This window comes from Anolis carolinensis, chromosome 2 (assembly GCF_035594765.1).
Source record: "Anolis carolinensis isolate JA03-04 chromosome 2, rAnoCar3.1.pri, whole genome shotgun sequence".
Lineage (NCBI taxonomy): Eukaryota > Metazoa > Chordata > Lepidosauria > Squamata > Dactyloidae > Anolis > Anolis carolinensis.
The window spans coordinates 47403609-47475697 of record NC_085842.1 but is presented as its reverse complement, the minus strand read 5'-3'; the positions used below and the strand labels follow the sequence as shown (position 1 = coordinate 47475697).

At 41.9% G+C, this 72089-nt stretch overlaps 2 protein-coding genes across 2 annotated transcripts; one reads left to right on the top strand and one right to left on the bottom strand.

Annotated features, from left to right (window-relative positions):
• Positions 1-25462: 25462 nt before the first annotated feature.
• prok2 (prokineticin 2) lies at positions 25463-49508 on the top strand. Its single transcript, XM_062969708.1, has 3 exons — positions 25463-25865; positions 41365-41490; positions 45402-49508. Exons 1-3 carry the CDS (start codon positions 25794-25796, stop codon positions 45525-45527), a joined length of 324 nt encoding a protein of 107 aa, XP_062825778.1. The 5' UTR covers positions 25463-25793; the 3' UTR covers positions 45528-49508.
• Positions 49509-66842: 17334 nt separating this feature from the next.
• On the bottom strand, positions 66843-69158 carry gpr27 (G protein-coupled receptor 27). The gene has a single exon (XM_008105368.3). It carries the CDS (start codon positions 69156-69158, stop codon positions 68013-68015), a length of 1146 nt encoding a protein of 381 aa, XP_008103575.3. The 3' UTR covers positions 66843-68012.
• Positions 69159-72089: the final 2931 nt, after the last annotated feature.

Genomic DNA, 72089 nt, shown 5'->3' with positions numbered 1-72089 from the left:
TACTATTCAAAACTTCTGTGACTCAATATAGTGTTTGAAGCTCCTTAATTTCAGAATGGGACATAGGCTTACAATTTTCTTAGCCTTTGTGAAATAGCTGCTGGAAAAAAACCTGACCAAATGTGAGAAAGCAAGACCTTCTGGACAGCTTTTTTTTCTGTAACAAAGTGTGAACTTCCTCTGTCTATGGTGGTTCATTGCATGGAAAATTTCCACTGGGGGAAAGGAGTCCAATTCTACTGTGTATCCTGATTGAATAATGGTAAATATCTATTGATCATTGGCAATGGAACACCAAAAATAGTAATAATTAGATATACAGTTATCGCCAATAGCGTGAGGAAAGGTAAAAAGCTACTGTAGCAATAGATTGAGGCAATGGGGAAGTCAAAGGTGATGCTTGGGTGACTATGACTTCCTAGATCAGTGGTTCTCAACCTGTGGGTCCATAGATGTTTTTGCCTTCAACTCCTAGAAATCCAAACAGCTGGTAAACTGGCTGGGATTTCTGGGAGTTGTATATATTTATTTATTACAGTCAATGACCAGCAACAAAAAATGTACAAGCATCAGAATAGAGTAGAAACATATATATTCAGGTATTAAGAAACACTGTCAAAAGCAGGGTTAAAACATAAAACCTTACAGATCTCCCTGGTAAACTTTCTAAAATTTGATTTATAAAATGTTTACGAAGGGAGTTGTAAGCCAAAACACTTGGGGACCCACAGGTTGAGAACCTGTCCTAGATGAAGAAGACTTGGAGTGAGATGCTGATTGTCACTCCTTCTCTGTTTGAATCCTCTGAAAAATGGTCTGATTTTGATGCAAAGTGTATTTAAAATGGAATACCTAATGCTTGGGCCATCCTCAAAATCTGCTGTGAATGTCATCATGACTTCAATGTTTTATGTAGGAAGCAAAGTCAGCAGAGATGGAAAAGATGGCACACATGAGAAGGAATAATAATTATTAGTGATGGATATATTTCTCTCTTGTGTAGCTGAAATATCAGGCTGAGTGCCTGCTACTGACACTGATTAGAGCAGCAGTAGAAGTAAAATTAGGAAGCACTGATCGAGAAAGATCTGTCCATTCAGGTACTGACTGGGACAAAGAAAATCACCATGCTAATATGACTGAATGTGGATAATATTCTCTTGTGTGATAAATAAATGCCAGTAATAGTGCTGACTGCAAAGAGGAGACCAATGGGCTCAATACTTAGGATAAAAGCAATGCAAATATTTTCAGAAGGACCATTCTCTGGAAGTCTCCTGGCTTTCATATCTAGGGAATCATCTTGTCTAGGGGAGTTGTGCCTGACTTCTCTTTCTAAATATGAGCCCACAACAAAATGTCAGAAGTGAATAAGGCATCTTTAGAAGTAATTTGGTTATTTTGCAATGTAGATAATATTTTCATTCATAAAGAAGTAGTGGAATGTTTTCAGAACCAGTGTTCATCAACAAAGGCATTTAAATTAGCAGAGAAGTAATATCAGAGTCAGTTATGTGATGAACAAGGTAGTCAAAGGGACAGAGTTGACTGAAGCAAGCATCAGAAATGAAGTTTGTCTTGAGGAAGATGGTTGTCTTCCTGCTCCTTAAACGTAAACTTGGTATTAAATCTCTTCTATTTCTATCTTTTCTTTTCTTTTTTTGCAGGTTTATCCAAAGTTGTCCTGTGTGCCCAATGTCCTGCTGAAGCTTACACAGATTTGCCCAGTGTAACCAGTGTTTTGTATGTCATAAAAGGCAGAAGAGGAGGCAGGGCTTTATTGGCACCAAAAATAGACCACTAGAGCTCTGCAACACTGATGTAAAATAGATGGCAAAGTGGAGGCTGATACTGAGGCAGTTCTCAACACTGGGGGCCCTTCTACACAGCCATACAATCCAGAAGATCACGGCAGAAAATCCCACAATATCTGCTTTGAACTGGGTTATCTGAGTCCACACTGCCATAGTTTCTGTTGTTTATTCAGTCAGTCACTTCCGACTCTTCGTGACCTCATGGACCAGCCTACACCAGAGCTCCCTGTCGGTCATCACCACACCCAGCTCCTTCAAGGTCAAGGCAGTCATTTCAAGGATACCATCCATCCATCTTGCCCTTGGTCGGCCCCTCTTCCTTTTTTCTTCCATTTTCCCTAGCATCATTCTCTTTTCCAAACTTTCCTGTCTTCTCATTATGTGGCCAAAGTACTTCATCTTTGCCTCTAATATCCTTCCCCACGAGTGAGCAGTCAGGCTTTATTTCCTGGAATATGGACTGGCTGGATCTTCTTGCGGTCGAAGGCACTCTCAGAATTTTCCTTCAACACCACGGTTCAAAAGCATCTATTTTCCTTCACTCAGCCTTCCTTATGGTCCAGATCTTGCATCCATATGTTACTATGGGGAATACCATTGCTTTAACTATGAGGACCTTTGTTGCCAGTGTGATGTCTCTGCTCTTCGCTATTTTATCGAGGTAGGTCATTGCTCTCCTCCCAAGAAGTAAACATCTTCTGATTTCCTAGCTGTCTGTATCTGCAGTTCAAAGCAGAAAATGTGGGTTTGTATTCAGCTATGTGGAAGGGGCCTAAGTCAACACTGAATCTGAAACCAATATTTCTTATAGAAATGTTCATTTCTTCACCATTTTAGTCTGTGGGAGACAAGCTTTATTCAAAACTGAATTCTTTGCAACAAGGTCAGCTAAACTAAAAAATTCCTCCCAAACCACTAATCTCAACTCAGCTGTATATTGGTCAGGCCCTGTCTGGAAAAGCCATGACTGATACTACAGGACTGAATTTTATGCTTCTTGCCTAGACATCACAAAGACTCAGCATGACTATCAGATAGGGCTCTCTTCCAGCCACATAACAGTTGGAAACAAGGCATTATTAATGCTTGTAAATTTATTAGAGAGGGGGTGGGACTCTAGAGAGCATCCTGCCCTCTTCACTACTGTGTTCCTTTCTTTGATTGATGTACTTAATCCTATTTGCTTCCTGCCTGTCTGCAGAGGTCACTTCTCCCTTCTCCTAGCAAGTTAGCTGTTCTTTTTTTGATCTTTGTCTGGGAAGGAAGCATCATAATGGCTCACACTCACAAATGAGATACACTTTTTAAGGGCTTTGTATTGAAGTGTAGGCAAATGTCTTTTGCTTATCTCATTTCCTACTCAAGATACATTTCCTAAAACAATGAATATAATTTACCTTTTTTTAACCTTACAAGAACATCCTGAGTACTTCCTTTTTCTACCACGACTCATGTCGTATTAGCTCTACTCAAGCCACAAATTTATGATCAGTATAAGAAAGGAACCCACAAGTGCTTTCTTTCATACAAAGGGTGTTCACTAACCATACTTTATAAGGAACTGATATAAGGATTCTTTTAAACTTATTTATGTATTATTTAAGGAGCCCCAGATGGCTCAACGGGTTAAACTGCTGAACTGCTGAACTTGCTGACCAAAAGGTTGGCGGTTCAAATCTGGGGAGTGGGGTGAGCTCCCGCTGTTAGCCCCAGCTTCTGCCAACCTAGCAGTTCAAAAATATGCAAAAGTGAGTAGATCAACAGGTACTGCTCTGGCAGGAAGGTAACAGTGCTCCATGCAGTCATGCCAGCCACATGACCTTAGAGGTGCCTATGGACAACGCTGGCTCTTAGGCTTAGAAATTGAGATGGGCACCCACCCCCAGAGTCGGACATGGCTAGACTTAATGTCAGGGTAAAACCTTTACCTTATGTTTTTCAGGAATTAGGAATCAGGACCCTCAGCTGATCTACATTGACACCAGAAGAGCTCGAAGTGGCCAGCTTCTGGTCAAAGGAAATTTAGTGGAAATGTTGGATAATGAGGGATTAAGGAAAAGCCTATTAAACGTCAAATTACATTATGACTTTACAAATTAAGCATCAAAACATCACGTTTTACAACAAATCGACAGAAAAAGCAGTTCAATATACGGTAATGTTATGTAGTAATTACTGTATTTACGAATTTAGCACCAAAACATTGCAATGTATTGAAAACATTGACTACAAAATCATTGACTACTAAAAGATTGACTACAAATAAATATAGAATTGCATAAAATGAACGTACAGTAACAACATTGTCGGAAGATAAATCCGTAAAAAGTTCAGTCTTGTGAAGATTTTTTAAAAATCTGTGATCCTTGCCTCCCTAGAGAAACAGCTGTGGATCCGGGCAGGAGGCAGACTGCGTTGGATAATACAGAACGTTGGATGAACGAAAGTTGGATGAGTGAGACTCTACTGTAAGATGATCTACTGCAAAACACCCACATGTCAAAATAGATACTAATTTACTGCCTGCAACTCGAACACATAATTTAAGCAAAATTTCCCCAAGGGTTTGTGTTTCAAAGAGATCTACAGTTATCCCTCCACATTTGCTGTTTTGACTTTTGTGGATTTATTATTTTTGGATTTGATTAAAATGTTCTCTCTGGGAATTTCTAGATTTTCCAGCATGACTTTATGATCAACTTCCTCCAGTCATGCTAGACATTCCTAGAGTGGTGTTTTCACAGGTGGGGACAAAAGGCAGTTTCTTTATTTGCAGTATTTCATTTTCGCAGAGATGCTGTGCCCCTAACCCCAGCAAATGTAGAAGGATAACTGTATTTTCTTAAAAATAAAATCATAGTTCACACATCTATATATATAAAAGAGTGATGGCATCAGGGCAACCCACAAAACAACAAAACTACAGGCCGCCCAACCTCGAAATTTGACAACACAACCCATCATCCACGGCTCCAGTAAGATACAACAAAAAGAAAAGAAAAATAAAGTCCTAATTAGAGGGAGAGCAATAATTGTTTTTATCCAATTGCTGCCAGTTTAGAGGGCCAATCTCTGCCCACTTCGTCTCCTAGCAACCGACTCAGCCAAAGGACAGCCAGGGTTCAGTTAGGGGACAGGCAGATTTAGGCCTCACTTAGGTTTCTTCCACAGATTATCTAATTTGCACTGGATTATATGTCAGTGTAGACTCAAGGCTCTTCCACACAGCTATATAACCCATTTATAATCTTATATTATCTGCTTTGCACTGGATTATCTTGAGTCCACACTACCATATAATCCACTTCAGTGTGCATTTTATACAGCTGTGAAGAAGGGGCCTCATATAATCCAGTTCTAAGCAGATAATATAAGATTATCAATATGCAGTAGAGTCTCACTTACCCAACATAAACAGGCCGGCAGGATAAGTGAATATGTTGGATAATAAGAAGGGATTTAGGAAAAGCCAATTAAACATCAAATTAGGTAATCGTTACACAAATTACGCATCAAAACATCATATTATACAACAAATTTGACAGAAAAAGTAGTTCAATGCTCAGTAATGCTATGTTGTAATTACAGTAGAGTCTCACTTATCCAACACTCACTTATCCAATGTTCTGGATTATCCAACGCATTTTTGTAGTCAATGTTTTCAATATATCGTGATATTTTGGTGATAAATTCATAAATACAGTAATTACTACATAGCATTACTGCGTATTGAACTACTTTTTCTACCAAATTTGTTGTCTAACATGATGTTTTGGTGCTTCATTTGTAAAATCATAACCTAATTTGATGTTTTATAGGCTTTTCCTTAATGCCTCCTTATTATCCAACATATTCGCTTATCCAACATTCTGCCGGCCCATTTATGTTGGATAAGTGAGACTCTACTGTACTGTATTTATAAATTTACCACTAAAATATCACAATGAATTTAAAACACTGACTACAAAAACATTGCTTATGAAAAGGCAGACTGCGTTGGATAATCCAGAACATTGTATAAACGAATGTTGGATAAGGGAGATTCTACTTTAATATGAAATAATTACTGGGATAGAATAATGCAGAACAATATAATCTCTAAAACCAGGACAGTAAATAAAGACCAACAGTCTGAAAGCAGGAAAATTGGAAATTCCACAAAGGAAACAATCAGGGCCAGCTAACACCTCCCAAGAAAGGATCCTTCCAGAAAGGAAGCTGAGAAGGGAGTGAAGCACTGTGTATTACCAAAGTCATTATTATTACTATCATTACTATTATTATTATTATTATTATTATTATTATTATTATTATTATTATTGTGTTGCGGTCAACCGTGAAAATGAATACAATCTGGTTCCAAGTATTCAAAAACACTAAAATCAGAATATATAAAAATTAATGTGGTATAATAAAACAGAACAATGCAATCTCTAAAATCAGAACACTAAATAAAGAACAACACTCTGAAAACAGGGGAATTCCACACAGGAAACAATCAGGGCCAGCTAACACCTCCCAACAAAATATTCCCATCATCAAAGTCTGGCAAATCCTCTGTTTTTTCAGGGCCACAGACAGTAGAAGCACATAAAATATCGCAAACAACACCACTCTGAAAACAAGGGAATTCCAGACAGGAAACAATCAGGGCCAGCTAACACCTCCCAACAAAAAATTTACTCGGGGAGGAAACAGCCAGGCTTTAAAGCTGCAAGGCCATTACATCCTAATCATTTTTCCTAATTGCAGCATTCATACTTGCCTCCAACAGACAAAAAACAAACAAAAACAAATCAGAAACATTGTATATTCACAACCTTTAGGAAATAATATCCCCTGATGGCGCAGCGTGTTAAAGTGCTGAGGTGCTGAACTTCTGGACTGAAAGGCCGCAAGTTTGAATTGGGGGAACTGAGAGAGCCCCCACTGTTAGCCCCAGCTTCTGCCAACCCAGAAGTTCGAAAACATGCAAATGTGAGTGCATCAATAGGTACTGCTCCAGCGGGAAGGTAACGCCGCTCCATGCAGTCATCCCACATGACCTTGGAGGAGTCTACAGACAACACTGGTTCTTTGGCTTAGATGATGAGCACCAACCCCCTGAGTCAGACATGACTGGACTTAATGTCAGGGGAAAACCTTTACCCTTTACCTTAACTACCACCAATTCCTCAATACTTTATTTCCCATACCACCAGACTTCGCCACAGCAAGGCCAGGCACAGCTAGTGTACATATATATTTAGAGAGATGTCTTTGAATTTGGAATGGAGGTAGGTGAAAGGGATGGAATAAAGGATTTCTGAAATGCATTTTGTGTTTCTTTCTCACATCTATGTACAAAATCATGCAATTATTGTTAAGTATCTGCATATACAGGTGATGGATCTATCATTGTGAAGAATTTGTGCTATTGTCCCCTACCTTTTGTAAAGACAATGAAATCCATTTTGTTACGCATTAATGTGATTCAAATGGACCCAAGGACACTCTTATATAGACTAAAGCTGTATAAGGAGTTTTGTTCATTTTTATACTTTAAATCTTTCTTATACAACGTGAATCGCTATTATAGCTTGAGCATCACTTCACAATAAGAAGAATGTTTATTTTCCTTACTCTGACCTTGATCAAGTGGAACATACAAAGAAAAGGTCAGATTACATTCAGGATGCTCTTCAGGAGAAGAAGAAAAACACATTGTTGTATTTCCCTTGATGAACATATTTTGATGAAGAAATGTCATGGTCATGGTCATTTGCATATAAAAATGAACACCGCAATTCCTTTTCTTCTTCCTATTACTCTCTTACCTAAGAGGAATGTCATCATGCCCAAAAGATTGTCAGACGGGGCCAACTTAGAAAGGTTGTACAGCAACGGAAGCATTGTCTAAAGTTTTTCACCAAGAGGTTCATCATCTTCATACACTTCTTTCCCCACTTATTTTTCTTTGAATAGTTAGGTAAAGATTGTCCCATGACATTAAGCCCCATTGTGTCCAACTCTGGGGGTTGGTGCTCGTCTCCATTTCTAAGCTGAAGAGCCGGCATTGTACGTAGACACCTCCAAGGTCATGTGGCCGGCATGACTGCATGGAGCGTCGTTACCTTCCTGCCGGAGCAGTACTTATTGATCTACTCACTTTTGCATGTTTTCAAACTGTTAGGTTAGCAGACGCTGGAGCTAATAGCAGGAGCTCACCCCGCTCCCTTTTGGTCAGCAAGTTCAGCAGCTCAGTGGTTTAACCTTTGAATAACAATACATATTTTTCAGTTTTCATTATATGATCAAAATATAGTAGAGTCTCACTTATCCAACACCCACTTATCCAACGTTCTGGATTATCCAATGCATTTTTGTAGTCAATGTTTTCAAAACATCATGATATTTTGGTGCTAAATTCGTAAATACAGTAATTACTACATAGCATTACTGCATATTGAACTACTTTTTCTGTCAAATTTGTTGGATAACATGATGTTTTGGTGCTTAATTTGTAAAATCATAATCTAATTTGATGTTTAATAAGCTTTTTCTTAATCCCTCCTTATTATCCAACATATTCACTTATCCAATGTTCTTCCGGCCCGTTTATGTTGGATAAGTGAGACTCTACTATATTATAGTTTCATCTTTTTTAATATAGAGGGGGAGACTGTGCTCAGCCCGTGGGCCACACAGATACCCCATGATCACTTTTTCATGAGGACTAATCCCCTCAATACAGATTAACAAATTTTTGCCAGTAGCATCCTATAAAACCTCTGGGTAGCATTTCTGGCCACTCTGCTGTCTTTTTGAATGCATGCACATGAATACTTTCTCTCATTTTTAGGCCAATATACAGCTTTATTCCTAACAGAAAAGTGATGATCACTGGAAAGGTCTAAAAGTCAGAGTTTTGGTGTGGCATACCCCTGAGAAATTTCTGCACAGTAGAATTGCTCCTTTTATATAGGAATCATAAAAGGGGACTCGGGATCATCAGGTCCAACTCCCTACATAGTGTAGGATCTCCATCTAAAGCAGTGGTTCTCAACCTGGGGTCCCCAGATGTTTTTGGTCTTCAACTCCCAGAAATCCCTGACAGCTGGTAAACTGGCTAGGATTTCTGGGAGTTGTAGGCCAAAATCATCTGGGGACCCCAGGTTGAGAACCATTGATCTAAAGTATCCCCAGCAGGTAGTTGCCCAGTCTCTTTTAAAGATGTCCAGAGACAGAGACCTCCATCTCCTTTCTAGGCAATTGGTTCCATTGCTAAACAATTCACACTGTCAATAAGTTCCTTCAAATGTGTGGTCAAAATCTGTCATCTATTATAACTCTGAGGAAGCAGAGAACAAGTTTCCAGCCTCCTCTTGGTGGTAGCCCTTGAAATATTTAAAGAGTGCTATCATGTTACTCCTCAGCCTTCTTTTCTCCAAGCTGGATATGTCCATCTCCTTCAACTTCTGTTACAGTGGTTCTCACCCTGTGAGTCCCTAAGTGTTTTGACCTACAAGTCCCAGCTAGTTTACCAGCTGTTAGGATTTATGGGAGTTGGAGGCCAAAATACCTGGGGACCCACAGATTGAGAACCATTGTGTTATCATTTTTGTTGCCCTTCTCTGAACACAGTACTCCAGATGAGGGCTGACCAGTGCAGAATATAAGGGAATTATTCTTTCCTTCTGCTTGGAAGCTATGTTTATATTAATGAAGACCACTTATCCATTATATTTGCCTGAAATCCATAATAACAAAATACCAATTTGAGTGAATTTAAATTGTTTCTGTTATTTAAAAAACAATTAGATAATTGTTAATAAACAAGAGTTATAAATAAAAAAATTCACAGGGACATTTAGCAAAGTAAAAAATGCAACTGCACTTAGTCATTTCTTTTGTTTAAAAAATCCTGTCAGTGTGCTCATGTACTAATATAGCTTTTCTTCAATCATCTTTATCCAGTGCTGTGCACTCTCTTCTAAATAGACCAATTAATTGTAAGTGCCCACTCATACCTAATTAAATTTCAATAAAACTGAATGTTAAACAGAAGAGTAAATAACTGTGTTGAAAAACCAGAAATAAAAAGCATCTTTAGATAAATAACATAAAATATCTGAGGTTTAAAAATATAAATATACTTTCTTACAAGTTGTGTATTTGCTTTTGTGATTGAAAACCCCATTTGTCCTCCATATGAACCCTGTGGATTTCTGGCTTGACTGATACAATGAATGTGAAAGTGTAAGGTAACATACCCGCCAGCTGATCCAATTTGGTGAGGGCAGTTCCAGTTAATCCACTGTCTTCCCATTTTTTCAGATGCTTTTACAACAGTGGTTCCCAACCTTTGGACTTCCCGATGTTTTGGACTTCAACACCCAGAAATCTCAGCCAGTTTACCAGCTGTTAGGAAGTGTGGGAGATGAAGTCCAAAAAACCTGTAGGCCCAAAGGTTGGGAACCACTATTTTACAATATTTCACTTTATCTCTCCTCTACCCATTTTCTTCCTGTTTCAACTTATTTCAACTGCTGGAAACTGAGTTCAAAGTGCAAAAGTAGACAGCGCTCCATTAACTTCAGAGTAGAGATGAGAGGAAGGGGGAAATCTTGTTGGATTATGGATATGAAATCTATGAAATGTAAATCAAGTGTTTCTGCTGTTTTGCAAGAGTGTGTGTTTCAGTAATGAAACAGTTAACAGCAGGCTAGTTTTGACTGACAGCCTGTTGTGATTGCTATGACCTATCAGGCATGGTTTCCGGCTTTGGAGGTCGGAACTTCCTTCGGACTGAGGAATGTGTTTTCTTATCTCTGTGTTGAGCTGGTGCTTACCGAGGCAAGAGGCTATGCCAGCTCAGAGCGATGGCTTTTGCTGTGTTTTGTAAATATGTATTATAGATATTGAAATAAATGTTTGGACTTTAGACTAGAGATGTCTTTGAGTCTGACATTGAACAGAGGAATTGGTGAGGCAGACGATTGCAACCAATTCATCAGGGTGCTGGAGAAGATGATCGATGGAGTTTGAAGAAACTCACCCAGCTCGCATCCTGATCCCCACGCTGACAAATCTTGACCTTTCTAATGGGTTCAGGCAAAAGCAAACTGCTGTAGCCTCACCTAATTTGTGTGTTCTTTCTTATCAATCATTCTTGCCATCTTGACCACACTTTGATGTCCCTTGGCTACATATGTCAAAGTTTTCATTTGTAAGCCCACCAAAACCTTGGAAGTGGAAGCTTAAAACCTTTCCAGAGCAGATTTTTAAAACTGGAAAAGGCTGTAGAGCAGAAAAATTCCAGTTGCCAGTACTGCAAACATCACATTGGGGTTGCCATATTTTACCATCACAAATCCAGGCAGCTAATTTGAATATTGTGAAAATTACTATAATTACATGTTTGATTAATTTCCATTCTAATTAATCATTTCAGGTTTTTCTTGTCACCGCATGAGGGTAATAAATGCAATATGTTCTGCAAGCAGCCAAAAAAAACCTTTCTGGCCTTTCATTGCACATTTTAGTGCAAGTATTAAAACATAAATAATGTTTAATTCAGAAAGCATGTCAGAATGTACCATTTTAATCATAACTACCATTCAGAAAGAACTTAGACGTGGATTTAAAGTCCTGGATTTGGAACAGGGAGACCAACATTCCAATGGTTTTTTTTTGCCATTGTTATCACTCTGTGCTTGGAAGATAATCATGCTTGGCCATGAGTGATCGCCTATAACTAGATATATAGGGGCAGGTTTTCCTTCAGGCATCAATGTTCAGCCCCTTGAGAGCTTTAGGTGTCATCATTAGTGCCTTGAATTTGGACCCAAAGCAAATGGGAAGCCAGGGAAAGATTTCCCAGCTGAAATTCCAGTGTTGATTGTACTCAATGTTGCCGAAGTGATTAAAAATGAACACACAGAGCAGTAGCAGCAGCAGCAACAATAATATCATCATCATCATCATATTTAGCACATGGACTTTTTGGAAGAGGGCAACTTTCCTCTTGTTCATTGTGACTAAGCCATAGCTTGGGCCAAGACTTCTATGCAGCCCAAGGGCAGGGTGCATTTTCCCCTCACTGTTGAATAACTATATAGAATCAGGGGTTAATGAGAAGAGCTTCCCAGCCACACAGCAGCTGTTTCCATTCTCGATCCCAAGTATTACATTTTGTAGAAATTTAGCACTGACTGTGCCATTCATTTTGACCCTGTGATTCTCTCAATTTGTTCTCTGACCTAGAGAGGATTTAGTGTAAGTAAAATACAACTGCTGTGTATTTTGTAAGAACAAAATGTGCTGAATCAGTATGTCCACGTCTGGAAAAGAATCCAAAGTAAGCATTACCTTAAGAAATAAAAACATAAGACAGAAATACAACCTGACATGAGATAATCTATCTATATAGCAGCATGAAAACAATCCAAAATTCAGAATGTCTATGTCTGTCTATAATTATCACACCAACAGGAAGGAAGTACACTCATAAAAGGCTTACTGTATATATTTGTGTCAGCTCACCACAGCCGCTCCTGAATGAACACACAAGACTCTCTGTGATATCACCAGAAACTTTTACTGTAGGAAACATGAACATCAGAAAAGCCAAGAATGGGATACTACGACCAACCCTCCTTTATATACCCTCCCCCTCATTTGAACAGTCTCTTCCCGCTCAGTAAAACCCCGCGCAAATTCCCCGCCAAGTCCAGCAGCCGTTTCTTCTCCAAGTCCTGAGCCGCAGGTGTCTTATCAATGTCAGTGACCCTGAAACTCAGAGCCACATCCAGGCTCTAGTAGCAGGGTTCTGACATGGCGTCCTCCTCCCCTTCATCCTGGAAGGAAAAGATTAAACACAACTATTGTTCTCCGCCGTCCAGAGTTCCTTTATACTTTTTTAACAGGCTGCAATGGAATACCGGGTGTACCTTTCCTAGGTCCTTGGGTAGCCTCAGTTCATAGGTCACTTCGTTTATTCTTTTTGCTACCCTGAATGGTCCTATATAGCGTGGAGCCAATTTCTTGGATGGGAATCCCAATTTTAGGTTTTTTGTGCTCAGCCAAACCAGATCTCCTTCGCCCAATTTGTCCCCCTCTCGGCGCCTACGATCTGCAAAGAGCTTGTACTTCTTTTGTGTTTCCCGCAATGCCTCTACCACGGTTTGCCACCCTTGCTTGATTTTGGCCGGCCATTCCTCGTCGGTCTGGCCCTCCCCTTCCTTCCACTCGGGTAGCCTGGGGAAAGGTGCCACCTCCTGTCCGTATACTATTTCGAATGGGGCACGACCTGTGGCCGAATGTACGGCCCCGTTAAAAGCCATCTCAGCAAACGGAAGAAGGTCCGCCCAATCATCCTGTCTATAATTGGTGTACATCCTTAAGAATTGGCACAGTGTCTGTTGGGTACGTTCGACCCCACCGTTGGTCGCGGGATGAAAGGCCGAGCTCAGGTTCCTTTCTGCTCCTAACAGCTGTAAGAATTTTCCCCAAAATTTTGCAGTAAATTGGACTCCCCGGTCGCTAATTATTTTGTCGGGACACCCATGTAGGCGATATACATGCTTCACATACAAATCAGCAAGTTTTTCAGCTGAAGGGAGTTTTGGCAGGGCCACAAAGTGTGCCTGTTTGGAGAATAGGTCCAATATTGTCCAAATGTATCTGTGGCCTCTGCTGGGGGGTAGTTCGCCTACAAAATCCATGGCCACGCATTCCCATGGCCTCATGGGCTCCACCACCTTCTGCAATAGCCCCTGGGGCTTCCCCGGTGGTGTTTTTCCCTCTGCACATAATTCACACTGCGTGACGTACCCCCTGGCGTCTTTCCTCATTCCGGGCCACCAGCATTGTTTGGCCAACAGTTTAATAGTCCTGGTGGGGCCTAGATGACCCGCACCTTTGTTATCATGGTACTTCCTTAACATTTCTCGTCTTAAACATTCAGGGATATACAATTTCTTATTTACAAACACCAAATCCCCACACAATTCTCCCTTTTCTTTGTTAGTTTGTAACCATTTGTCCATTCCATACGCTCGTTTCAACTCTTCCTCCCATATTTCTCCTCCCCCCGTGGAAATGGCAGTACGTTTGTTTTCTTTGGCCGCTTGTGCTCGAGTTAGTACTGCCAGGCCCCACTGCTTATCTAGGAACAGGCTCCCTTCAGATTCCTGAATTCCTCCCCCGTGCTGAGGCATCCGAGAGAGAGCGTCAGCGAGTATGTTATGTTTCCCCTGGAAGAATCTGAGTCTGAAATCAAAACGGCTGAAATATTGGGCCCATCTAATTTGCTTCGCCGATAGTTTACGAGGGGATCTTAGATACTGTAAATTTCTATGATCAGTCCACACCTCAAACGGTGTTCCACTTCCTTCCAGAAAGTGTCTCCAGCACTCTAGTGCTTTTAGAATAGCTAAGGCTTCTCTCTCCCAAATTGGCCAGTTTTTTTCTGTATCGCTAAACTTTTTTGACAGATAGCCACATGGCTTCAGGTTCCCCCCCTCGTCTTTCTGCAGCAGAACTGCCCCATATGCCCGGTCTGACGCATCGCAATGTAATACAAAGGCTTTAGACATATCAGGGTGCTGTAGGACAGGCTCCTCAGTAAAACGCTTTTTAAGGGCTTCGAAAGCTTCCTGGCATTCTATTGTCCAGGTCAGTTTGGCCCCTGGGGCCTTCACTTTGGCTGTTTCTCCCCTGCCTTTAGTCTTTAACAAATCCGTTAATGGCAAAGTGAGGCGCGCAAAGTCCTTGATAAATGTTCTATAGAAGTTTGCGAACCCTAGGAAGGATTGCAGCTGCTTCCGTGTTTTGGGGGCTTCCCACCCCCTCACGTCTTCTACCTTCGCAGGGTCCATCGCCACTCCCTGGGAGGAAATCCTATACCCCAGAAAGTCTATCTGGTCTTTATTGAACTCGCACTTGGCAAGCTTCGCATACAGTTTTGCTTCTCTCAACTTTTGCAGGACTTCCCTGACTAGTTCTATGTGTTGCTCCTTAGTCCGAGATATTATCAATATGTCATCTAAAAAAACAAAGACTCCCTTGTACAACAATGGATGCAACACTTCGTTGATTAATTGCATGAACGCGGCACCTCCGCCGCACAAACCGAAGGGGAGCACACGATAATTGAATAATCCGAATGCACAGGAGAAGGCCGTCTTCCACCTGTCCTCTGGTTTGATCTGCAATTTATGGTACGCTTCAATTAAGTCCAATTTAGTGAATATCTGTCCCTCCGATAACTGGGCGATCAAGTCCTTCACTAAGGGTAGGGGGTATTTATTTACAGAACTGATTGCATTCAGGCCCCTGTAGTCAATGCAGAGCCTCAGCGTTTGGTCCTTTTTCCGCCTGAACAACACAGGCGCCCCTAAAGGGGAATTTGAAGGCTCTATGAAACCCCTCGCTAGGTTTTTATCAATGTATTTTCTCAGTTCCTCCTTTTCCCTAGCCGACATTGGGTATATTTTTGCCTTGGGAAGCTCTGCTCCTGGGACTAGCTCTATCTTCACTTCAACTCTCCGCTTTGGTGGGAAACTGTCTGCTTCCTTCTCATCAAATACGTCCACAAAATCCCGATACTCTGGGGGTAATTTATCTGCCAGTTCTGCTATCCTGATAGAGTCTTCCTCCCCCCTTTTCCCCGGCTCCCTCTCCACTTCCTGGCTCCCTTCTTCCAACTTCATCCTGAAGATCATGCTCTTCTCCTCCCAGTTGATTTGCGGGTTGGCCTGCCCCAGCCATGGCATGCCTAGTATAACATTATAGCTGGCTATTTGTGATATCACAAATGATACCTTTCCTTCCCAACTCCCTATCTTACACTTTACATCTTCGGCACTGTACTTAGCTAATGATCCCGATGCTGTGGATCCGTCCAACTGCGAAAAAGCTATTGGGGATTCTAGGTTCGTTCTTTCGCATCCCAATCCCTCGGCTAATTCAGGGGAGATGATGTTCCTGGAACATCCACAATCCACAAATGCTTTGCAGGTTGCTTGTTTGCTGCCACTTTCAAGCTGAATGGGGACCACTATCATGGCTTTGTCCTGACTTACCAACCCCCCCGAGTGGTGCCTCATCGGTGGTTCTTCCTCGGCGCGTTTCCCTGCCACGGCTCTTGGTTTGGGCGGGCCTCCGCCTTCCCCTTTTCTCTGCCAGCACTCGGCAGCCCTGTGGCCCAAACGGCCGCACACGAAGCAGCCCCTCCTGCTGGTGCTCACGTTCCCTGTCGGCTCCGTTCTCCTCCCGGCTGGGGTTGATCCCTCCTTCCGGCTCCCCTCTTTCATCTGCGGCCGCTGCTGTAGCCCTCCTCGGTGCCTCCTCGCCTGGGCCAGCGATGTCTCGATGCGCCCCGCCAGCTGAATCCATCCGCGCAGTGTGTCAGGCTCATCACGATGCACCGCCCAGGAGAGGATCTCCCGCCTGAGCCCCTCTTTGAAGAGTTCTATCTTTGTCACTGCAGACCATTCCGGCACCTTTTCAGCGAGGCATTGGAACTCCTCCGCATACTCAGATACCGATCTCTGCCCCTGGGAGACGGTCTTCAACTTCTCCCTCGCCCGGATCTGCTCCAGTGGATCTCGGAAACGGGTCTCCAGGGCCCCCATAAAGCGTCGGAGTGACCCCAGACATGGGTCGCGCCGCGCGTGCAGTTGAACGTACCAGCTGGCCGCTCCCCTCTTCAACACTGCACCAATGGCCCGTACCCGGCTGGATTCCGTTCTAAAAGTGTGAGCATTGTCCTCCATATAGCCCCTCACCGTGGTCAGGAAAAAATCCAGTTCAGAGGACTCTCCCCCAAACTCGATCCTAAGTTCCTCTCGTCTCGGTAGGGGTCCCTGTGGTGGCAATCCCCAATTCTCCGCCCGTCGCAAGCCCCCTTGCGGACCAGTGGGCCCCGCTGCTGCTTCCCTTTGCCCTGTGCCACGCCCGGCATTCGCCAGGGGCACCAGGGTCTCAGTTGGGAGCGTAGCCGGGATTCTCGGAGGCTTTTCCCCTTCGTCGTCACTCTCCTCCACCCGCGTCAGGCTTGGTTGGATCTTGGGCCGGGCACCGGGCTCCTTTCGCATTTCCCTTCCCTTCGGTGCTGGGAGGTCTGCAAAGCCCTGGCTGCTTCCCATGCTCACGTCCCACATTGAGCTAGCCCGAAGTTCCCTTCCTCTCTCCGGCTCCGCCAAAACCGCCAGGCGCTCCATCGCCCTCGACATCACTGCCAGGGTGGTCTCCATCGCCGACATCCTCTCCTCCAGAAACACCATCCTTTGTGGGCCTGGGGAAGGTGAACCTTCCTCTCCTCCGGTGCTGTCTCCCCGCACCACTCCACGCCTCTGGGTTACCCCATTTGGCTGGGCATAAGCGGTGGATGACGCCAGGGCCGCCAGCTGGTGGAACTCAGCGTCCGGCTCGGGAGTGGCCCTTTCCGACCTTCCTCCTCCTGCGCCCAAGAGCTCTTCATCCTCCACTTGCATGTTACACCTCACCGCTACAGCGGGATGGTGTCCGTATTCTTGGCTTAGTGTCAGCTCACCACAGCCGCTCCTGAATGAACACACAAGACTCTCTGTGATATCACCAGAAACTTTTACTGTAGGAAACATGAACATCAGAAAAGCCAAGAATGGGATACTACGACCAACCCTCCTTTATATACCCTCCCCCTCATTTGAACAGTCTCTTCCCGCTCAGTAAAACCCCGCGCAAATTCCCCGCCAAGTCCAGCAGCCGTTTCTTCTCCAAGTCCTGAGCCGCAGGTGTCTTATCAATGTCAGTGACCCTGAAACTCAGAGCCACATCCAGGCTCTAGTAGCAGGGTTCTGACATATTTGTATGTAAGTCAACTCCATGTATAAATCAAAGGCAGTTTTAAGAGCCAAAATTATGGCTATACCCTGAGAACAAGTTGAGGATTATTCCATAGAAAGGAGAAAGTGCAAATAGTACTTCAAGGAATCAGCTACCCTTGGCCACCATGTCCATTTTCCTGTTCATGCATCCAGAAGGGCCTTTTGCCACTCTACTCAGAGAAGGGGGTTGTTGCTGGGGTTTTTTTTGTCAATGTTAAGATATAATATTAGCACTCATAAAAAAGGAACCATTCTTTCTCCAAGTAGAGTGGCAAAAGTTTAGTCTGTCCCAGGAGAAGTTAAAAGAAGCACCAACTCCCTTTATTCTTATCTTTGAGAGGAAGCACCAAAGAACCAGAGTCTTTTCCCCAACCACCCAAGCATTCAAAAAGATCAGAAATGGCACCATGACAGAGAGAGCAGAGGTAATCAGTGCTTCTTTTAGATTCTTCTGCAATGGACTAAACTCTCACTTTTCCCCTCTCAATTCAGAGAAGGATATGTTTCCTTTTTTTGGTAAGAGTTATGGTATAGTACTTACCATTGGCCTATGGATCGATTTTCCAACAAAAATTTCTAGACTTATACATGCCCAGGCTGTGGCGCAGGCGGGAGAGCAAGCCAGTGCCCGGGCTGTGGCGCAGGTGGGAGAGCAAGCCAGTGCAATTAACTGCAATGAATCACTCTGACCAGGAGGTCATGAGTTCAAGCCCCGCTCGGAGCCTATGTTTGTTTGTCTTTGTTCTATGTTAAAAGGCATTGAATGTTTGCCTATATGTGTAATGTGATCTGCCCTGAGTCCCCTTTGGGGTGAGAAGGGCGGAATATAAATGCTGCAAATAAATAAATAAATAAATAAATGCATAATATCCACGCCACATTGAAGGTAAAAAGCCACTTATGAAGATAAAAGGTAGTAATGAAAGAAAGAAAACTTCAACCATACACCTGTCACGGTCTAGCATGACTAATAGTCATCAAGCTTGGCCTTTACCTATTAGCCTACATCTCCAAGGTCTCTTAAAGGTACACACATGACGGGAGCAGATTCTTTTAAAGGGAAAGGGAGAAATTGCACTATGGCTGAGATTGGGAGGAAGGAGAGGTGCCCAGAGAATGGGGGTATGCAGATAAATGCTTCCTGTCTCCTCAGGAGTCGCAGGTTAGAAGGGAAAGGGCCCAAAGTGGTGCCTCTCTTCCCAGATCAATGACTCCTTGCTCCTCGGGAGTCGCAGGATTGGACGGGAAAGTCTAAATCCCCAAAATGGTGTCTCCCTTCCCAGATCAATGCCTCCTCTCTCCTCAGGATTAGCAGATTTGAAGGGAAAGTTTAGTTTTCCCAACATTTTTTAATGGGTGTGCGGGAATTGCACTTGCTCATGTGATAAATCTGAAAATGGATGATTTTGGGAGAAAAGGCAAGAAAGAACATGTGATGAGATCTGAGAAACAATACAATTTGCTTTCTAATGCAACAGGACATAACACCACAGATATATGATGCTCCCCCTGTGATCGAGGTGACCACCCCCCCCCCCCCAGGACTTTGTAAAAGATAGTTCAAAAATCAAGACTTTATGTTCTATATTCCATATATTTATAGTAGAAGGTGATTGAGATTTTTTACTGGAGTTTACTGTGACTCTCTGCACAAAAGGTGTTTGACCTTTTAGCCTGAGGCAAGAGATAACAACTTCATGAATTGTAAAATCATGCTGCTAAAACTCCACTTTTATGAATTTCCATGCTGGGTTCTCCAGATGTTATGAACTTCGTTCTTATCAAATATTTTCAATTGTTTATATCATTCATGATTCCCCTTTATGAAATGTAACTCACTTTTATGAATTCTCCCTTATTTCCATGAAATCTATCTATCTGCCTATATGTATTTGTACTCTTTGGAATCCCCGGAAAATATGTATTTTTCCCAGCATGGTTTATATTCCAACTTTATTTTATTTTTCATTTTATTTCATATAATTGTCAAATCATGAAATCAAATAGGAAATATTTTGAACTCAACCTGAACCCCAGAACTTATCCCATTTCCTATGACCCAGGCTTCCTTTCCCAAAAACAAAAGGATAATCTGCCACCGCTAAATCCAATCAAATTCAAATTGCATGGACAATATAGGGCTTGAGTCGCCGAATTCGGAATTTGCTGACCTAAAGGTGATTCGCCCCAAGGCAAACATTGTCATATCTCACCCAAAGGAAAAACCAGGACACCTTAGGAAGGCGCCCTGCAGAGCCTGTCAATATGGCTCATCACCACCCATCTTTGCTTCCATCTCTGACACCCCAAGGCATATCTAAAATCTGTATACGTGACAGAAACCCGGACACCCTTGATTGCTGCCATTAATAAATTAAGCACCCTTTAGAAATCAGTCTAGCAGGATTTAATCCTCTGGTTCCTGTCCCCGTCACCTCATTGTTTCACTAATTCCCGCCTTCTCTCTCCTGATTGGACCTAGTAGAGACGTAAGGCAGCTTCCTATTGGGCCAACGAAGCGAGGCGGGAAACGAAAGCCCGCCTCGTTCAACCTTCTAGCCTATCAACGATCAGATAGGCGGGGAAGCAGGGCGGGAAATTCAAAGGGTTGTCAGACTGAAATTTTGTATAAGTGTGGCTTTATTTTGATTGTATGGTACCCTAGTACCATACAATGATCGCTACTAGAGTCCTCTTCAGCTGAATTGCTCAATAAAAACTCCTTGGCGGATTTTCCTTCAACTTTGGCGGACCTTCTTCATTTCGGCTTCAGGTTGTATTGCGGCTCATTATTCTCCTTTTGGCTTCGCCAAGGTCCGTTCTCTCAGGACCGGATCGGGTCTCTCCTTAAGGGCCCGATCCCCTAAAACGCGGTCGACAACACCCCTTCCCCACGGTGGGATGATGTCCTTAGTCATGGGGAACTCACAGGTGTTTCCATGCATACAGTTGCTACAATTTTGCCATTTCCTTATTGGTTCTAACCCTATCATTTTTTCCAGCTCCGAAAATACTGTTAATTTTTTGTTTTTTTAAAACTGTCAAACATTTGTTGTGCAAAAAGTTATCTGTCCCTCTGGGTTTGGTAGGAAGTATGTTTGACATATCTTTAGAAACTTCTTTTTCTTAAAGTGCAGAATATTTTTATAGGTGCATAATCATGAACCAATGGGTAAGCTATTTGGCCAGAAATGGAAAAGAAAAGTACAGGATTGTATATTTTGGCAAACTGTAGATTTAAGTGAAACCCAAAGAAGTGGATTGACAACAAATCGGATAGGATAATAATTTTTGTAAAGTGTATACCTATATAGGGATTGTAAAAGATTTCTGAAAATAAGAGAGTCCAGAAATGTTGGTAGCCTTACAGGGGTTGGTCAAGAGTTAATCACTTTCTTCTTTTCTCCCACATGTGATTGCCATTTCCGGCAAACCTTTCTCAGCTCCAGAAAGAGCAGTTCTGCTCAAGATAAGAAACACGTGTTTTCCCTTGTTTTAGGATCTAACAAGTTATAGAGAAGTTTTTCTATAGCAAGCTTGTGATGGTTAAAAATGTTTGTCTTTGACTGTTGAATCTACTAATGATATAGAATGTGTCTATGAATGATATTGTCTCCTCTGGCTGGTTTTATAGCATCCTGCAATGTCTCTTTAGCATATTCAGTATAAATATTCTGGCATCTGTCAATCATGCTAGCTGTTGATTGGGTTTAAAAACGGAGAGCAAGTTGTTCTGATTTCAGGAGAGTAATTCTGTTAAAGGCAGTGTTCTTTGTTGAAGAAGAATTTTGTGGTTTTTCTATACATCACTATGCATTATTGGTTCATCAGACCCATATTTTCCATCCCTGTATACAATAATGCAAACTTTCTTATGAACTTTGTTTACACCCCTTGTCATGCAGTTGTTTTGTTTATGTTTATAATTGTAGAATAGCACTTTTTATTCTATATTTTTCCTAAAGAAAACAATTTGCTATAGTTTTCACATTTTCCCCTGGCAACCACTTCATTTACAGATATTTTCTAGTATATTTCTCCCCACTCTTAATAGCTCTTAGCATTTTGTTAGCTCCTCCTTCCACTTCGGCTCACCAACTGGGCCACTTCTGCCCACTTGTGGCACAGATGCCCTTTCTTCTCCTTCTTCTTCATCTTGCTGTAATATATAATGTAATATATAATGAGATATTCTGGAGATATGACCTAATTAGATATAAAATTGTGTTGTCGAAGGCTTTAATGGCCGGAATCACATGGTTGTTGTGTGTTTTCCAGACTGTATGGCCATGTTCCACAAATATGAAATTCATTTATGTTCCATATACACTTTATACTCACAGCCTGTAGGCAATTTTAATACACAATATTTTTAAATAATTTTGTATCAGAAAGCAAACGTATCAGTATCTCAGCCATCCATGTGGACTATTTCGGATTTTTGATTAAGGAATTCCAGATAAGGGATGTTCAATTTGTACTAATGTTATAATTTGCCCTGTTTCTGTATGTTTATGTATATTTCACCTTGATCCCTCTCCCACAACTCCGTAGATAAATGAGTATTTAATATTCATCAGTGCATCCAAGGAAACAGAATGCAGTCCATACACTTCTATGCCAAAATCAATTGCTTAGTCTTGATGGCATCACAAGAACCCCTTTTTTTCCTTCTTCCTCTTTTTATTCATAGAAATCATAGAAACATAGGGTCAGAAGAGACCATAGGAGCCATCCAATCCAACCTCCTGTCATGCAGGTATACAGTGACATGTGTATCAGAAACCTTAGCTGCAAGGTATTGCAGAGTGGCAGCTTATGAGAACAGTGAACCTTTGGTATTCCCTAGGTTTTGGTTCAAGGAAACCCTGTAGACACCAAAATCCATGGTTGTTCAAGTCCTATCACATATAGTGGAGTAATAAAAATGTTGCCTTATGTAAAATGGCAACATTTTGGATTTTAAAAAAAGTATTTTCAAGCAGTGGATGATTGAATCCATGGATGCAGAATCTGGATATGGAGAGCCAACTGCATCTGTGACCACTTACTATTCCTATTGCACTTTTTTGTATACAAAGCCCTTCACCTCTTCCATCCTCACAACAGTGAGATAGTGGCTGCAACTACACTTCAGCTGCCATGGTTCAATACTATGAAATCAGGGGACATGTGTGTTTTACAAGGTCTTCAGCTTTCTCTACCAAAGAGTGCTGCCGCCTCACTAAAGTACAACTCCCATAGTTCCATACCATTGAGCCATGGCAGTTAAAATAGTGCTGAGCTGCATTACTTTTATAATGTAGATGTGCCTAGTAAGTCACCTGAACCAGGCAGTGATTCTCCAGAGCTGGGTGGGGATCTGAATCTGCAAAGTTGATCACTGCAGCAAGTTTTGTTTCACAGTGTACACTTATGAGTACATTGTTCTGCCATTGTTATGTCTTTTGTATTGTTCTTCTGGCTTCCTCGACTATTCCCTGTCTTCAGAACGGTGTTCTCTGCATTGTCTCGGGACTCTCTGGTCACCTCAGGAGGGTGCATTTGTGTGCTCAAGATAAAGAAGCTTCCCAAGTCACATAAGGGAAGCTCAACAATTGGCCATCCAAAGGGTCTTGCTAGGGATGCACTGAGACCATCAAATGAATGGCACTTTTTTTTACACCACTTATTTGCTACACTGCCATATATTCAAAGTAGTGAGCAAAGAGGAGACCTTCTTAAGAGAGATAACTTCTGCAGACTGCATATCATTCACAATCATTGGGAAAGTCAAAGAAACTGCCACAAAGTCTTTGACAGAGAATCCCAGAACCAAATGAGGATGGGTTTTCTTGCTACAAACACACACAAATACCATTGCACGTGAAACAAAGTTTGCACAAGCTGAACCACCTGATAGCAAAGGCGTCGCTGAGTGCATCTCTATGGTAGAATTAATGCAGATCAACACTACTTTAAGCAGCACGACTCAGTGCTATGGGATCCTGGAGTTGTAGTTTGGTGAAGCACCTGCACCCTTTGACCTTGTCAAACTCCAACTCAAAAGCTCCCATAGCATAGAGCTATGGCCATTCAAGTGGCATCCAACTGCATCCATTCTACAGACACACCCATTGTCTCACTATTGTGATAATGAAAGAGATGAAGGGCTTTGTGCCCACACACAGGAATCGTTAGTCAGTGGTCACAGATACAGTCACCGCTCTCTATTTAAAGATTCTGCATGCATTGATTCAACCATTCATGGCTTGAAAATAGCATTTAGCCACAGTGGTTAAAGTAGCATCAAACTGCATTCATTTGACAGTGTAGATGCACCCACTCTCTCAGTCACTCACAATATTGGTGCATTTGGAATAAAGGGTGCTCAAGCTGTATTACCTAACTATCATCAAATCTACACTGTCAAATGAATGCAGTTTGACACCACTTGTAACTGCCATGGTTCAATGCTGGGAAATCCTGGAAGGCATAGCTTTACAAGCTCTTTAGTCTTCTCTGACAAAAAGTGTCAGAGCCTCGCCAAATGACAACCACAGCATTGAGCCATGGCAATTAAAAGGGTGTCACATTTTAGAAGTACAGAGGACCCAGAAACTCATCCAACCCAGGCAGGGTCACTCCAAAGGTAGACAAGGATTGGCATCAACATGTGGCCCTTCCAGACAGCCATATAACCCAGAATGACAAGGCAGACAATCCACAATATCTGCTTTGAACTGGATTATCTGAATCCACACTGCCATATAATCCAGTTCAATGTGGATTATATACAGCTGTGTGGAAGGGGCCTCGGAAACCCAGCATTATCAGTTTAGAGTTTCAGTGCCTGTCCGTGTAAGTGAGGGCATTAGCACTATGTAACAAAATTTGAATTTCTTTTCTGTCCCTGGTTTGAAAGTGTTAAAGGTAAGGGTTTCCCTTGACATTAAGACTAGTTGTGTCCGACGCTGGGGTTAGTGCTCATCTCCATTTCCAAGCAGAAGACCTGTCCTAGTCTGTGGACACCTCTTAGGTCATGCAGCATGACTGCATGGAGCACCATTAACTTCCTGTAGAAGCAGTACCTATTGATCTACTCACATTTGCATGTTTTCAAACTGCTAGGTTGGCAGAAGCTGGGGCTAACAGCAGGAGCTCACCCTGCTCCCCGGATTCGAACCGCTGGCCTTTCAGTCAGCAAGTTCAGCTTAAGCGGCTGAGGGGGGAAAGGAAAGGGCCTGAGGCTGTGAGGAGTGATGGGAGTTGAAGTCCAAAACACCTGGAGGGCCAGAGTTTGCTCATGCCTGCTAATGTAGCACCTAGGCAAGGAACAGTTTGTATACTAAGGGTGGAAAGGCGTAAAGTGTCAAATGCAAGTACAGTAGAGTCTCACTTATCCAACATTCTGGATTATCCAATGCATTTTTGGAGTCAATGTTTTCAATATAACGTGATATTTTGGTGCTGATTTTGTAAATACAGTAGTTACAACATAACATTACTACGTATTGAACCGCTTTTTCTGTCAAATTGTATAACATGATGCTTTGGTGCTTAATTTGTAAAATCATAACCTATTTTGATGTTTAATAGGCATTTTCTTAATATCTCCTTATTATCCAACATATTCGCTTATCCAACGTTCTGCCGGCCCGTTTATGTTGGATAAGTGAGACTCTACTGTAGTTTGCTGCCACTATGAACTGCCTTGGCCCAGAGCGGTGGGGTCCTGGAGTTTGGCAAGGTCTTGAGCCTTCTCTGCCAAGGAGTGCAAGCCACAAGCATGGCGTTGAGCCTTGGGTGCGCCAGTACTGTCGAGCTGCGAGCCCTTTTCGCCGGGCCACTTGTTGAGCTTGCCCTGCGTGGCTTCCACGCCTGCGAGCCAACCTGCGCGCTCCTCGGGAGACGTGCGTCGGGACGGGGCGGCCTCGCCGCTTGGCGCGTCCGTGTCCCTCACCGCCGGGTGGGTGACTCATCTCGCCTCTGAATGGCAGCCCGGAGCTTTATAACGGCGGCGGGGGCTCGGCAATCGCTGGCCGCGGGACGGAGGCAGAGAGAGAGAGAGAGAAAGAGGCAGAGCCCCGGGGAGCGCTAGGGAGAGAGAGAGAGAGAGAGAGAGAGAGAGAGGGCTGCAGCCGCGATGAGGAGTCTCCGCTGCGCCCCTTTCCTCCTCCTGCTCCTCTCCGCGGGGGACTCGGCTGTCATCACTGGGGTGAGAAGGGAAAGGAGGGAGGGGGGAGGGAAGGAAGGAGGGAAGCACGTCGGGGGTCCCAAGGAGGGATGCCGTCTGGGTGGGAAGCTGTGGGAACCGCCAATGTACGCGCCTTCCTTTGCCGGCAAAGTCGGGATTGGCTAAAGCGCCAGTCCCCACGGGTGGGTTGCGGGGAGAAATAGCTAATTAAACGCCACGCGGGGTTATTTTTTCATAAGGGAGTACACATCTAGAGAGGGAGGGAGAGTTAGGTGAGGTGGAGCATCTCCTATTCCAAAAGGCTCCAAAATTGGGTTCTGGATGACAGAGTGGGTGCCTCTACATCAGGCATGGCAAACTTTGGTCCTCCAGGTGTTTTGGACTTCATCTCCCACCATTCCTCACAGCCTACTGACTGTTAGGAATGGTGGGAGTTGAAGTCCAAAACACTTGGAGGACCAAAGTTTGCCCATGCCTGGTGTACATTGAAGAATGAATGCCACTTGAATGGCCATGACTCAATGCTATGGAATCATAACGGTTGTCATTCTACAAAGTCTTCAGCCATCAATGTTTTGTTGAAGGGTGTTGTTGAAGGCTTTCATAGCCAGAATCACAGGGTTGTTGTGTGTTTTCTGGGCTGTATGGCCATGTTCCAGAAGTATTGTCTCCTATGTCAGGAGATAATACTTCTGGAACATTACCATACAGCCTGGAAAACACACTTCTTCAGCCTTCTCTGCCAAAGACTGCTGGTGTCTCACCAAACTGCAACTCTCGGGATTCCATAGTACTTGGCCATGGCAGTTAAAGTGGTGTCAAAACTCCATTCATTGGACAGTGTAGATGTATTCTCTGATGGCTGGATGGCCATATGTCGGGGGTGCTTTAAATGCGATTTCCTGCTTCTTGGCAGGAGGTTGGACTGGATGGCCCATGAGGTCTCTTCCAACTCTACTATTCTATGATTCTATGACACCTTTGCTGCTGGATGGTTTCAACCTGTGCAAACTTTGGGCCCTTCCACACAGCCCTATATCTCAGAAAATCAAGATAGAAAATCCCACATTATCTGAGTCATTTTATACACAATATAAAATGTAGAGGTTTATTTTCGGAGTTTCCCAGGGCCCTTCCACACAGCCATATAACCCAGAATATCAAGGCAGAAAATCCCACAATATCTTCTTTGAATTGGACTATCTGAGCCCACACTGCCATATATTCCAGTTCAAAGGAGCTATTGTGGGATTTTCTGCCTTGATATTCTGGAATATAGGGCTGTGTGGAAGGGCCCCTTGTTTCACTGTCAAGATTCTCAAACAGAACGGAGACCCTCTCAGGGGAAGCACATTCTTCCTATCATTCACAACTATCACTCCACTGATGGCTTTGAACTGGGGCTCCTTCCACATGGCTGAATAAAATCCCACACTATCTGCTTTGAACTGGAATATATGGCAGTGTGGACTCAAATAACCCAGTTCAAAGAAGATAGTGTGGGATTTTCTGCCTTAATATTCTGGGTTTTATGGCTGTGTGGAAGGGCCCGGGGAAACTCCGAAAATAAACCTCTACATGTTATATTGTATATAAAATGACATTTGGGCTGTGTGGCTAAGTTGTCTATGAGACGTGAATGTGTTGAGACTTGGGTCCCATCTCCATTGTGTATAGGCAAATTTCTGAAATCCCAAACACACCTGATGTCAAACATTTGGGAGATTTTTTGAAAGAAGGTGGGTTTATCTATATTTTTGTGTAGAAAGGACACCCCCCTCAGTGCTCTGAGCCCCTTCCTTTGACTCTAGATGCCTCTGAAGGGGGTTTGTAGAGGTTTATTTTTGGAGTTTCCCAGGGCTCTTTCACACATCCATATAACCCAGAATACCAAGACAGAAAATCCCACAATATCTGCTTTGAACTGGGTTACCTGAGTCCACACTGCCATATATTCCAGTTCAAAGCAGATAGTGTGGGGTTTTATTCAACCATGTGGGCGGGCCCCCAGTTCAAAGCCATCAGGGAAGTGATAGTTGTGAATGATAGGAAGAATGTGTTTCTCTTGAGGGGGCCTCCTTTCTGTTTCTTACTTAAAGTATATGAGAGGGTAGTAAATAATAATCATTAGTATTAATATTGTTGCCTGCCTCTAACCATGGATCAAGGCAGGGAAGAGCAACATATTAAAGTATGCTATGAAAGGTAAAGGTAAAGGTTTCCCCTGACGTTAAGTCCAGTCATGTCTGACTCTGGGGTTGGTGCTGATCTCCATTTCTAAGCTGAAGAGCTGGCATTGTCCATAAACATCTCCAAGGTTATGTGGCTGGCATGACTGCATGGAGTGCTGTTACCTTCCCGCAGAAGCGGTACCAATTGATCTACTCACATTTGCATGTTTTCAAACTGCTAGGTTGGCAGAAGCTGGGGCTAACAGCGAGAGCTCACCCCACTCCCCAGATTCGAACCGCCGGCCTATCGGTCAGCAAGTTAAGCAGCTCAGCGGTTTAGCATCACTTAAAAACACACAGCTATTCTTAAAAGCATTGATTTTGGAAGTTCAACAGGGCTAGCCCTGATTCATTTGGTTAAGAGTTTCCCTTGGATGGGAAATTGCTTGCAAATACAAGGTGCTGGAAGAAGGAACTGACAAAGCAACCTCCGAGCATTCCTTGTCTAAGAAAACCCTCATGTGAGTCAATATGAGACTTGAAGTTGTAAGAGTTGGCATGGCAAAAGTTGCAGTTGTTATCTCTGTTGTGGAGAGGCCAGGGAGTACCAGGAGTGGGAGGGAATGCTGGGGGCCATTGGCCTGATTCTGGTGCCTGAAGTTTAAGACAGGAGGGAGATGTTTTGATACTGGGCTCTTTCTCTGTGCACGCTTGGTACCAAACTCAGGAATTTTCTTTCTGGGAGGGAGTGTGGCTGAGAAATGGTCTCTGATGAGTTGCCACTGGGGAAAAAGAGGGTGGGAGGAGTGCTAATGACGGTCGCCTTAGTTACTGAGATAGCTTCGGATTCTCTTCCCAGCGGCTGCTATGGCACTTTCAGGCAGAAATAATTGCTGCTGTTCATATTGGATAAAGATCCATCAGGATCAAAGGGATTATCTAGTTTAAGTGGTCTGTTTCTAAGCCTCCGATGGTTCAGCGGAAGGGAACCTGAGCTGGGCTAACCTGTCAGTGAAAGCCTTTCAGGTTGACTCAGTCAAGCCAATTGTGTAGGAAGTTTAGGATAGAGCTACTCAATCTGTCTAATGTGGGGGACAGGCAATTATTATTTTTTCAATTGTGCCAGAGATTGGTATTATACTTGCCAATTAGCATCAACTGTTGTTGTTTTTTTCCCCCTGGGAACTTGCAAGAATTGGCAATCATCAATTTGCATAATATTGTCTTAAGATGGAACTATGTTTGGATAAGGAAGCCCCTGGTAGCACAGCAGATTAAACCACTGAGCTGCTGAACTTGCTGACCAAAAGGTCGGTGGTTCGAATCTGGGGAGCGGGTTGAGCTCCCACTGTTAGCCCCAGCTTCTGTCAACCTAGCAGTTTGAAAATATGCAAATGTGAGTAGATCAATAGGTACTGCTTTGGTGGGAAAGTGCTACATGCAGTCATGCTGGCCACATGACCTTGGAGGTATCTGTGGACAACATTGGCTCTTCGGCTTAGAAATGGAGATGAGCACCAACCCCCAGAGTCGGACATGACTAGACTTAATGTCAGAAGAAAACCAAAATGTTTGGATATGAGCTTCAGATTGCAGCCTTAAAGGAATGGGGTGGGGGAGCCTTACATAGTATTGAGACATGTGTGTATGTGTATGTATACCTTCAAATCACTTACCAACTTATATCAACTCCATAATTTTTACAGGGTTTTCTTAGGCAAGGAAGATTCAGAGGTGGTTTTGCCAGTTCCTTCCTCTGAAATACAGCCTACAGTACCTGAGATTTGTTGGTGTCCTCCTATCCACATGCTGACCCTGCTTAGCCCCCAAGATCAAATAGAATAAGGCATCTAGGAGATTACAGTGGGCTATCCCTATATAAACATGTGTGAGATTGTGCTGTTAATTGTCTGATTTGAAAATACTATAAGAAAATTCCTTTCTGGGATGAAATCTTTCTTGCCTCTCTCATTCAAGTGTCCACTGAGCAATGGCACTAAAAATATCACTAAAAAAATCACTTCCTCCTTCTTTACCTGTTGCCTTGCCAATAAACTTTGATTTGATTGATTCTGTGGGAAACTTGAGAATGTAGCAAGACTATTATAGTTCTAAATTTTGAAACTTAAAAGCTTCTTTGTCCTTGAAAAAAAATGAGCTATCTCCTTTTACATATGCATCTTCTGCTAACTATTTTGCTATTCCTAAATGTGAACAATTACGGGAACCATTTACATTTTCTCAAGATACACTTAAAGACAACTTTAGAATGTTTGGACTATATTAAGCATATTTCTCTGACATCTTGTGTCTATTTTATGTTGGATCCATTGTGCCTTTGATCTTAAATCTACAACCTTTTAGCATTTCACTGTAAACACCCTTCCCTCCAGCAGTTGGCTTCTATTGTTCAGTTAGGTGCTTATTTTAAGGTCAAACTGGTGGAAGGAAAGACACAAGAAAAGCAGGATGGAGACTACAATTTGAAGGGATATATTCAGTGCCTCTGACATGAATTGTTAGGGTTATCAGCCAAAGGAATGAGGAGAATTGGGTAGTATTGTTTCTTATCAGCTCCAACATCTGCTGCGCTGCACTAATGTTGTGTGTCTTCAAAAGTATTCAATGTGACATTATGCCTTCTATTTGCGTGGCTGGCATCCGTGTAAGCAAAGGATTGTTGTAACAATCTCACTCGGTTCTTCCAACCAATACCACTTATTATAGCATTGTTGCACAGCCTTTGTGGTAAGTCAACACCTCTATATTGGTTGAAAAAGCACATGATGCTGTCTTATGCTCTTCTACATTGGAGGAAATCCAGAAACAGAGAGGTGTTTGCAGGAGTGAATTTTGTGTATTGGAGCATCCCATTCAGAATTTGTCATGCACTTTGACTCCACTTTAGCTGCTACAGCTCAGTGTTATGGCAGCATGAGAGTTGTAGTTTGGTGAGGCACCAGCACTCTTACCTAGAGAAGGTTAAAGACTGTAAAGCTCCAATTCCCATGATTCCATAGCACTCAGCCTTAGCAAAGTAGTGCCAAACTGCATTAATTTTACAGTGTAGATGAGGCAAGGGCAAACTTTGTTGCCTTGGGGCCACATTGCGGGCTCAGCCAGGAGGGCCGGGCTGGGAGGGAGGGGGTCATTTGCATGCTAGGCAGGGCGGGCTCATGAGGGGTAGGGACCAGGAGAGGATCTGGGTCAGTATCAGGTTGTCCTCCCAGCATAACGACAGGGCTGCTTGCCCCATCCTTATGCCAGGAGGAAGGCAGGACACATAGCGACTGCTCCAATCCTCTTCTCTTGATCCTCCTCCGGCTGTCCTCTTAGCATTATGCCAGGAGGAAGGTGAGACAGGCTGCAGCTGAGAGTGCTCCGGAGGCTCTCAGCCGCCGCGTGCCTTCCTTGAGCTGTCCTCCCAACATAAGGATGGGGCTACTCGCCCTGTCCTTATGCCGGTAGGAGGGTGAGACACGTGGTGCCTGAGAGCACTCCAGAGGGCTCTCAGCTGCTGTGTGCCTTTCTCCCCCATCTTTTTGGCATTAGGACATGCAGAGCCGGTCCAAGGTAATTTTCAAGTGTAGGCGAACAGAAATTTTGGCACCCCCCCCCCAAAACCCAATCACTAAACTACAAGGTTGGCAGAAGCTGGGGCTAACAGCGGGAGCTCACCCTGCTCCCCAAATTCGAACAGCCAAGGGTTGCTGACTTGAAGGCGGCGGCGGCAGGCTTCCATCGCTTGCATGGATGGGTAGCTTGGGTGCCTTACCCATGCCACGCAAGCGAGCGAACCGCTGTGCATGCGTGAAAGGGTCCCATCGCCCAAAATAACCAATGGGACCCTTCCACGCATGCGCAGGGATTCTGCCCCAGAAAACAAAGAGGTGGCAGTGGCCGATGGCGCCGCCGCAGCAGCACCACATTTTCACGGGGGCGTCTCGAGTGCGCCCCCTGTTGGTGTGCGCCACCAGCAGCCGCCTACTTAGCCTCGCCATTGGACTGTCTCTGAGGACATGGCAGGCTACCATGTCCTTATGTCAAGAGGACAGGGAAAATGTGGAGGTCTTGAGGTAATCGCCTGGAGGGCCTCATCCAGCCCTGGGTCTTAGTTTGCCCATGCATGCTGTAGATGCATCCCAAGATTCCAAAGGATGGAGCTATCAGAGATATAGGGTAGAATTTTTTTCAATGCTCTATTTTTCCCATGGAAAATTTGCACACCAAAACACACACACACACACACACACACACCATACAAACACAAACAAACATATTTATCCTTAATTGTCCAGGCTATTGTGCTGCAATCAGTCATGTCAGGTAGACTGAACCTAGCATGTAAAATTCTAATTACTCTTCTGAGGAGGCAAACACCTTTGTGTTCGGAGGGACAGCCTGACAGATGAATGTGCCACTAAGCTTGTTCCTATTTCACAAAGTCTTTTGCTTCTCAATCAGTAACACATGCAAGGAGTCAAGACAAAATGTGATAAGTTGCCTGTGTCCACAGACTTACATCCATCCTTTATTGAAGCAGAATGTTCAGTTAATTGTACTGGAACAGATTTTTTTCCCCTCAACTTGAGATGGAAGTGATAAATTGTACAGAGAGTGATTCAGTGAAGCTGAATGTGATACAGTTATAACTCAGAAAAGGAAAGTTAAACTGTTGGTATATGATATGTCAGGTGCATATTTTAGAAATGTGCCCAGAAATATTAGTGTTCTTTTAGAGCAGGCATGGGCAAACTTTGATCCTCCAGATGTTTTGGACTCCAACTCCCACAATTCCTAACAGCCAGTGGGCTGTTAGGAATTGTGGGAATTAAAGTCCAAAACACCTGGAGGGCCCAAATTTGCTCATGCCTGATATAGAGATAGTAATTTTTGTCAAGTAATAGAAAATATTATTATAAATATTCTAACAAACTAATTGTCCCACAAATCTTTGAATGAGCCCAAATATAACATTTAAACTAAAGATGCAAAGTTCAGATATTGTAATTTAGAGTTTTGTGCTACTCCAAGTGATGTTGGTTGCTAGCCATTGGCTGATGGTCCTTAGAATGTTTCCAGGAAAAAAAGGAATCCGTTATGATTAATGGGTGCAGATATGGTGCCAATCCAGCACACTGGGGTGGAAGAAACGTGATGCTTCACATCAGATTAAAATTTTTGTATTGATTCTCCATTTTCTGGAGAACAACATCTCTGAGGCACCATCTACATACAATGCCATACAATGCGGTTTCTTAATGTAGTTATATGAGTCTACACTGCCATACAATGCAGTTGAGCCATGGATGTTGAAGTGGAATGAAACTGATGTGCAGATACATTCAAAATATCTGAGAACACCTTGGAAAAGGGGTTGGGAACTGTTAGAATAAGTGGTAGATAGAACAATTGTCATCCTGATAATGCTAGGAAAGAAAACGGCTGTAGCAAAGTACAAGATGAAGGATGTATAAAGTTGAGAAGGGTTTTCAAATACTGCGTTTAGTTTTCCCAAATTATCTAGCTGGACAGTCTATCAAAGCAGAAATATCAAATATCAACAATCCATTGAGTACCTTGTTTTATCAACCAAAAGACATGTGCAGTGTAGTACATACTATGTTTATAGGGCAGTTTAGAGGGCTCTTAACTGTGCTGTGACTTATAGTAATAAATAGAATTGACATTTCTACAAAATTTTGAAGCTATCTGAAAAATAGATCTGTGATGAAAGTAATGGCATAAAATTACACTTCAATTATCTAGCTATACACATACACATGATAAAAGTGAAATTGTGTGTATGTGGAGAATTGTGTGTATGTGGAGAAGGTGTCCACTTACATAGACAGTCTCCTGCCTCCACAAACAGCTATAGTTCCCATTGAGCAGGAGACACCAATGGCCCTCCCTCCATTGACATGCAGGTTATAGTGAATGACATTAACATGTAGCCCAAATCCTGCCAGTGTCCTCCACAAACACCATTCTGCCCCCCACCCAAGTGAAGGTTTTCATGCGGGAACAATTTCATCCTAGGTATTCTGTTTTTCCTCCAGGGTTCCTTAATTTGCATGACCCACCCACTGCCTCTACCATAACCTTTTCCTACCCTTTCCTATGGCAAACAGTTAACAGAGGAATTGATCAGCAACTGAACAAGAGGTTTGGGGAGAATTCAACATGGTTTTTCAAAAGTGTATTTGAACAACCAATAACATGATAGGCCCCTCTCATTGACATACTGTCTCCTCACACTTTATTTTCCCTCCTACCTATCCTACTCCAAACTATCTCAGGTAACATTTTGACACTTGTCCAGGCACTTTATTAATGATCTTGAAACTATGCACTGTTTGACTTGACTGCCCCCATTTCATCCATGGATGGTGATGTTCATTTTTATAACCTTTCCCCTTACTTGGTCACTATGGTGTTATATTGTACTTTGTGTTTTAATTTGTTTTTATATCTGAATGTTACGATGATATGGTTTTTAGTTATTTATACTGGTTTTAACTTGTCATACTTTGTTTCTGTTTTGGGCTTGGCCCCATGTGAGCCGCCCCGAGTCCCTTTGGGGAGATGGTGGCGGGATAGAAAAATAAAGTATTATTATTATTATTATTATTATTATTATTATTATTATTATTATTATTATTATTACTAGCTGTGCCCGGCCACGCGTTGCTGTGGCTTAGTCTGGTGGTGTTGGTCAGTCTACATTAGGTTGTATTTATGCTGTGACCTCCACCCTTCTTTATACTCACATTAGTAGTAGTATTTGAAGTCTGTTACCTTCTTCAATTTTTGTGTTGATTGATAATTGCTTGAGATCCCTGTTATCTTTAGTTTGTTGTTAATCGTGACGTCTGATTCTGCTGAGTGCGGTTTACATCTTATTGTGGTACAATAGTGTTTTTTTTGTTTTGCCTGTGTAGGTGTTTATTATTATTGTTGTTGTAGAGGTCATGAAGGCTGGATAAGTTAGATGCTACTGTATTGTTTTTTGGAGGCCCAGTGTAGCACTGACTGGCCTCTCAGTCTCAGTGCCTGGCTGCTTCTTGCCTGTGATGGTGTTGATTCTATTGTTGTTGTTGTCATTGTTATTATTGTAATTGTTTTTTTGGAGGCCAAGTGTGAATGTAGGGATTGGGGAGGTGGATGAGCACTGAATGGCCTTGTAGACTCAGTGCATGGCTGATTCTTGCCTGTGTAGGTGTTTATTATTAGTGGGTGAGTGGATGGATAGATGAGTGGATGGATAGATAGAGTGGGTGCTCTCCTTGTTTCCTTTATTCCTATGCTGTTCCCTTTCTCTGCTCCGATCCTGAGCTCGCTGATAAGAACACTCTGGTCAGAAAGGAGGGTAAATATAACCAGATCAATGGCCTTTCTCTCCCTTTTGCTCTTGGCTTTCCGGGCAGAGAGGGAGGGCTCTTGTACTTGGCGTTCCTTCGCTTCCCTTCCCTCCCTCCTTCCTTCTTTCTATTTGTCCTAGCCTTTCCTGCCTGCGAAGCCATGGAACTGGGTCAATGGGTTGGATGGCGGGGAAAGGGAGAAGGAAGAGGCCTTTAATTGAAATGCATGGACTCCATGCCATGGCGTGCTGGAATTTGTAGTTTGCAACCAGTCCAACCCCTTTCTTTCTTTTTGTCATGGAGGAAGAACCCACCCAAACCTTTCAGACAGATGGCCATCCGGTTTAGTTGTGTTGTTATAGTCACAATGCGTTGTTGTGAGTTTTTTGGGTCCAGATTGTGGTTTTGTGGTGTGGTTGTGTTGTTACAACCAGGAGGGAAGACTTTTGTGTTGTGTTGCCAAGTTTTGTATTTCTGGGGCGTTTAGTTGTGTTGTTATAGTCATGATGCGTTGTTGTGAGTTTTGTGGGTCCAGATTGTGGTTTTGTGGTTTGGTTGTATTGTTACAACCAGGAGGCAAGGCTTTTGCGTTGTGTTGTCAAGTTTTGTATTTCTGGGGTGTTTAGTTGTGTGCCAAGTTTTGTATTTCTGGGGCGTTTAGTTGTGTTGTTATAGTCACGATGCATTGTTGTGAGTTTTATGGGTCCGGATTGTGGTTTTGTGGTGTGATTGTGTTGTTACAACCAGGAGGCAAGTCTTTTGCATTGTTTTGTCAAATTTTGTATTTCTGGGTGTTTAGTTGTGTTGTTATAGTCACGATGCATTGTTGTGAGTTTTGTGGGTCCGGATTGTGGTTTTGTGGTGTGGTTGTGTTGTTACAACTGGGAGGCAAGGCTTTTGCGTTGTGTTGTCAAGTTTTGTATTTCTGGGGCGTTTAGTTGTGTTGTTATAGTCACGATGCATTGTTGTGAGTTTTGTGCATCCAGATTGTGGTTTTGTGGTGTGGTTGTGTTGTTACAACTGGGAGGCAAGGCTTTTGCGTTGTGTTGTCAAGTTTTGTATTTCTGGGGCGTTTAGTTGTGTTGTTATAGTCACGATGCATTGTTGTGAGTTTTGTGCATCCAGATTGTGGTTTTGTGGTGTGGTTGTGTTGTTACAACCAGGAGGCAAGGCTTTTGCATTGTGTTGTCAAGTTTTGTATTTCTGGGGCATTTAGTTGTGTGCCAAGTTTCGTATTTCTGGGGAGTTTAGTTGTGTTGTTATAGTCACGATACATTGTTGTGAGTTTTATGGGTCCAGATTGTGGTTTTGTGGTGTGGTTGTGTTGTTCCAACCGGGAGGGAAGGCTTTTGAGTTCTGTCACCAAGTTTCGTATTTCTGGGGCATTTAGTTGTGTTGTTATAGTCACGATGCGTTGTTGTGAGTTTTGTGGGTCCAGTTTGGTTTTGTGGTGTGATTGTGTTGTTACAACTGGGAGGCAAGGCTTTTGCGTTGTGTTGCCAAGTTTTGTATTTCTGGGGCGTTTAGTTGTGTTGTTATAGTCATGATGTGTTGTTGTGAGTTTTGTGGGTCCGGATTGTGGTTTTGTGGTGTGATTGTGTTGTTGTAACCGGGAGGCAAGGCTTTTGCATTGTGTTGCCAAGTTTCGTATTTCTGGGATGTTTAGTTTTGTTGTTATAGTCACTGCGCCCGCAACTTTATCCTTTTATATATATAGATTATTATTATTTACAAGTGTTGTACTTGACCTACATCCAGAGAGCACCGTTAACCCCCTAATGGCGTAGTGGATTAAAGCCTTGTGACTTGAAGGTTGGGTTGCTGACCTGAAGGCTGCCCAGTCAAATCCCACCCGGGGAAAGTGCGGATGAGCTCCCTCTATCAGCTCCAGCTCCATGCGGGGACATGAGAGAAGCCTCCCACAAGGATGGTAAAAACATCAAAACATCCGGGCATCCCCTGGGCAATGTCCTTGCACGTCTGCCAATTCTCTCACACTAGAAGCAACTCAGGTTGCTCCTGACGCGGGGGAAAAAAAAACCCAACCAACGATGGATCTGGACCAAACTTGCCACAGATAATGGGACTTTTGGGAGTTATAGTTCACCAACATCCAGAGAAACTGTGACCCCTACCGACAAGGGACTGGGATCAAACTTGGCACAGAGAAGCCCCATGACCAGTTAACTGAACATCCTGCAGGGGTTTGGGGGAATGGACCGTGATTTTGGAAGTTGCAATCCACCTACATTCAGCGATACTGTGACCCCCACCAACAATGGACCGGGACCAAACTTGGGACAGAGAAGCCCCTTGACCAACTGAACATATTGCAGGGCTTTAGAGGAATGGACCTTGAGTTTGGGAGTTGTAGTTCATCTGTATTGAGAAAGCACTGAATCCAGCTGACGTCAGATCTGGACCAAACTTGGCACACAGACCCAACATGGCCAACTGTGCATACAGGCCTGGTTTGAAGATGATTGACCTCAGATCTGGGAGTTGTAGTTCACCCTTATCCAGAGAGCCCTGAACCCAGCTGATGGTGGTTCTGGACTAAACTTGGCACACAGACCCAACATGGCCAACGGTGAATACTGACAGAGTTTGGAGGTGATTGCCCTGGGTTATCTGGGAGTTGTAGTTCTCCCTTATCCAGACAGCACTGAATCCAGCCAATGACAGATCTGGACCAAACTTCAGTGAAATTACCTAAGATCCCAAAACAAACAATGCTTTCTTCTAATAACCCTGGTACCACTGGGTCCCCGAGCTAGTATATTGATAAATAGTAGTGAGGCATTTCAGAAACTGGACAAACTCTGTATATGTGCCTTTCAGTTGCATGTCATCTTATGGTAGCCCCATGCATTTCTTAATATTTTCTTAGGCAAGAAATACTCAGAGGTGGTTTTGCCATTTCCTTCCCTAGAAATATAGCCTCTAAAGCTTAATATTCACTGACAATCTCCCACCCAAGTACTCACCAGGACTGATTTAGCTTAGCTTCCAAGATAGGACAAACCAATCTGGATAATATTTTCTCAAATCACAGCAACTTGGTAAATGTGTACTAAGGCACCAGATTTGTTACTCAAATTACAAACTGCTTAAACAATGGAATATGGTATAATTATATTCATAATGAAATCTTCCAGAGTGCAGATTTGTTTCAGAGGACACTAATGCTTTCCTCAGAGCCATTATCTGCTCATAAACTCATACTTATGAGTCTACTTATTTATGAAGCCATTCTTCAGCAGAATCTTAGACTATTTTGCAATTTTGTTACTTCAAATAAAATGTACCAACAATAACATTAATTCTATGTAGAAATAATTATCTTGGCAATCAATGGAACATATTCCCAGGTAAGTGAATGTAGAAATCCAACAAGTAGTTCCTTCATATTTGTTATTCACATTTTTGATATAACTCAGCCAAATCCTATTCTCTTTGCTTTTAATCAGTCTCTACAAATGACTTTTCAGATGTTTTTCGCCCACTATGAAATGGGTTTGAAAATATATTTTGGTTTACGTGGCAACAATTAGTTTACACGGCAACAAAATCTAATAACTTCATCCATTTGTTCTCTAGAAAATAAACTATAAAAGTATCACAAATTTAAAAGAGCTTTCCAAGTTTTAGAATCTAGATTGAAAGATAATTTTTTAGAACATCCTCCTCCCCATAAATGACTTTTGGCATCACAATTATTTTAATCTCTGCCCCAACAAAGATATGCTTTTAGCATAAAAGTTAAACACTATTTGTCCACTGCATGATATTATACTGGAATCCATCCTGCCACTGCAGAATGAGCATCCAGACCCCAATGAGAGGATCCTACCTCTAGATTCATTTTATGAAAATGCCATCTGCTATGCTTTCCTGTGACACAGAAGCTAATTTAATATGTCATCATGGGAATATATAACAATAAAATAGTCATCGACTCATCCTCTTGTGTTGTCTGGCCTTACTCACAATATCAAATAATTTAGTGGCCTAGATCTAGTAGACAATATTGTTTTGAAGCACATTTATCTTAACCAGAGCCATATGACTGACTTGAACTGGCTCCATGATATAATTACTTTACCCAATTAAGTTAAACTGTTTGAATATTGATAATTTATATAGACAGAAGTTAAATAATTATTGTCTAAGATCCATTGTCGATCCCAATTAGAGTAGATCCATTAAATCAGTGAAATTACTTTTGATTCAATAGTTCGCTCTTCTTGGGACTAACATTGGATTTGAGCCTAAAAGATTATGTTACAAATCTAAATCAATACATTGAAAAAAATTACAGTAATTTCTTCTTTTTAAGATCGTGACAGATTTTAATCTGCTGTTTTCCAAGGCCCTTCCAGACAGGCCAAAAATGCAGGACCTGTCACAGGTTTACCTGTAATGTCCAAATGATGTGATGGCATGCCCGAGCCTTTGGAAAAACTATAGTGTCTGGCTTTACTCGGGGGCTATCTGTATAAGATCAAGACACTTAACATACAGAGGCACTTTAGGCAAGGTGAAAAGATAACCAAAATCAGTTTACTGAAAACAGGAAGAACAAAGGACTAACTCCACCCAGGAGTATTGTAAGATAGCTTAAAATAATACATTACGAAAGGAGGTTTTGCTGGTTGCCGTCATCTCTCTGGAATCCTTGAAAGTCTTTTGCCTCTGAAGTAAAGCGATGGATTATAAACTGGTGCTTATAAGATGTCTTGATCTTCTACTTTGTGAAACTTGGTTGACCACAAGCTTCTGTTGTCACTGGGACTGATGGTATATTAAGAGTTTAGTGCTAAGGATGCCTGTTTTGGATTTCTGGGCCTAAGATTACCAAACAATGACCAGGCCTCTAATGACTGTAGCTCTGTTGAAGGGGGAAAAAGAGTCTAGAAAGAGAACTCTGTGTAGGCAAATGGACTAAACCAACTGGGGCTGGCCTCTAGGGGTTTTTTAAAACTCCACCCAAAAACTAATACAAATGGAGGTATCTACATTATTGGGAAAACCTGAACAGGGGGAACTAAAGCAAAGGAGAGGAAAGGCAGAACCAAGACTTCACATGACACCTCAGGTAAATGTAAATTAATCCAGAGTAAACTGGGATTTCCCAGTTTACTCCAGATTAATAAAACACATGGAAACATCTGGACCTTAATATAGGGTCCGTATCTTTCCAGGTGTGGGCCTGTGGAAAGACCTTACATTAAGGTCCAGATCTTTCCAGGTGTGAGCCCTGTGGGAATGACTTCCGGTATCACTTCTACAGAGGTCAGTCCCCACTACAATCCCCAGTATTCACCCTCCCAGCCCCCCATTTACCCTGACAGTTTATGTGAGGAGCCTGGCTGCATGTTCAGGCCCTTGAAATCTCCTGACCCATAAAGGTGATGCACCCTTTTCATGCACCAGATTTTACCGTAGAGGTCTGAACATGCAACCAGGCCCCTCATGTAAGTTTTTGAGGTAAAAGGGGGGGGGCTGGCTTCATGCCCTCCTGGGTCAATCTCTGGTTGACCTGGGAGGGCATGCAGCCACACCTCAGGGAAAGCCAAGGTTTGGGGTGGGTGTGGGGCCTCAATCCCGGTAAGATATAATATCCCAGTTCCTCCTGAGATTGAGGTCTGTCTGGAAGGGCCTCCAGTCTTCTTACACAAACATCCTTTATAGTGCATGTTTTTAGATGTATAGTGCACCCCTGGTATCTGCTGGGCTTTGCTTTCAGGACCCTTGCAGATAATCAGATCTGTGGTTGTATCCCTGATATTATATAACTGATTCAAGATTTGCCTTTTGGAATTGAGATGGGGAAGGGTTTTCAAGCCATGGATGGGTGAATTCATGGATACAGATTCTGCAGATGCAGTGGGCTGCCTATATGTGAAGATAATGGGGCAATGTTGGACATTCTTAGCAATTTTGTTTATGTGATGCTCTATGTGTCTATTTGTTATATTTCAGGCTTGCGACCGAGATCTGCAGTGTGGCGGAGGCATGTGCTGTGCCGTCAGTCTCTGGATTCGAAGTCTGAGGATGTGTACACCAATGGGCGACTTGGGAGAGGACTGTCATCCTTTGAGTCACAAAGTAAGTGTGTTATTCTGGGACCTCATGTGAGACTATAACTGACAGGGTAGAAGGAAATGTGGATATATTTTGTTGTGAAGTCAGACTACATAAAATAGTACCCATTGCAAAAACGCAAGAAGGTATATATTATCCAGGAAGTTTTCTTTTTATGGAAATAACGTCATAGGAACATACGCAAATAAATATATTACTGTCAGTATTATTCTGTAAAAGATTTAACATAATAAAGGTTCAGTGTTTTTCATCTGTATTACAGAGTATGAGCAGTGTTTTGCATGCCATTCTCGTCTCAAGTGATGCTGTTGATTTTTTGAGCTATTACTCTTTTGAATGGGCAAATTGTTCAGATGCTCACAGCTCTTCATTTTGAAAAGACACATTTTTTAAAAAACTACTAAATACATAAAATCAACATTACAACACCACACTGCTTAGATATTGCAGCTCTTCTTCTAAGCTTGATAGCCTGTTTTTTCTTTCAGCTTCTAATTGCCACTCTCTAAACCATGTTTTTACAGTCTATTCCAGTCATGTCTATGATATGTTTCTAGTATATAAATTTACACAGTATTAGTCAAAAGGATTTCACACAGCACTGATGCTATTACAGGCAACTAAACAAGTCTACTTACATAAATAAGTGCTTTAGACTCCCTGGGCTGGATCCAGACTATGTCAACTGAAGTAAACGCCAACTCAGATAAATGGTACTGAAGTTATGACTAACTTGTGCCATTACTTAACTAAGTCTGGAATATAGATCTAACCTATTAATGTAAGACCTTAAATACTTTTTTGATGATGCTATTCAAATATCCTCTAATGGGAATAGAATCCAAATCTAAATTTCCACTACCTAGCCATTGTCAGGGAGCCCCTGGTGATTCAGTGGGTTAAATTGAGCTGTTGAATTTGCTGACTGAAAGGTCGGCAGTTCAAATCCAGGGAGGGGGTGAGCTCCTGCTCTTAGCCCCAGCTTCTGCCAATCTAGCAGTTCAAAAACATACAAATGTGAGTAAATCAATAGGTACTGCTCCAGCAGGAAGGTAATGGCGCTCCATGCAGTCATGCCTTCCACATGACCCTGGAGATGTTTACGGACAACACTGGCTCTTTGGCTTAGAAATGGAGATGAGCACCAACCCCCAGAGTCAGACACAACTAGACTAGACTTAATGTCAGAGGAAAACCTTTACCTTAGCCATTGTCAACAAAACAGGTAGAAACAATCTCTTGAAATTATGTATAGATCTCTTTTTTCCCCCATGCATATTTATTACAATCAGCTTTTAGTTGTGCCTTTTCTTTAAATAAAACTAGTATGGAATTATATGTAATGTAAAAAACATCATAGAGCTTATAGAGATACTACTCTTACTTAACAACTTTTACTACTTAGCAACTATTTGTTTCCATACATGTTTACAATGATAGAACAGGACATCTAGAGCAGATGACAGGATTTCAACCTTTGACTGGAATCTACCTTTCAGAAATTAAGGTCCCAACTACATGGGATACATGGTCCATATTGTATTTAATGCTATGGGAATCATTTTGTTCATCTTCATGAGATTGTGCTACAGCAGAAGACCCCCAGGCTCTTTTTAATAGACCTGTCTAGATGATGGAAAGATACTCCTTGGCTATCCAGATGTTGTTGCATGGTAACGCTCATGATCCAATGGTATACATTCCTCCTGTCACTCCTCTCTATGGAAGATTTGCCTTCATTCCAGAAAATAACAACTGTAGTCACTGGCTTAGTTCCTTCTGGGTATACTCTTGAAGAAGCAGCAAGAAGAGGAAGAAATACCACTGATGATTTTCTTGAAACTAATGGCATTGCTTTGTGCCATTAATGGCTTCACTTGTGAAACCATTTACTGTGCTCTAAGTTATGCAGGTCTGCAAAACTTGAAAATGAAATGGCTAGTGGCTAATGTATTCAGAATTTCATTTTCCTTTAAGTATTATCCTTAATCAACTATTCAAAGTGCCAAATGCTGAAGTTCACCATTAGATTGCAGATCATGTACAAAGCAGACATTTTCAGTTTTATCTCACTGTCATACCACTGTATTTAAACTCAATCTCTTAAGGACAAGCCTAAATTGAAAAGATCTCTCCCCCCTACTAGATTTGCTATAGGCATTCCCTGTTAAATCAAACATAGAGAGTTTGTAAAGTGGACTACCAACTGATAAAAGCTGATCAGAGATCATTAAAGGCATATAGCTCAATTTGGATGGTTTAATGGTTCAAATTTTAGTCCTTCTGGCAAAACTTGAGTCTTTCATTCAAGCCTTGCTGTTGTACCTCTGTGAATTACTAATTTGGGCCAATGGATAGAGAAGCCTTAAAGTAGGAGCTGTTCTTATTAGCAAGAGAGAGCGGGAGAGGAGCTGGAGTTTGCTGGAATAAAGATTATAGGGTTGTTGTATATTTTCCTGGCTGTATGGCCATGTTCCAGAAGTATTCTCTCCTGACGTTTCGCCCCCATCTATGGCAGGCATCCTCAGAGGTTGTGAGGTATATGACAACCCTGTGATCCTGGCCATGAAAGCCTTCAACAACACATAAAGATTATATTTTTTGAATTTAAATAAAGTTGTAAACTTGTCAATTCTGTATTTAGGAAGGCACAAAAATAAAGCTAATGTGAGCTGCCAATTTTGTACCTCTTTCTTTTGAAAGCTACAATAAATGAATATGGCAAACACAATCAGAATTTTAGTCCATTTTTTCAGCACAACTACAAATTATAAAGGAGCCCCCGGTGGCACAGTGGATGAAACTGCTGAGCTGCTGAACTTGCTGACTGAAAAGTTGGCGGTTCGAATCTGGGGAGCAGAGTGAGCTCCTGCTATTAGCCCCAGCTTCTGCCAACCTAGCCGTTCGAAAACATGCAAATGTGAGTCAATCAGTAGGTACCGCTTCTGTGGGAAGGTAACAGCGCTCCATGCAGTCATTCTGGCCACATGAACTAGGAGGTGTCTATGGACAATGCTGGCTCTTCAACTTAGAAATGGAGATGAGCACCAACCCCCAGAGTTGGACACAAATAGACTTAATGTCGGGGAAAACCTTTACTGTTTTACAAATTATAAACTAAATTGAGCTCATATTCACTATCCCAGAAGTTCCTTGCATCCAATAAGATTTGGCTGGATAACTTTTTTACATATGATACACAGTAAGATTTCAAACTTTGATGCAAACCCTCAAGACCTAAGTAAAAGATGGAGGTGTGTGCAGACATAATAGATGTCCTTCTGTAAACACTTCATATTTTTGTCCTCTCTTAAATGTACAATTGAAAACCCATCTTATTCAAGTGGCCTAATCTTTATCCTTGCTTACAGTAGTCTTAGGCTGCATCTACATTGTAAGATAACTGCAGTTTGACATCACTTTAACTGCCATGGTTAGTTGTAGTTTGGTAAGGCACTAATAATCCTTGGCAGAGAAAGCTAAAGACCTTGTGAAAGAATGACTCCCACTATTTCCTAGCACTCAGCCATGTCAGTTAAAGTGGTGTCAAAGTGCGTTAATTCTACAATGTAAATGCACCCTTTAGTTCAGTGGTTCTCAACCTGTGGGTCTCAGAAGTTTTGGCCTTCAACTCCCAGAAATCCTAACAGCTGGTAAACTGGATGGGATTTCTGGGTGTTGTAGGCCAAAACACCTGGGGACCCACAGGTCGAGAATCACTTCTTTAGTGTATCCATCTGGAATGTGGTCTTCCTTTTTTCTTACTACCTTCCACTTTGCCAAGTATAATTCCCTTTTCTAGTGAGTCATCTCTTTTCATGATATGACCAATTTCTATATCAATATAGAAATGTCATTGTTTACAAAGAACACTGAAACTTTCACTGAGAGTTCTTCTAAATATTTGTTTCCAGATTCCGTTCCGTGGAAGGAGAATGCATCACAGCTGCCCATGCTTACCTAACCTGGCATGTCTCCGGGTTTCGCCTACCAAATACAAATGTTTATCAGATTTCACAAATGAAGATCTCTTTTTTTAGCACTATATATATATATGGTGATAGATTTTGTGGCGTTGCTTATTTCATGTACTAAAAACCCTTGTAATAGTGAAAAAAATGTTTGCCAGAGGAAATTTGTAAACATACTTTCTCTCCTTGTAAATATTAATATTATTATTACTATATTTGATAGCAGCTATGGTGATTATTTTTGCTAGATGTTTATCTGGAGTTGTTTGTATGAACTTGTGACCTGCCAGTCTGGATGCATCAGGCATGTATGGCAGACTGCGAGACACCCAATAAACTTCCTGGCTTTCTTGCCTGAGGAAGGAAGGAAACAGTGTCAAGAAACTAACTGGCAGTCCTCGATGCATGGCATATGGACCGAATTTAGGTTGCTGGGTCACAAACTGCAAGCAAGTACTAAAGGAATAGTATGGTGAGCTCTTCTCTCCTAAAATATGGCTTTTCAAAGAGGGCTTAACAGGTTGCACGTCTAGGGCACTGGACATCCAGAACTGCCATGTCAATTTGCATCAATTGAATTCAGATTTTTCTGCAAGTACTCAACTTGACTGAAAATATTTTGTATAATATAATACACATGAAAAGAGAAAGGAAGCACATTCATCTGTGACTCATTCACTGTCCTGTCTCCTCTTCTACGAGAAAGAATAAAGCTCCGGAAGGATGCCAGAATTCAGGTAGAACAAACTGGCAGAACAAATTTGGCTCATGGGCTGGAGCTTTTATCCCTGACTTTAAGGAATCTTAACAATTACTCAATGAATATGAGAAGAGAAAGATTTATTTTGAATTTTATCTAGCCTAAATTAAGAACTTGTCTGAAACTATATGTATGAAGGGTACTTTCTATTTTAAAAAAATCAGTAACCTTTGGAATGGAAGTACCTGGCTTCCTGTTATGTAAATATATTGATACTGCTATGCAAAAATTCTGTATCAGAATAATGGCAGTACAGCATTATATTTATTTAAGAGCTTATTATTATTATTATTATTATTATTATTATTATTATTATTATTATTATTATTATTATTACACAGTGGTCTTTGCTTTTTATTCTATAAAATTTACTACCAACATAAAACTAAGTAATTATACTTGTGAATAAGAGTTCTGAGGACAGTAACAAATCTAAAAGATGCTGAGGGCCCTTACACAGAGCCATATAACCTAGAATATCAAGGCAAAAAATCCCATAATATCTGCTTTAAACTGAGTTATCTGAGTCCACAATGTCATATATTCCAGTTCAAAGCAGAAAATGTGGGATTTTATTCAGCTGTGTGGAAGGGGCCCAAGATGAATGATTTTCCTCGACTTAGGTTTTTGAGAAACCTAGAATCATGACAAATTGCAAAATTTTGTGACCTTTTAATTATTTTCTTAGCTCCCTGTTTTTGTTAACCAAAACCAAAAAAGAAAACGAACAGAATAATTGTGTATTCTATCCTTAGAAGTAAGTCTTCTTCAATGCAATGGAGTTCAGCTTACCTTAACCTAAAGGTGCATCTACACTGCAGTACAATGCTATAGAATCATAGTACAGTAGAGTCTCACTTATCCAAGCCTCGCTTATCCAAGTTTCTGGATTATCCAAGCCATTTTTGTAGTCAATGCTTTCAATATATCATGATATTTTGGTGCTAAATTCGTAAATACAGTAATTACAACATAACATTACTGCGTATTGAACTCCTTTTTCTGTCAAATTTGTTGTAAAACATGATGTTTTGGTGCTTAATTTGTAAAATCATAACCTAATTTTATGTTTAATAGGCTTTTCCTTAATTCCTCCTTATTATCTAAGATATTCGCTTATCCAAGCTTCTGCCGGCCCGTTTAGCTTGGATAAGTGAGACTCTACTGTATTTGTAGTTTCATGAAGGGAAGGCTAAAGACTTTGTAAAACTACAACTCCCAGAATTCAATAGCATTGAACCATGACGATTAAAGTGGTGTCAAACCTCATTAATTCTACAGTGTAGATGCACTCCAAGTGGTATAGAATTGCATCTTAAAGAATTTTGTTCTTTGCAATGTCCATCCCCCCCCCCCATTTCCTTAGTATATCTTCCTTAGTAATGATTAGCAAATGTGAGACTATTTAGATAAATATAATTTCTCGTAATTCATGAACAATTGTTACAAGTTCTATTGGTTTTTTAATTCATATGGAACGTGTCCAAAAGACTGGTAAAATGTGAGAAGTTCCTATGTCAATAAACAGTTCCACCTATGCCCAGTAGTAAGGGTCTAGTATCAATGCTATGAAGGAGCTCCAAGAAAGTCATCACAAGCAAATTAGAAGGTTTTTTCTGAGATATATCATTTTAGCATGGTATATTTGCATGTTTACCATTAAGCAACATGTTCTGCATGTGGAAAAGCAATGCTTACAAGCTTGGTTTCCTGGTGTTAGAATATCGTTATAATGAGGAATTCCAGAAGTGTTTTTGACACTAGTATTTTTGATTGCACAAACTGACTGAAATGATTGATTAATTATAACTTAACTGCGATTTTTCTTACCAGTATATTTGAAGACAAACAAAAGATAACATGGTCAATTAAGTTGGTTGCTGTGAGTTTTCTGAGCTGTATGGCCATGTTCCAGAAGCATTCTGTCCTGACGTTTTGCACAAATCTATGGCAGGCATCCTCAGAGGTTGTGAAGTCTATTGGAAACTAGCCAAGTGGAGTTTATATTATCTGCGGAATCTCCAGGTTGGTAGAAAGAACTCTTGTATGGTGGACGCAAGTGTGAATGTTGCAATTGGCCACCTTGATTAGCATTTAATGGCCTTGCAGCTTCAAAGCCTGGCTGCTTCTTGCCTAAGGGAATCCTTTGTTCGGAGGTGTTTACTGACCCTGATTGTTTCTTGCCTGGAATTCTCTTATTTTCTGAATGTTCTTTATTTACTGTCCTGATTTTAGAGTTTTTTAATACTGGTAGCCAGATTTTGTTCATTTTCAAGGTTTCCCCCTTTCTGTTGAAATTCTCCACATGCTTGTGGATTTCAATGGCTTCTCTGTGTAGTCTGACATGGTGGTTGTAAGAGTGGTCCAGCATTTCTATGTTCCCAAATAATATGCTGTGTCCAGGTTAGTTCATCAAGTGCTCTGTTATGGCTGACTTCTCCGGTTTGTCTGCAGTGTCTTTCATGTTCCTTGATTCATGTTTGGGCACTGTGTTTGGTGATCCCTATGCAGACTTGTCTACAGCTGCATGGTATACGGTGGATCCTCAGGCAAGAAGCAGGCAGGCTTTGAATCTGCAATGCCATAAAATGCTAATCAAGCTGGCAAATCGCAACATTCACAGTTGCCTCAAACAGACAAGAGTTCTTTCCCCCACCCTGGACTTTCGACAGATATATAAAATCCCACTTGCCTAGTTTCCAACAGACCTCACAACCTCTGAGGATGCCTGCCATAAATGTGGGCACAACTTCAGGAGAGAACGTTTCTGGAATAATGACCATACAGCCCTTAAAAGTCACAGCAACCCAGTAATTCCGGCCATGAAAGCCTTCAATAACACATGGTCAGATCACATTTAATAACAAATCATTCATATAATGAAGGATTGTATCTAGAAAATCTCTGGATGCTAGAAGCCAGACCAAGGTTTATAGGAAAGCTGAAAACTCCAAAATCTTTACTAGACAACCAATTATGACACCATTGGATAGAGATTCATTAACTCCCTCTGCCTTATTATCAGTTCTAAAACAGAATTAGTACATCAGGGTTATTTTACTCTTGAATTGTCTAAAGTCATGTTGGTGCTTTCCCCAAATAAAACCATTTATTGGGATCTTTTGTGGTTGTCCCTGGATTAATTACTTCTTCGACATTATGAAATCATGTAGTACATGCTGATATAACTTTTCTTCAGCTTTTGAGATGTATTGTATGTTGTTTTCAATATTATGTAAAGAGACTCAGAAGCCCCAACTTACAATAAACGTTAAAAAGTGGAACAGCAATACATTTGTTTTTGATTCTTAGAACAATGTAAAAGTATGTGCATTATTTCACATCAGTCATGTTTTGTTACAACTAAAATTACCTGGCATTAACTGACAAGCTCTTTTTCACATAGGCATTGATTGTTGACTACCAAGTCTTCACTGGGTCAAATCATCCATCAATTGAAAGTACAAAAACAAAGTCTTCTTACTATTAGGGCTCCATGCCAATTTATAAAAAAAGTAAAAATATCATACAAGTTGGATATCCTTTATCTGATATGCATGGGACCACAAGTGTTTTCCATTTGGTGGTGTGAGCTTCTTCTTTTTTTTTTGAATACTTATATTTGTATATACTGTATGTACATAATGAGATTTCTTAGCGATGAGACCCAGATCTAAACTTGATATTCATTTTGTTTCATGTACACCTTATACTGAAGGTAATGTCATACATTATTTAAAATATATGTGTGCATGGAACAAAGTCTGTGTACGTTGAAGCTTCAGAAATAAAAGGTTTCACTATCTCAGCCACCCATGTGGACAATTTTGGAGTATTTGAAATTTTGGGATTCAGGCAGTCATGGTTTAGACCACACAACAAACACACACACATCTCCTCTGTAGAGGCGGGAGGGAGTCCTGACTGTCCACCCTAACTGTCTCCTGCAATTATCCTCATCAAGGTAGCCTTCGGGTGTGACATGGATCATACTGTCAATGGGGCGCCAGAGTGACAAGAGAGGCAGGAGAGGGAGACGAGGGATGTCGCCCTCCTCCCCCACCCCCAATTCTCCAATCGCCTCATCACTACAAGTGATGAGCAGCTGGGACAACTTACATTATGCCCAGAGGCCACCACAACAAGGCCACCACCACAACAACAGGAGAGGATGGTGAGTGCTATGCTATGTCCCTGGACCATCGGAATCTGTGCAATGGTCATGGCTGGTTCCATCTTTGAGCTTGGGCTAGCTGTATTGACAGCAGTTCATCATATGATATTCTGTTATCTGCCATTTATAGGTTTAGTCAAAAATATCATTACAAGAAGAAAAAAACAAGTTCTACAATGCTGTATCACAAGATATATTTTGGAAACAACATGCAGCAGTAAAACTTTCCAATACACATGCCAACCATAATATATTCTTCTTGTGTGCCTTTAGGTTTTTTCCAACTTATGACAACCTTACGGGGGTTTCTGCAGCTGAAAGTGTGTAACGTGCCCAATGTCACCAAATGATTCCATGGCTAAGTGGCAAATTTAACTTTGGTCTTGAGAGTCATAGTCCAGTGCTCAAACCACTTCACCACACTGGCTCTCATGTTACAGAAGAAATCTCCTGATATGTTGTGTCCAAACATCGATACCTTGACTTACGAGTTTAATTTGTTCTGTGAGAGAGCTCTTAACTGAAATGCCCTTATCTCAGAGTGAATTTTCCCACTGAAATGCAATTAATTCATTTGGCCCCCGCCCCAACCCCATTTTTGTTATGTGTTTTTAAATAAGAAAATGTACTTTATAAATAACAAATACCATATAAATGCATATTCATGTGGCACAATGAAAAAGAAAGATCAATTTTAAAATAGTAGAAGCACAAAGTTGTGGCTAGGAAGCACATTTGAGGTAACATGAGACAAGAGACAGGGCCTCCTCTGTGGAACTCCCTCCCTAATGAAATCAGGTTGGCTCCCTCCCTCATGTCTTTTCATAAAAAACTTAAAACTTGGTTGTGGGACCAGGCATTTGAACAGCAGACATAGCATCAATAGTAAAAATGATTTTTTGACTGATAGTGTACAGACCTGGGTCATGACTTGAATTGCGCTTTTAACTGGATGTTTATATGGATGTTTTTAATTAATTTTTAATGTGTTTTTAATTGTAATTATTTCAAATACTATGTTTCTAGCATCTAATGATTGCTGATTGTGAGGCCACCCTGAGTCCTCCTCCCCCTCAGAGGTTAGAAGGATGAGATAGATAGATAGATAGATAGATAGATAGATAGATAGATAGATAGATAGATAGATAGATAGAACAAAATGTGTGTTGGCCAGTGTAACAGCAAGGCAAAACCTGCCCAATCACATGGAATAATAAAAAGAAAGATCAATTTTAAAATGGTAGAAGCACATTTCCAGCCTGCCTCCCTCTCTTGCTCTCTCTCCCTCTCTCTTCATGAAGCCAAACATATCAGGAATAAAAATCACACATAATCAACTAACCCAAGGTTCCTCAAAGCAGTCAAAAGCAAAGTGGACAGCAATCTCCCAGAGTGGACAAAAGCACTAGACATGGTGGCACACGGTATGGAGGCTGCTCCCTAGAAGCCCTAACACATTATACCAGGCATGGGCAATCTTTTTTACCATGCAGCCGCATTGTGGGCCCAATTGGCCAGGCACGCATTGGGTGGGATGGGAGGGAAAGGGCCTGTGAGAGGGTGGGGCCAGTAGGAGGCAGGGCAGGGTCCGGATCATCCTCAGATTGTCCACCTGGCATAAGGATGGGACTACTCACCCCACCTTTATGCCGGGAGGAAAACAAAACATACAGTGACTGCCCCCGATCCTCCTTCCCCGATTTTTGGGCTATCCTTTCGGCGTTATGTGGGAAGGAGGGTGAGATCGGCAATGGCTGAGAGTGCTTTGGAGGGCTCTCAGCTGCTGTGTGCCTTCTTTGGGCTGTCATCTCAGCATAAGAAAGGGACTGCTTGCCCCGTCCTTATGCCGGAAGGAGGGTGAGACATGCGGTGGCTGAGAGCATTCCGGGGGCTCTCAGCTGCTGCATGCCTTCCTTTCCCATCCTTTCTGCATAAGGATGTGGCAGGACATGTCCTTATGCTAAGAGAACAGGGAAACTGAGGAGGGCCTGAAGTCAGAGCCCAGGGGGTCGCATCCAGCCCCCGGGCCTTAGTTTGCCCATGCCTGCCCTATACTCTCACTGGACATCACTTGGCTCCTGGAGTGACCACATCCAGAACCCTCTGGTGCTAGCTCTAAATTCAAAATGCTGCTCTTATGCCAAAGTGAAACTCAGGCTGAATGGCAGCTCTTAATTCAAAATGCTCTTAAGTTGGGATGCTCTTAGGTAGAGGTTCCATTGTACTGGCTCACAGTTTTTTTCTGATATCTTCCTCTTCGTTCAATGTGTCAGGAATCGTACCCGGGTCTCCAAAGTTAGAGTCCAGTTCTCAAACCTGGACATGGGTCAATTTTATAGCAAATCTGAAAGGAAATTAAAATATTACCAGAAATGTCAGGGGAATTTTCTGCTTTCAAGCCATTTTTCAATGCATACCACAATTTTGTTTGAAAAGGTTTTTCTTTTTTCCTTACTCCTAAATAGTTCTCCAATATGTAATTGGCTGGAGCTCTCCATTTTAAAATTACACCTTACAATTTTAGTAAGTAATGACTAGAGTACATTTACCTCCACAAACTTCTTGCTTCTTTGCTATCTCCATAAATCTAAAATACTGTCTTCTCCCATTCCTGGCCATTTAAAACAGAAAGTCACTACACTCATGATTCTGCCCCATTAATTATTTTACATCTTGTGCCAGCAGGGACAAATCTGACATATCTTTCTAGCCGAGCAATGCTTTTTCTTTCTTTCTTTAATAATGTCCTTGCTGAAATGGCAGGTATGTGATAATCAGGCTTAGTCTTCGATCATTCCCTCAACTTGGCCTGAAATACAGAAATCTTCATTATAGGCTTCGTCCCCTGAGTAGTTCATAAAGCGACACTTGACTAATTAGCCTTGTCAGCATAATAAGACATATCGCTCCAAGGATGACCGCATTTTAAAGCCTATTGCTTGCATGACTTTCAAAATGGGTGCACAGATGGGTGCTGCAAACAAACAGAAGGTACAAAGAATCTCTTGATTTAAAGATGTCTTGAGAATATGATTTTGACAATATGGAGCGTGTTTTCCAGCAGGAGTTTTATTATCACAAGAACTGGCATGCCATGGAAAAAGACAGAATATTTTATATCTGTAACATCATGAATTATAGAAAAATCAGCAGAGGAGCCAACAGACAAGAAACTTACGATGCAAGTGCTCATAGAGGGCTGGGACCAACTTATGTGAACTGCTTGAGAAACAATCTACATTTCATTGATATCTTTTCAGAAAGTTTATCTCCATGAGACCAAATCCTGCATGATCCTGCTCTCTTTTATCCATTTCAACAGAACCCACATGCTCACAGTTTCAATAGAAAGAGAATTATTATTATTATTATGTTTATGTTTATATATACCCTGCTTTTTCACTCCACAAGAAAATATGGAAAGGATTGGGAACTAGAAGCTTCCTAAACAGGTTATCTTGTAAAGTCAGTGAAAAGTAACACCAACATGCCAAAAGCTGTTTCCAACCAGTGCACGAGAATGCTCTATGAATCACATCTCCATTGTAATATTTTGGAGTTTCAACAGCAAACTACAAAAATCCCAGAAGAGACTATGGTGATCCAGAGTTGGGTACTTTGGATGAGCATCAATGGAGGCTAAATTGCATATTGCATGCCAGCTCAGGAGCTGGATGATGGTTGTAGTGTAGCTATGAACTGGCCTGGCAGCTTGCCCCATCGATCTGGTGGTACCTACTGTGGAGAAGTCATAGTTATTATGTTTAATTTTAACTGTTAGAGTATGTATTTGTGTTTAGTTGACACAGTAGCTGAAACAGAAGCCATCTTGTTTCAATCCACAGTAGTGCTGTTACCAAGGAGACGGAGCTGGCTAGCTCACCAGAGAGAGAAGTGGGCGGAGCCACGAAAAAAAGGGTAGTTTTTAAAAGAAGCCAGGAGTGCGTGGCTGGAGGCTTGGCAGTCAAGAAGGGCTGAGGAGACAGGCCTGGCCAAAATCTTTAGTCAAGGCAGACTAAAGGGAGCCTAGTCAAGATCTCTAGTTGGGAAGGACTAGTGATCAGGAATTAGATTGGTAGTAGATCAAATTAAAGGTTTTTATTGTAGTTGGGACATCGTTCACTAAGGAGCTCATCTGAGGTTAGAGTTCGCTACAATTTATATCATCAGTAGGAGAATGAGAGTGGAAGTACACCAGAGACTACTGTTGTGGTGGTTATAAGAGTTATTAAACCACTTGTTTATCTAAAGTTCCATAAGTAAATTAGTCAACCTGCAATCATAAGCTTTGTACGCAATAAACTTGTTGTTCTTTGTTAACAACCGACTCAACTCATCTCATCTGCGTCTGTGGAGCCAAATTTCATCGGTGATAATTCAAAAGCCTCACGTTGGTGGCAGTTACCTTAATAAATCACCTAATTGGGGAAGAGTAATAGTCACAGTTACCTCAGAAAGGGAACAACAACACAGAAATCCCTAACTACAGAGACAGAGGCTGGGATCTTGAAATAAAGATCACCCCCTGTAATCCTTCCCCTCATATAAAGGTGATATATATATAATCTAGAGGGATTAAAAGATTCAAAAATCCCCTCAGCAATGGAAACAGCATTTATAATTTGCTTTGACACCATTACAATTGGCTTGAGTCTTCCCAATGGCTTTAGCGCCATCACACCACCAAGCACAAAAATGGCGCTGGACAGCATTTGGCACCTGGAATGACCATATCCAAAGTCACAAAGCAACACAAGAGAGGGAAGGGGGGGATCGTTCCCTCCTTTCCTCCCTCTCTTCTCTGATCAGCTCATCACTCTAGGTATTGTCACTCCAGGTGCTAAGCAGTGTCTGGCATCATTTTTGTGCCAGGTGGACACCACGAATGCCACACTGACAGGGAAAGGTAGGTTACCACCTCTGTACCTGGGCTGTCTGAGCCTGGAGAAAACAGGATGGCAGTGTAAACCCTTCCCGAATAGGAAGCAGTACAGTTGGTTAGGCGTGTACGATCCATAAAAATTGTTCTAAAGTACTTACAAAACTAGTGGATGATGGTGCTTCATCTTTAAAGTGCTTCTAATGTTTTGGTGGTGAAAATTTCAGAACTCTAACAAGATCGCGATTGTACATGTGCAATAAGGAAAACAGTGGAGAAACTTCAGGGGCTCCTATTTCCCTCAGTTTTAAAACTATTGGGGTGAAACTTGCTACAATGGTAGAACACATTTACCACTCCTTGCCCATCAAGTTTCATAATGTTTTGCTTATCCATGGATTTTCGGTGAATTTTCAAAGTTTTTATAAAAAACATATTTTTAAAAACTACAAGAGCTATCTACTTGAATTTTATATACAATGCAGAAGATAACCAGGGCATCAATCTCCAGAAGTTTTGGAAAGATTCACACATTTACAGATTTTTGGGGATTTTTAAAAGTTGAGACCAAAACAATGCAGATTCGATAATTTCATTTATTATTAGTGACTCTAAACAGCTGGCTGGCTGACCCCCCCTCAGTGCCTTCCTTATGGCAATGGTCCAAAGTAAAAAGAGTGATTTTGAAAGCACTTTATGTTTTCTTGGATTTGCCAAAGTTCCTTAATGCTTGCTTACTTTAGTCCTCTTTGCAGATTCAATAATTTTATGTATTATTATTATTAGACTAGCTCTAAATGGCAACTAATGCAGCCAGCTGTCATTTGGCTCCTTCAGCCCTCATTTGGGTCCTGAGCAGAATTGCATTCTGGGAAATGTAGTTTACGGCAAGGCCTTTTGCATTACCTGCCATTGGGGGCCTCACTTTCCAAAACCACATTCAAGATGGCTCTGTTCTCAGTCTATATTAAGTTTAGCCACACCCACAGTGTTTTCCTTATGGTGATGATGGGGCAAAATTCCAAGGTAAAATAATGGGTTTTTAAGCACTTTATGTTCTCGTGGCTTTACCAAATTTGTGTAAATTTTAACTGCATCACAGCAACTTATGAAATAATCGAAACTTAAGAATCAAAGCAATAAAAAGATTCAATTTCTTAATGTTTGTCGCGAAACACATTTGTGTATCGGAATATGTGTCGTAAGTATAAAACATACAATTTACTTCTGAGTAACCAACACTTCTGATTCATTTGAACACCTCTACTGGTTATACAGGCTCAAACTCATGGTTTACTGTGGAATTTTGAGGAAGCTCCAGTTTTCTGCAACTTTTGTAAATGCAGTTCAAGGCTGAGTTACCTTAATCCAAATCAGCTCAGTGTGCCATGCAACTCCCATGGAGTTTATTTGGCTCCCTTGAGGGTAAAGAGACAGTGAAGATGTACCCTATGGTTGCTAATAGGGAAAGCCCGTTCAAAACAAACTTTTCTCGATAGTTTCCCAATATCTTATTATGCATTTTGGAGAGATTGAGGGCACTTTATAAGGCATATGTATCCATAGGTCTTCTTTTTATAGCCAAGAAGTACAGAACAGCAATAACTGAGGGAAGAGGTAACTTATCAGGAATCCAATATTTATTAGGACAAACTAATCTCCCATCACCCCCTCTTTAAAACAATCCTTCAGGGAAGTTAATTGGTAGGGTGCAAACTGCATTATCAGCACTAAAAACCAGCAGCTGCAACCAGGCAATTGAGGATGAAAGACCAATACAATAAATGGCAATTCATAATAGACACAAGCTACCCCGCCACTGCCCTTTTGATTTACTTCTATCAATGGGACAGCTCAACTGCTTCCTTTCCCTCATTTTTCTTCTAAAGCTTGGGTGACAGAGAGGAACAGACCAAGCACTTTGATGGAGTGAACTAATACTCTGCTAAGTTACTTTTGTCTGGCTGTCACAAATCACCATGACTTTCAGACTTGAAATCCTTTTTTTTCTCCAGTTCCAGAAAGGCATAGTGATTAGTCTTTCTACAAATGACAATCTATGAAGAGACAATTTTTGTTGAAGTGACAGAGAAGAAAAAAGGCTAATATTTATGCTATATGAACGATAGATAGATAGATAGATAGATAGATAGATAGATAGATAGATAGATAGATAGATAGATAAACACCTTGGGCATATCAGAATCTATGATTCACCAGCAGAGTTAAGATTTTGTTGTCTATATGAACTTAGAGTCTTAATACTTTCCAAAGTAGAGAGCTGGTGCATTTTGCATTAAATGCAAACAGGGTGTGATTATGCAAAGAAAAGGCAAACTGAGCTGTGCTAATACATCTCAGTTGTATAACAGGATACAAAAAAGAATAAGCTACTGAGTTACTATGAAAAAATAAAATCTTATCAACAAGAAAGTGGTCTGCTATCTCATCATAGAACTACTAAATTCTACTAGTAGTCTATGTAGTTTTAAAGAAATGTGAACAGGAAACAAATAAAAAATAATGTAAAATGATTGTGTTAAAAGCACTGTTGGTAAGTAAGCACCACTTTAAATTAGTTTGGCCCTATGGTCTCAATGAAGATTAGACACCTTCCTGTCTGGTATTTAAAGAATATATTGGCTCACCAAGGCAGCAGATTCAGTCTCATCTTAGAAGCAGGTCAGCCCTGGTGAGTACTTGGATGGGAGACTGCCAGTGAATAATAAATGCTGTAAACTATATTTCAAGGGAAGGAACTGGCAAAACCACCTTTGGAATATTCCTTGCCTAAGAAAACCTTATGAAATTCATGAGGTTGCCATAAGACGTCGACAGGGGACTTGAATGCACATACACACTCTCTTTGTATACACAATTCCCTGTATTTTGAGCATTCACAAGTGAGTGTAGATCCTGACACAGTTTTTTTAAAACTCCTGTGCAATAAAAAAGACATATTGGTAGGAAAATTCCATCAAGAACCTTCTCAATGGGAAAGCATTGAAGATTTCTAACTTTCCCAAAGGGAAAGGAACTAATGCAACAACTAAAGAATGATGACAGTATTATGATAACTAACCAAGAACTGGATTGTGGTAGATCTGGGGATGATGAATATCTTGCTCCAACTGCCATAAAAGGTGAATTCTATGTTGGTATAATTAATAAGAACACTGTGAACAAAATTGCCAATACCATTGTGCCATGATATGACCATTTTTGAAATATTGTGTATGACTCTAATCACTGCACCGACAGCAGGATGTTGTAGCGATGAAAAAGGTGCAATAGAAGATAAGCAAAATGATCAAGGGACTAGGGCAATTGCCTTACAGGTAAAATAACAATTACCTCTGAGTATTTCTTACCTAAAAAAACTCTATGAAATTCATAGGATCATCATAACTCAACTGGTGCCTTGAAGGCACATACACACAACACCTCATAAGCCTTGAGGGCATGCTGAGCTAAACTGTGTTTTTCAGGTACAAAAATTAAATTTTGTTTCATGCATTGACTTTGAAGTAAATGTACTAATCATTGCTGTTTTTTATATCTGTTATAACATGCAAAACTAAAATTAATTATGCCCCCTTCTTAAATATAGCAATAGTCCCTTTAGTGACAAGCTAATGGGTATATTAGTGTAAGTGTTGGACTAGATTCCAGAAAACAAGGATTTGAATCCACATTCAGACACCAAAACCCACTGTGTAACCTTGAACAAGACACACTCTCTCATACCTTAGAGAAAAGCAATGGCAAATGTTTTCTGAAAACTTGTTTAAAAAACCTCATGATATGTAGTCGTAAGCCAGAGTTGAGTCAAAAGCACATAAAAACAACTTTTTACTAGAAGAATAAGTATATCAAGGCATATAAAGAAAGATTTTCCAGTTGCTATCCAATCTCCACTTTGGGATTACATCTGACAAATATGGTTTCATAGTATTTATTCAGAGAAATTTAGGACTGAACATAACATGGCCAAAAAAAACAATACAGTAGAGTCTCACTAATCCAAGCCTCGCTTGTCCAAGCCTCTGGATAATCCAAGCCATTTTTGTAGTCAATGTTTCCAATATATCGTGATATTTTGGTGCTAAATTCGTAAATACAGTAATTACAACATAACATTACTGCATATTGAACTACTTTTTCTGTCAAATTTGTTGTATAACATGAAGTTTTGGTGCTTAATTTGTAAAATCATAACCTAATTTTATGTTGAATAGGCTTTTCCTTGATCAGTCCTTATAATCCAAGATATTCGCTTATCCAAGCTTCTGCCGGCCCGTTTAGCTTGGATTAGTGAGACTCTACTGTAGTAACAAAAACCTAGATAGTGACTAGTAAGAGTTAAGGATGGTAGGGGAGAAGAATTTCTTCTTTACCATATACACTTCCCAGAAGTGTGAATGGGAAAGCAGACATATAATTCAGACTCCCACACCTGACTATATTTAGCCAGCCTGATACATATTCTGGAGTTAGGGTGACAGTACCCCCAAGAAAATAAACAACCATGATGAAAGAAATTGCTAATTTTTTAACACATCTCTAGGAATTTCTACATCTTCTGGCATGACTGAATTCCACTGAAAGCTGCCTATAGAATCACATTGGAGAACCTAGAGATTCCTACAGAGATCATCTTAATCAAATTTGTGATTAACAAAATCCACACAAATCAAAAATGCAAATGTAGAGGGATGGCTATACTGTGGATACTATACCCACTAACACCAGTTCCAAATAGATTTGCTCTACTGATTCATCACGCAAGGTGAAGCATGAGATGGGCTCTCAAAGTTGTGTCAGAAGAGAGAATGGAAAAATTACTAGTTTGAACTATTTCACTATGCTGACTGCGGGAGTCTCCTAGTAGTCATCCAAAAAACAATTCTTCTAAGCTCTGTATCAGATGGCTTAAATAAACAAACAAAAAAGGCTTATTGAGCAAGATCTGGAAGCAACATAGAGAAATAAAAGGCCGCACATTTCTGTGTTTGCAAGGCCCTTGCACTTTAATAACTGCATTTTACCCACCACAGGGGTCTGGTGAGAGGAAGTGATTGCGAGAGTTATATTCCTGCCGTTCATATCGGAGTCCCAGAGGGAAGCAACGTGGCTTCCTACTCATCAGCACTCCTGACCGCCTGAGGGGTAATGCACATCCTGGGCCTGACGACAGGGAATATGATTAAGTGAATGCCGCAACACATTAAGCGCATTATATGGATTCCACAAAGTGCAAACAAGATGTTGCTCACAATTTTCAAAAGGAAAGACATGTCAGCTCCAGCAAAACAATAAAGGCTTTTTTAGCACCTTTATGGTTAACATGAAGTTTTTGGATTTACAATCTAAGGAATCCACAAAGACTCTATGTTATTTATGTTTGCCTCTGAATATGCTACAGAGATGTTAGAAAAAGAGGTTGTGAACATGGTGAGTGGTTCAGTAACTAGCATGGGTGTCATCAATAGGTAGCTCTACATCCTTAATTCCCACATTTATTATCCCAAAACTCAATGTTGGAGAGGTCACCTAATGGTGAAAATTGTGCGATCATTTGGACAATATCTGTGCATCCATAGTTTTCTGTCTCCATCATTTTTATTCCCAAGGTTCTGCTTCCAGCACTGAGTTTACTGATGCTCAAATAATAGTGATACTAGAATTTATCAGCACTACTATTACAGCTAAAACTTCTTTGAATACATGGTTCCTATGGAATTTTAGGATTTATAGATTGCTGAGGTCCATTCTGTGCTAGAGAGCTCCCTAATCTACACTACATTTCTCTGTAGTAAATAAGTCTAAGTCCCCTCTCAATTGCAAATGTCAGGATCCCATAAGATGGGATCATTACATTTAAAGTAGTACAGAAGTGCCAGACATGTGTACTAGGATACTTTGTAGCTCCTCGTTTTGAAAAATTCTTGGTCTTTTTCCTTCTCCTCAACAGAGATCTTATCCTCAAGGACTGAAAAACAATCTGACATCCTAAACCCCCATCTTTTTTCTCTGCGAGCAAGAAAACTGCACTGTGATTAAGAAATAGTAAGAATACAGTTTGCCTGACCACAAAGATTAGCAAAAAGTCATGGAGCTTAACAGATTCCACTTAGACGTATAATTACAGCAGGACCTCCACGTTTGCTGAGGTTAGAAGTGCAAAATCCATGCAAAGTGGAAAAATACAAATATAAAAACTCTTTTTTTCAACCTGAGAGAAAAACTCTTGGAATCTCTAGGTCCTCCAAGGGTTACTCTGTGATCAATTTCTACCAGAAGATGAATGCAGAATTATGATGGAGGACCTGAGTTTCCTAGATAGAAAATGTTACTCAAATCCACAAAATGTTAAATCTGTAAAAGTGGAAGACGGGCTATATTTGTTATCACTGGCTGGCATCCAGCTTAGCATTTACATCTTACTAACTGTTCAGTATTCATGTTTACAACTGTGGCCCTATTGCCATGATTTCAGCTTTCAGGGAGTTTCCAGCTCCCTCTTGCCAGTGAACAGTGAGGTGATGAGGTGTTGTGATGGGTCCTGTTTCTGATTCTCACAAGACAGCTCAATGGCAGAAGAGGAAGTGTCATCCTATAGCACTTTGATCATCAGCAGGACAGGCTTCAGTCACTGGGTAAGAATGTCTCTGTTAAGGTAAGTTTACATGGTCACTTCAGGAGACAATACATAGTTATGCATTGGTAACCATCTATGGTGCAGCATCTTGATCATAAACTTTATACTTTGATTTCCCCCCAAATTCGAACTTACGGCAGCCTATGCTGTGTTCTTATTTTCAAGTCTACACTATTTACTATGACAAAATGCAATATAGGTTTTTCATTAATTACATCTATCTATCTGTACACATATAAAAATGAAAAATGCATATGTGTGTATGTGGAGGAGGTGTCCACTTACACAGACAGCCTCCCATCTCCACAAACAGCTATAGTTCCCACTGAGCAAAAGACACCAATGGCCCTACCTCCATTGACATGCAGATTATAATGAGTGCCATGAACATGTAGCCCAAACTCTGCCAGTGTCCTCCACAAATACCATTCTGCCCTTCACCCAAGTGAAGGTTTTCATGGGGGGACAATTTCATCCTAGATGTTCTGTTTTTCCTTCAGAATGGACATCCCATGGTTCCTTAATTTGCATGACCCTGCCTACTGCCTCTACCTTAACCCTTAATCCTTTCCTACCATTTCCTATGGCACACAGTTAACAGAGAAATTGATCAGCAACTGAGCAAGAGGTTTGGGGAGAATTCACCATGATTTACAAGAGTTGTACTTGATCCAGAGAGCATTGTTAACCCAACCAAAGATGGATCTAGACCATACTTGCCACAGATAATGGGACTTGCAGTACCTTCACTGATACTGTGACCCCCACCAACAATGGACTGGGACCAAACTTGGCACAGAGAAGCCCTATGATCAACTGAACATACTGCAGGAGTTAGTGGGAATGGACCTTGATTTTGGAAGTTATAGTTCACCTCCATCCAGAAAGCACTGAACCTAGCTGACGTCAGATCTGGACCAAACTTGACACACTGACCCAACATGGCCAACTGTGCATACGGGGCTATTTTGCGGGTGATTGACCTCAGATCTGGGAGTTGTAGTTCACTCTTATCCAGAGAGCCCTAAACCCAGCCAACAACAGATGTGGGCTAAACTTGGCACAAAGAACCAACATGACCAAATACGAATACTAGCAGGGTTTGGTGGTGATTACCTTGGAAATCTAGTTGTAGTTCACCCTTATCCAGAGAGCACTGAACCCAGCCAATGATGGATTTGGACCAAATTTCAGTGTTATTACCAAACATCCCAAAACAAACAAAGCCTTCTTCTAATAATCTAGGCACTGCCGGGTCCTCAAGCTAGTAATAAATATGGATCACTAAATTTGTCTACCTACAGTTACTACACGTATCTGAGATCATTTTGGTAGTCCCAGCCTGTGCAGAGCCATTCAGTGGTTCCCAAACTTTGCTTCTCTAGTTGTTTTGGAATTCAATTCCCAGAAGCCCAAGCAACTTGGCCAAATGTCAGGAATTCTGGCACCTAAGCTTAAAATGGCTTGAGGAGCAAAGTCTGGGAACCACTCCAAATCAATTATTCAATGGTAATACAACATTTGTGTAAATTCCATTGATTCAATGGCTATCCCCTAGTTCAGGCATGGGCAAACTTCATCCCTCCAGGTATTTTGGACTTCAATTCCTACAATTCCTAACAAGTGATAGAATTTAGGCCCCTGAAATTTTGTACATTGTATTAGTGATACTACTATTATAAATATCCAGATTAAGGTCTACTTTGAACTGCATTTATGCTTGTTGCCCTAAAGAATATAGATCTCCTTTTCTCCTCTCCTGACTACTGAGGCCTATATATTATATTGGAGTCTAGATAATAAAAGCTTTCATTTCTTCGTTGAGGTTTTCTATTTTCATGTTTCCCAGCTGGAAACTTGAAAGCTTCTATTCAACAAGTTTCCCAGCTGGATAAAAATATACGCAGGATGCCATCTTATGCAAACTTAGCTGGAGGGCAAGTCCTACTGAACATAAAAGCCTCATTCCACCAACCATATATAGCCCCTGATTTCACCTGCCTGCAGCATTTTACAGTCGCATCGCTATCACTAGACTTATTCAAAACTGTCATACTAAAATAAATTGATTTTGAGTTTTATATTCTTGGAAATCTATTTAATGGTACAATTATTAATGCTGACTCAAACACAACAGACACAATAGTCAAGAGACTATTGGTTAGTCTCAACTAGAAGTGATCCATTGAGTAGATCGCTTCATACCTTCAAGGTATGTAAACAGTAAAAACTATTGATCCAAGTGGGCCGACTTTAGTTGGAATTAACAATAAAGCTCAGGACAATGGCCTGGATCCAGGTTTTCAGTAACTGGGTTTGGCTTACTGGATATTCCTTCTGGAGTTGAAGAAGGAATTATTTTCATTGGTCCCCCCATATCTATACACATAATAAAAGTGAAAATATGTATGTGTGTTTGTGGCTGGGGTGCCCACTTCCACAGACAGGCTTCCGCCTCCATAAACAGCTATAACCCACAATGCTGAGGTCCCACCAAAAGCACTCCCTCCAATGACATTTCAGGTTATAGCGAGCGCCATGAACATGTAGCCCAAACCCTGCCAATGTCCTCCCCAAACACCATGGCCCAACTCCCAAGGAGTGCTTTCCTAGATTTTATGTGTTTCCCCCACCGCAAACATCCCAGTCTTTCTTACTCTCTCAATTGGTGTGGAATTTGTATGATTCTGCCCTCTCCCTTAACCCTTTCCTACTCTTTTCAACTCTGTCTGCATAACAAACAGCGCAAAACTGAGCAGCAACTAAACATACTGGAGGAGTTTGGGGGACTGACTTCACATGATGGAAGTTGTATCAAGTTAGAGCACTGTGACCCCCACTGACAATGGACCTGGATCACATTTGGCACACAGAACCCCAATGACCAAAGAAAAGCCCTGGAAAGGTTTGGAGGAAAATTCAACTTGATTGTAAATACTGGGATTTATAGTTCGCCTGCAACCAAAGAGCACTCTGGACCCCACCAGTGATGGTCCTGGACCTAACTTAGCACACAGAACCCCCATGACAAACAAAAAATACAGGAGGGCTTTTGGGAAAATTATAGTTCACCTAAATCCTGAGAGCACTGTGAATCCAAACAACAATGGATCTGCACCAAATTTGGCAGGCATACCCAATATGGGATGGAATTGGCCTTGACATTTGTTAGTTATAGGTACTGGAATTTATAGTTCACCTGCAATCAAAGAGCACTCCGAACCCCACTGATGATGGACCTGGACCTAACTTGGCAAATAGAACCCCCATGACTAACTGAAGGTACTGGAGGGATTTGATGAGACTAACCCACCATGATGGGAGTTGTAATTCATCCTGCAGCCAGAGAGCATACTGAACCCCACTGATGATGCATCTAAAGCAATTTTGCCTAACATAACAAACTTTAAGTATTGATAGAGTTTCAGGGGGTTAATCTTGCATGATGTGAGTTGTAGTACACCCACAATATTATGCATTTTGTAAAATAAAAAAGACTTCCTCTAATAACCCAGGTTCAAATCCCGAGAGTGGAATGAGCGCCCGCTGTTAGCTCCAGCTCCTGCCTACCTAGCAGTTCGAAAACATGCAAATGTGAGTAGATCAATAGGTACCGCTCCGGTGGGAAGGTAACGGCGCTCCATGCAGTCATGCCAGCCACAGGACCTTGGAGGCGTCTATGGACAACGCCGACTCTTTGGCTTAGAAATGGAGATGAGCACCAACCCCAAGTCGAACACGACTGGACTTAATGTCAGGGGAAACCTTTACCTTTTAATAACCCAGGCAACGCTGGGTACTCAAGTTAGTTATTGAATAAATTGTGCCAGAGGGTTGGAGTACACTCCATGACAGAGTGAAAGATGGCACTAAGGACTACATTCAAAAATTTGTGAAAGTCACATCCCAAATTGACAGAAGATCTAAAGAGGCATGCAGCATCCAAACCAATGGACTGATACTGTTAAAACAGTAATGTTTGTTTAACTTAGCAAGTAAGCAAATCCTCCATATATTTCAACACATACAACATTGCCAATGTATTTTTACCATAACTTCAGCCTTCCTGGAAACTTTTACATTTCTGTTCTTGCAAGATTTGAAAGACAGGGGTACTTTTCTTGATGATATAGTTGTGAAGTACCATAGAAACATCAATATCTGCTGAAACATAAAATCATTCCAATTGTATTTAAAATAAATTAGATTTAACCTTCTGATGCATTTCCGAAAGTGTCCTCGTCTCAAGTAATTGAAGTAACTGTTAACTCCAATATATTTTTAGAAACTTTTCACTGCATAATCTGCACTTTCATAAATCCCAGGACATTAATAATTTAAAAATAATCTTTGGTATAACGACACAGGGCGGATAAGCAGCCAAGCAATTATGTGCAGGAACTGCTTTGTCTACTAAAATTAGCAATTCACAATTATCTAGAGACTCTTCTGGCATAAAGAACCGAAGAGCCATTTTAAAACTGAAATTAATTTTAGCAGATGTGTGGGATGGGTGTTCATGACCACCACCACCCATGCCTTGAGCGACTAGAAACACAGTTCTTTTTGTAACACACAGCAATCCCAATCTATGTATCTTTAATCAGAAACATAGTAAGTCTTACTGAGCTGAATGGGGCCTATTGCCAAGAAAGGTCCTCTGAAATGGGTCCACAAATCTAATAAGAGGGACTTCTGTTGTTCTGCCCACATCACAGTTTAATAGACAGACTTTCATATTTTTGGACTACCATTTCCATAAATCCCATAAAGTCAAGAACAAGGGAAATTATAGTCCAAAACATCTGGAAGACAACGAATTGCCTTCCTTTTTTATAGGCAATAGGCAAGCTGCCCTTAGGCAGGGAAGGCAGCAGACAGAAAAGCAAAACCCAATTATTCCAACGCCATTTCATGTACAAAAACTGGACAATGATTTTATTAAAACAGTCAAAATGTACACATATTTCCCAGTTCGTAGCTAACATCTTAAAAAGTCAATATGTATGAAAGTCAGGGTATTGTAAAAACCTGATATTGACCATTTTTAAAGTTGATATGTGATCCTCTTGTTTTTAAAATCATCATTTTTTTCAAAGGATTCTGAAAAGTATACCAAAGGAAAAGTGCAACACGAAAAATTAATTGATGTCAACATCAAAGTGAACGTAGTTCTCTTTAGGTCAACAGGAAATGACCTAATAACTTGAGAGCACAATTAGGATGTAGGTTACTACTGCATCCTGTGTTTCTATGTCAAGCAAAGTTAAGAAAGTTGCTGCTCACTAACCAAAATAATAATTTCAAAGGTCCTCACCAAGAATCACCACTTAAACCAGTTTCTCCTTCTTTGTCACCCTTTAAAAACAAACATTGTTAATACAACAGTCGGAGGCCATCAAAAATAACTTTAGTATAAAATTTTTGTCTCGGTTGTTTATCAAATTTGACATTGTGAACAAAATTGCTTAGCCTTTATCAAAACTGGAAACGTTTGTGTCTAAAAAAAAAGGAACACAAAAAACTATGGCCTTATTATCCACATCAAAATCAAATGTAGAAACATTAGAAGCAGCCAAGCAATCCGGAGCCCTGTGTTATTATTCTACATTTCCATTGCCCACCCTCCCCCCCCACCTTCCGGCCGCACACAAATCCCGTAACACATAAATAAATAAATACCCTCTTAAAACCTAATGGTGGTGAGACGTTGAAGTGTCTCCTTGAGATAACCATCTGGCAAGTGCATATATAAAAGGAAAGCATAGAGACAGTGGATTGTTCTCATACATGGGGAGAAAAGGAGCCCCCCAGTGGGACAAGGGGTTAAACCCCTGTGCCGGCAGGACTGCTGACCAACAGGTCAGGGGTTCGAATCTGGGGAGAGTGGGTGAGCTCCCTCTGTCAGCTCCAACTCTCCATGCGGGGACATGAGAGAAGCCTCCCACAGGATGGTAAAACATCAAACATCCAGGCATCCCCTGGGCAAAGTTCTTGCAGACAGCCAACTTTCTCACACCAGAAGCAACTTGCAGTTTCTCAAGTCGCTCCTGACACACACAAAACAATGGGGAGAAAGGCTACATCCCAAAATTCTTCAGATCGCACAGAAGGGTGCCTTGGGTGTTCTGTATGCTTTGGCAGCAGAGGAAGTGAGCTCTGAAGCAGACCCTGAGCTCCCGGTTGAAAATGAAGCACAGGATGGGGTTGACCCCAGCCTGGGCAAAGGTCATCCAGACCGAGGTGGTCAGGTAGACCTGGGGGATGGCGCTGGCCTTGACGAAGACCCGCAAGTAACAGGCCACAATGTAAGGGGACCAGAGCAGCAGGAAGAGCAGGGTGATCATATAGAACATCTTGCAGATCCGCTTCTCCGTCTTGAACTCCTCCAAGACCAGCAGCCGCTTGATCTGGCTGTGGGTGGTGTTCTGGCGGATGCCCACCAGGGTGGGAGGGGTGGGACCACGGCCAAAGCCGGCCGTCCAGTTGGCGGCCGCCTGCCCAGTGGCCCCCGGCCCGTGGAAGGTCCAGTTCTGGCTTATGGCCGGCACCAACTGGGCAGGCTTCATCTTGCGGTGGCCGTGGATGAAGAAGAGGAGCTTGACATAGACCAAGTGGGTGGCGGCCACCACAGCAGCCAGCATGAGCATGAAGCCCAGCGTGTCGTTGGCCTTGACGTAGCGGTGCTCGAAGATGCACTGCTCCTCCTCCCGGATGAAGCGGTAGGTGCCCACGTCGAAGACAGGCGGGAAGGCCATGGCCACCGAGAGGGTCCAGACCATGCAGACCACCGCCAGGCAGGCCCAGCCTGTAACTCGCTTGGCGTAGAAGCGGTGGTGGGCCACGGCCATGTAGCGGGTGACGCCCACGCAGAAGAGCAAGAAGGCAGCGTGGAAGCAGAAGAGCACGGCCAGGAAGGCCAGCACCTTGCAGCTGAGCGGCCCGTGGGGCCAGGTCCCGGCGCCGCTGCGCACCGAGAGCATGACGAAAGGGAAGCAGGCCAGCGAGCGCAGTCCGTCCGCCAGGCACAGGTCCAGCAGTAGATAGTAGGGTGCCCGGTGCAGGGGCCGCTCCTTGAGGATCAGCCAGGCGCAGAGACCGTTGCCTGCCAGGCTGAGGCACAGGATCAGGCCCAGGGAGGCCAGCTTCAGGCCTGAGGCGCTCAGGAGGCCGCCGGGCAAGTGGGGCACACTGCTGCTCCCGCCAAGCTCGGTGGCGTTCGCCATAGGGCTGACCCACGGGCAGAGGACCCACAGGCTTGGTGGAGGCGGCTCCTTCAGCAACAGCAGCAGCTGGCTTGGCTCTTGAAAGGAGAGGCAGCCCCAGCCACTGGAGCTGGGCTCCTTGCCTCCATGCCTCCTTCTCCTTCTGCTCCAAGACCCCGCCAACCGCGCCCTCTCCTCTCTCCTCCTCCTCCTCCGGACTCCTTCCTCCTCCTCCTCCTCCTCTTCTTCCTCCTCTTGGGCGTGTGGTCAAGGCAGCCCCATGCCGGCATGCTTCTCCTCCTCCTCCTCGTCAGCCAGGGAAAGAGGACAGGCTCTTCATTGGGGTGCGGCCGCCGCCTCCCAACTCGCAACGCCGGGCCAAGAGGAAGGCGCAGCTGGAGGAGGAGGAGGAAGGGCGGCCAGCAGGTGTTGCCGTGCTCCGGCCAGAGGCGCGCTGGGCTCGGCGCTTCTCCTCCCGCATCGCGTCCCTCTGCCTATTGTCTGCCCCTTCCTGCTCCCTTCCGCGCCGAGCAGCCCTCCTCCATCGCCGCCGCCGCCTCCATCGCCCAGGTCTTTCTTTCTTCTCCCGATGCAATTCAGCGCCAATACCTTTGCGATGAGGGCGATGAGGATGAACGGCTCAAAGGGCAGCCCTTCCTCCCGGGAGGCATCCCTCTCTCTTTCTCTTTCTCTCTCTCTCCGGAGAGTTGGGAGCGGCTTCGCCAAGGAGGAGAGAGAGCCACTCGCTCTGAGGCTGCGCCAAAAAGAGGAGGAGGGAGCCGGCTTGGGGTGGATCCAGCCACACGGTCGGATGGAGGCGGTTCGGCACCGCTTTGCGAGGGAACCCTGGGAGGTGTAGTTTTGCACAGTCTGAGCCTTCTCTGCCCAAGAGGGCTGGTGCCCCGGCAAACTGCAATTCCCATTGAGCCATGGCAGTTCACGCGTTGAATCTACATTCAACGGGGTAGATCAGGCATGGGCAAACTTCAGCCCTCCAGGTATTTGGACTCCAACTCCCACCATTCCTAACAGCCGGTAGGTACATATATAACCTCATGTACTTATGCAAAGCAATTTGGTTTTCAGTTGTTAGACTGATAATCTAGTTGTCTCTGCTCTGTTAGGAACAGAGATTATGCCAATGCACAAAATACAGCAGTTCTTCAGAAGTGTTCTTTTCAGTGCGTAAATACATCTACTCTCCCAAAAGAAATCATGTTTTTGTATCATGCTCTCAAGAGACAAAAATAAAGTAGACTTCGTTAAAAGTAACTTATCTGGTTTGCTCACAACCTTCATGTATTCAGCATACAGATACATAACTTGTCAGTCCAGTTACAGATGGATTTGAAGTGGTTTCTCTGTGCAGACAACACAGGGCATCTTTCTTACAATCAACAGCAACAGGAGTTTACTCTTAACAGTCCAAAGTCTCTGTGTTCTGAAATGGAGTCTGAGATCTGAGCAGTCCCAGATCTGATCATGTGGTCTGCAGCCCCTCCCACAATCTCAAGAAACATAAAGGGAAAGCTGCATACCAAAACATACATATACAATACAGTAAGCAGAATAATATTTAAAACAAATTACTAGTGGAGGCTTGAAGAAGGTTGCTATTTCCAACACTAATAGGTTCAGTTTGTAGTCTACTAAGCATATATACGGTGTGTGTGCGTGCACACGCACATACATATATGCCCATACAAAAATAAAATTCCACCTCCTGTGTAGCATTCAGGTTCAACCAGCAAAGGCCCAGCAAAATATTGTATCTATGGTGTTGGGCTAATAGTTCAAAAAATAAGAGCTTTAGGTAAATACACAAGATACCACAGATACAGTAGAGTCTCACTTATCCAAGACTCGCTTATCCAAGGTTCTGGATTATCCAAGCCATTTTTGTAGTCAATGTTTTCAATATATCGTGATATTTTGGTGTTAAATTCGTCAATACAGTAATTACAACATAACATTACTGCGTATTGAACTACTTTTTCTGTCAAATTTGTTGTATAACATGATGTTTTGGTGCTTAAATTTGTAAAATCATAACCTAATTTGATGTTTAATAGGCTTTTCCTTAATCCCTCCTTATTATCCAAGATATTCGCTTATCCAAGGTTCTGCCGGCCCGTTTAGCTTGGATAAATGGGACTCTACTGTAATAGCAAACTCTTGAAATAAATGAAATAAATAAATATTACAGAACCACACCAGAGAACCTAGAAAATATCTGACTTAGACGAATTAAACCATGGATATATCTCCCGTGGATACAGGCATCATACTCTATATTTGTGTTATGTATGAGAACGTCTTACTATTGCATTTGCAATGCTTTCTTCATTATCTTGTGAGGTATTTTAGAGCAAAGCAGTGCTACAGTGTTCTGGATAGTTAACTAGGCCTAAAAAAAGCTTTCCAATGTTGAAATCTACTGTAGTCAATCTGAGGGCCATTCACTGCTGTTTAATAGATGACTGATGAACATTAGTTGTAACAGGCTACCATTCTCTAAGAAAGGCTTTTCTATAAAAGCAAGCTCAGCTTTCCTTTTATGGTATAATGCTCAGGGCATGTTTAATCAGGCAGACTGAGGAAATGATAAAATATCTTTGGTTGCTATGGGACTTTGGCTGAACAGCATATTAATGGCTAAAGTCACCACCAACTTCCACTATCTATTCCTCCTCACTGCTTTCATGGGTGTAATAGGTTACGAGCTGTGAAATCCAGTTCTACCAAGTTTAGCCACCTCTGTTATTTTTTCTTCTTCCCCATTTGCACAATTTCTTGATATGATTAGAGGATGTAACCTCCTTTTAATGTTGGACTAGGACCTTTTATATGCTTTTTTCTATGATTCCTATCTTCCCTGACTGTTGGTCATGCTGGTGGGGCTGATGAGAATTAGAGTCCAAAACGTCTAGAAGTGTCTGGGATTGAGGAGTC

Coding starts and splice junctions, on each gene's coding strand:
- prok2 (XM_062969708.1), top strand. CDS start 25,794: ATGAGGAGTCTCCGCTGCGCCCCTTTCCTCCTCCTGCTCCTCTCCGCG. Junction 25,866..41,364: donor ACTCGGCTGTCATCACTGGG/GTGAGAAGGGAA, acceptor GTTATATTTCAG/GCTTGCGACCGAGATCTGCA. Junction 41,491..45,401: donor GTCATCCTTTGAGTCACAAA/GTAAGTGTGTTA, acceptor ATTTGTTTCCAG/ATTCCGTTCCGTGGAAGGAG.
- gpr27 (XM_008105368.3), bottom strand. CDS start 69,158: ATGGCGAACGCCACCGAGCTTGGCGGGAGCAGCAGTGTGCCCCACTTG.